At 38.7% G+C, this 72,089-nt stretch overlaps 2 protein-coding genes across 2 annotated transcripts; one reads left to right on the plus strand and one right to left on the minus strand.

Annotated features, from left to right (window-relative positions):
- The first annotated feature begins 11,101 nt into the window (after nt 1–11,101).
- LOC110931841 (phospholipid scramblase 1-like) lies at nt 11,102–11,650 on the plus strand. The gene has a single exon (XM_022175214.1). The coding sequence runs from the start codon at nt 11,102–11,104 to the stop codon at nt 11,648–11,650; it is 549 nt and encodes a 182-aa protein (XP_022030906.1).
- A 22,873-nt stretch (nt 11,651–34,523) lies between these two features.
- LOC110929410 (protein NETWORKED 1A) lies at nt 34,524–42,685 on the minus strand. Its single transcript, XM_022172562.2, has 4 exons — nt 42,359–42,685; nt 41,659–41,871; nt 37,788–40,903; nt 34,524–35,807 (listed from the first exon to the last, which is right to left on the minus strand). The coding sequence occupies exons 2-4, from the start codon at nt 41,756–41,758 to the stop codon at nt 34,689–34,691; spliced, it is 4,335 nt and encodes a 1,444-aa protein (XP_022028254.1). The 5' UTR covers nt 41,759–41,871; nt 42,359–42,685; the 3' UTR covers nt 34,524–34,688.
- Nucleotides 42,686–72,089: the final 29,404 nt, after the last annotated feature.

Consider the following 72,089-nt stretch of genomic DNA (forward strand, 5'->3'; position numbering starts at 1 on the left):
CAAAGTGTTACGGTGGGAATAAACTGTGCTACGGTGGGAACCATTTGTTTTTCAGGTCCACCGTAAATTACGGTGGGACCGTAATTTACGGTGATGACCTGAATGTTCTTCTTTCTTTCATCTTTTGTTCCACTCTTGACCCGTTCATCACCAAAGCCTCCCAAGCTGCGTTTAATCCATCTTTTAGCTCCTAAACCGCACCTGAAACATAAGCACCGTAGTTATCTAATTCAAGATAATTACACGATTAAGTGGAGGACTATTTCGTCTTTTAACATGCTTAAGGGTTGTCCAAAGGACCACCCGTCAGTACCCAACCATGCTAGAATTCTCTGTGATAATGTTGGTGCAGTTGTCTGTCGACTACATCTTCGTTCGAGTCTTAGACTAGGGATAATTGTATAGTGAGCGGAAAACGAAAAATTATGTAATTGATAGGTCCAATTATAGGCCCATTAGCATAGGTCCGCTCGAATGGACATATGGGTGGTCCGCTCGAACGGCATGTCAGCTGGTCCGCTCATATGGCAACATAATGGGTCCGCTCGAGTGACATTGTGTTGTGTCCGCTCGAGTGTCACTGTGTGGGTTCGCTTGAGTGGCAAGTGACTGGTTCGCTTATTGGACCATGTCCTATAAGCGAACCCAAACGCCTATAAATAGGTGTTGTTCGAGCGAATCAGATAACGGACTTGTTGATTTTCGTGCCGAAGCTCTGCTGGATTGAGAATTGAAGTGTAATCAGTGTCAAATCAATAAAACAAGTAGTTAAAGTGATTTGCGTGCTATTTCTACCTTAGTTTCTTGTTATTCTGCACCTGAAACCAAGGAGAAAGCCTCTGAACGACTCTTCTAGGTCAGAATACGATCCTACAATTGGTATCAGAGCTCAGGAGGAGGTTCTCTGCAGAAAATAGCCGGATTTCGTCACTTTTTCTTACTTCTACACCTTCTTTCTTCGTCAGACCGAGATTTTACGGTCGGAATTCGCTCAAATTTTCACAGATTGTGCGCAATGGTACAGAGATAAACCCTTGAAAGTTTGGGGCAAAAATTCGAAGAAAAATGATGTCCGACTGGAGGTCCGCTTATTCGGACGATTAGTGATCCGCTCATCCGGTTCGCTCATTCAAACGGTCCGCTTATTTGGACGTTCGGTCCGCTTATTGGTCCGTCCGGTTCGCTCATAAGGTCGGTCGGTTCGCTTATTTGACAGTTTGGTCCGCTCATACGGTCGGTCCGCTCCAAGGTCAGTTTGTCCGATCCGCTTATCCGTCCGGTCCGCTCCAAAGTGCATCATCCGGTCCGCTTATCTGAACAAGTCGGTCCGCTCCAACAATCATCCGGTCCGCTTTTCTGACATCCGGTTCGCTCATTTGACCCATCCGGTCCGCTTTTGTGTTCGATTGACTATTTAGTCCGCTTTTCTGTCATCCTGGTTCGCTTATCAGTCAACAAACACGTGTCGAGTTCTTGTGAAAAATGGCAATGGTGTTTGATGAACAGGAGAACTATTTTTTTGAAAGATTTAATGATTGGCATCACGGATTTCTAGATGAGGGTTATAGAAAAGTGAGCAAAGATGGAGGGGCAAAAAGGTTTAAATATTTTGTGTGTCTGAAAGATGAAACGTTGGAAGATCTTAAAGACCGATATAGTGTCTTACTGAATTATTTGAAAGATCATGAGATATATCCGTCAAATGCTGAGAAATTAGAGAAGTTAGCAGATGCATTGCCGATTGAATGGGGTGAATGTTTGAAAAATTTAAGGGAGGACTCAAATTTTTCAAAACTACCTCTAAATCAATTTATCAGCAAACTTAAAGCTCATGAACTTGAAACCAGAAAGAAAAAGAAAGAAATGATCAAGGTTTTGGAGAATAATGTACTAGATTTAGGTTCAGATGTGATTGAGGAGATGCACAAAAGGGTTGCTAAATGTGTCAGGGCAAAATATGTGCTGAAATACGATTTCAAACGAGGTTGTTATATTGATAATAATGGAAATCCTCTTGATTTAGTTAAAATCTTTTGTGCAGGTACATTCATAGCAAAGGAAGAAGAAGCTCCAAAAGCTGAAGAATCGGTGAAGAATGAAACAATGTGCTCAAGATGCGATAATGTCAAGACTGATAATGACAAACTTGTGAAAGACATGGCAAGTTTGGCATCTGAAGTCAAAAAGTTGAAAGACGAGAAGCACGCTGCTGAAAACCAGATTCTTTAGTTACATGAAAATTGTGAGAAACTAAAAGCAGAAAATGACAAACTGTTAAATGATTTTAACAGTTTGACATTGAAAAATCAAGAATTTGAAGGGCAAATGAAAATTCTTGAAGATGAGAGAAATGTGTTCAGTAAAAACAACATTGAAAAACAGAAAATGATAAATTCCCATCTTCAGAAAATTATCGAAATTTCAAAAGAAGGTGAATATGCTCAAATGAAAATCAAAAAGTTGGAAAAAGAGCTTGAAAGCAAACAGAAATCATCAGAAGATGAAGATTTCTGGATCAAGTTGGAAAACAAGAATTTGAAAGCGAATGAATCAAAATTTCAAGAACAGATAAAAGTTCTGGAGAATAAAACATCTGTTCTTGAAAATTTGAAGATTGATAATGAAAATTCTATCAAATCTCATCTTGAAAGAATATCTCAGCTTGAGAAAGAAGCTGAGAATTCCAGGATCAAGATTGAAGAACTTGAAAAGAAGTTGATCGGTTTTGTGACTTTATCTAACAAGTTGAATATTCCTTGTCCAAAACCAATCAACTCTATTCCAATAAGTGACAATGTCACAAACTTTGACAATGTCAAAGTTAAAGATTGTGGTGAGAAATCTGATGATAAAAAGGAAAAATTTCAGAAAACTGTTTTGCAATCGACTGAAAAGGGAGAATGCTCTAAGCAAAAACCTTTGAAGAAGAAAGTGGAACAGAAACAAAAAATTAAAAATGAGAAAATTGTTCAAAAAGATAATAAAAGTTCATCAGATCGATCATTCAATCGTAATGAAAAATTACAAAAAGTAAAAAATGAAAATTCAAAAATTGTTGGTAATAAGTGGTGTAGGTTGGACCACAATGCTCAAGCGCCAAAACCAGCAAACTTGAGGAAGAAAGAATACCACCAAGCAAAACAATGTTATGATCTGAGCTTTTGGTGTGTAAAAGGTGGTAACTGGTACGATAACAGGGTGTGCTACAGCTGCGGCTATCAGGGGCATATTGCTGTTAACTGCAAATATTGGAGTTGTGAGACCAGGGGGTGCTTTAACTGCAACATCAAAGGTCACATTGCCAGAGATTGCCCAAGAAGATCGAATGACAGATTGAGGGCTAATTCTCAGAAAATGGCAAAGAAAATACCAGTTGTTGTCAAGCCCAAAGAATTGAAAGCTTCGGGCCAAAACGTCAAAGAACAGAAGGTCAAAAAACCTAAAGTTCAAGAAACAAAAGTGAAGCTTTCTCAGGGGCAGAAAGATCGACTGAGGAAAAAGAGAAAGAAAGCGAGAGAATATCTCGAAAAGATTTTGTCCTCGGATTCACGGGACAAAAAGAATAAAAGTTCTGATGAATCTACTCCCTCAGCTGTAAAGACAAGCAAAAAGAATTCATCAGATACAAATCTGGGGACAAAAGAGGAGAAGAAGAAGGAAAACGTCGACGATGAATCTGACGTGCCGAAGTCAGACAAGCCATCTTCAGGCGATGAATCTGGCTCATCAAAATCAGACAAGCCTAAGTCAGGAAATGATTCTGGTATCGTAAAACCAGAAGAGCCATGTGTTGAGGTAAAGGTCGAGAATTCTAGTTTAACAATGGATGAGAAAAATTTTCCACCATTGTTGAACAAGAATTCAAAATCACCCAAGGACAGTCAGGCTTGGGTGAAACTTTTCAAATAGAAAAAACCTGACTTGCCGGAGCTCCCAGGTTTGTAAGCGTGGAGCATGAATTGGCATCTTTTTAAATCTGTGTTTGAAGGTTTTGCAGGAATTGCCGGAGATCCCAAGATGGTATCGTGAATCATGAATCGGCATCTTTCTCTAATTCTATTCGGTAATGTCAATCATACGAACGGTAAAAGGTTTGTATGTGTTTTTCCTACAAGAGGTATTAGATGAGTTTATGTTTTGCAAGTGGTACAGAGGATTCTGAACTGCAAATGGTAAATCAAGGACATTAACTTGTACTTGGATTTTCCTAATTATGGTTGAAAGACAAGATGATGAAGTAACCCCGTACCTAAAATGTTTGGTAAACAAACTAATATTTTCCGGAAAAACCATTTTGATTAAAACAAACTTAAGTGTTTTGAGATCACAATGGGAAAATAGTTTGTTGAGAGGGGGAGTTCTGATTGTTTTTGCATGAGATTGGTGAATTGAGGTAATTCACATTATGTTGACAAATTTTCGTGTATAGTTTGTTTTCAATTTTTTTTCTCAGAAAATCAAAATTGAAACATATTTTGATTTTAGGGGGAGTAATAAAAATTTTGAAAAATTTAAAAAATTGAAAAATGAAAATGAGTTTGGTTGCAAAAAGAGGAGATGATAGTACATCGGTGGACTATCACAGCATGCTAGAGATTTGTAAAGTAAAAAATGTTTTTAAACAAGTCTTACTAATGATGTGTCAGTAGACTTCACACAGTTAGTAAATTGTATTCGAGATATAAACCTAAATTCAAACTTGCTCAGTTTGTGGGGAACACTACTTGGATATATAGGTAACCCCTGAAATCTCGTTTGAAAGGTTTCTTATTCTGATATACTAGGTGTTTTACTCAATGATGTCTGGGGTATTATCCCGGGACTTCTTCTGAATGGAAGTTTTGACCTAGTCCCCGGATAATACTTGCTGCAAAATGCTTGAAACATAGCATAAAGCCCTCAGCTGATTAGACAATAAAATTGATAATCAGTTGTTGTAGCTAAAAGATCTCCTAAAGGGACACACCTTGAAGTCGAAACTGATATCTCTCTGCGCATACGGAAGTATCGACCTGAGATCCCTCAGTTCTCGCATATCCCCTAATTTATATACAGATATCATTCGTAGTATACTTACCTGTAAATCAGAATATCGAGATCTGGATACGGGAGTATATTCAAGAGGTGGGACACTCAAATAAGTTTAAGTTCTAAAACATTAAATACGTATCTTGAATCAATTAAAAACTTGTGTAGAGGTTTAAGTGGACAACAATACTGACAATCAGAAGTAAATTTGTTTGAACATATGCTGATTAAGTAAGATCAACGGTGTTAGTGATGTGTCTCAAAAATCGATATGATCCTCTTGCACAATCTCTCAAAAATAGTGTTTCATTCCTGTATTTCATTAAAGTCAAAAAATCCAAAAATATTGTATTTTTGTTTAAATTTGAAAACTCCAAAAAGATTTTCGACAACAGTGTGTGAAGAACTGATTTTCTACATTTCAAATGCTAAACATGTTGAACTTGTGGTTTGGGAGAGTGAGTGAGTGAAAAAGTGAAGATTAAAACGTCAAAATGGTTCATTAAACTTGTATTCTAAGTTGAATGTTAACCTACATATTGATCTTCATAGTCTTTAAAATGTTAAATCTGAAACTATTCTTATGAGTGTTTGAGATGTATGCAGATGATGAGCTGAACTGAGAAAAGCCAGGAGATGATTTCAATGGTGGAAACAAATCCCAGACGACAATCCTAGCAGGATGATAGGGGGAGTCTGATGATAGTTATAGCCAAAGAAAGATCCAGGCAGAATTTCTGAAGAAGACCGAGCAATATCCGAGAATGTCATGTTGAAGACACTCACTGAAGATTCCGTCAACATTCAAGGGGGAGTCTGTTGGTGCAGTTGTCTGTCGACTACATCTTCGTTCGAGTCTTAGACTAGGGATAATTGTATAGTGAGCGGAAAACGAAAAATTATGTAATTGATAGGTCCAATTATAGGCCCATTAGCATAGGTCCGCTTGAATGGACATATGGGTGGTCCGCTCGAACGGCATGTCAGCTGGTCCGCTCATATGGCAACATAATGGGTCCGCTCGAGTGACATTGTGTTGGGTCCGCTCGAGTGTCACTGTGTGGGTTCGCTCGAGTGGCAAGTGACTGGTTCGCTTATTGGACCATGTCCTATAAGCGAACCCAAACGCCTATAAATAGGTGTTGTTCGAGCGAATCAGATAACGGACTTGTTGATTTTCATGCCGAAGCTCTGCTGGATTGAGAATTGAAGTGTAATCAGTGTCAAATCAATAAAACAAGTAGTTAAAGTGATTTGCGTGCTATTTCTACCTTAGTTTCTTGTTATTCCGCACCTGAAACCAAGGAGAAAGCCTCTGAACGACTCGTCTAGGTCAGAATACGATCCTACAGATAAAAATTCCGTAGAAATCCAGACACCTACAGGAGAAGTAATTTCAATCATAGGAAATAAACCTCAAAAACCACTGAAATTCATTTCAGTAATGAAGTTAGCTAGTTATTCAAGAACACAAGAAGTAGTGTACATGATTTCAGTAATCATTAACACTAAGAATAAGGAACTTCAGGAAATCCCAGTAGTCTCAGAATATTCCGATATATTTCTAGAAGAATTACCCGGGTTACCACCCGATAGAGAAGTAGAGTTTAGGATTCATCTAATTCCTGGAACTACACCAATAGTGTAACACCTCGAAAATTCCTGTCCATTAGAATAAAGACACGTGTCGTGTGTGACAGACGTGTCAGAGAAACCGGATTTAATAAAGAGATATGTGGTAGGATTTCTAATAAAAAGGGGCGTCATGTTATTTAAAATACCTCTGAACGACCCAAGGGCGACACGTTATTAAATCACCTCTGAGCGACCCGAAATTTTTATAAATCCCAAGATCCTTAAATCAATTGATGATCATCTCATATGATAACCGGTTGCTCTCAAATAAATAAAGTTGCATCTTCATTAAGGACTTCGGAAATTATAGGTTGTTACTACTCCTAATTTAAATAAAACTTTTGTACATAAGAATTGTTATAGCTTGGCCAAGTATTTGAGGGTCCAAGACTCATTTTTGGAATCTCCGTCGATGTTACAAGTCCCATTATGAATTAAGTTTGAATGAGGAACATGTAAGAGGAAGTAGGGCATGCAATGGCTGGACCAGGTGGCCCACATCTGCAAAAGAAAGTCTGATTTCGGAATGGTGGATTGCATGGTCAAGACTTAAAAGTTTTCAAACTTTTGTCTTCTGGCCATCGCTTACGGACCGCAAGGCCCCTGGCTTACGGTCCGTAAGCAGGGTACCTGGGCATGTTCCGCAAGGATCGGTTACGGACCGCAAAGCCTTAGGCTTACGGTCCGTAAGGAAGGCACCTGAACCATGTTTCAGTAAGGTCAGTTACGGACCGTAACCCCTTTAGCTTACGGTCCGCAAGAGGTCCTTACGGACCGTAAGGCCTTAAGCTTACGGTCCGTAAGACCGTCGCTGGCAGTGAGTTTTGGACAGCTGCTTGTCCAATGCATTTAACCGACTTAAAACATAAATTTGTGAATCTATGGGCTTGCTAGGTAGTAAATAGCTCCTTAGGGACACTTGGGATCATCCCTTTACTACCCTAGACTTGCTTGTCAAGATCTTGGAGCTCCTAGTTCACTATATAAAGGGTTCAAGTGTGATCATTTGACACTTGCTCATTTGGAACTTTGGCTAAAGACTTTCTGGAGCTCCTCTGGTCACCAACACATTTTCTTAGGCTCTCTAATCCATCTTAGGACTCTTGTAAGTGTCCTTAACCTTCTTTAATCCTTTCTAGCTTAGCTAATTAAGTAAAAGTCAAACCGTCGTAATTAAGGTTTGACTTCGTGATTAAGCATAATGTGCTCTGTCAAATCACGAATTAAAGATATCTTTAGGAAGGTAATTAAGTGGGTAACAAACCCTTAAAAGGGTGTTTCCAGATTCCCACTCTAAGCATGTCAATTGTCGAGTAAAAGCTAATCATAAAAAGTCAACAGAATGCTTAATTTCAAATTAACGCATAATTAGCAATGTAGGTTGTATGTAACCTGTTTGAACATAAATATAACTTGGTAATAAGTATAAGAACATGTTCCAACATGTTCAACTCGACAATTTTCTGTTTAGACCCGGTTCGGAACCGAAAGTCGCATAGTTTGACTTTCGCTTTGACTTTCAATTCTGACCCGTTTTAGTCAAGATTAAGATTGCCTTAGAGCTTCTTTTGGACCTAATAACATGTTAGTATATCCTCCTGTGATTATGCAACATGGTTCATTAGATATCTTGTTCGTATGCATGTTTCCGTTAAATGCCCATATATTGACCATTATGCCCAAATGTCCAAAAATCATGAATTTTGGAAATATAAAAGGGTAGACACCTTAGTTACTAAAATATAAACTTGTCCCCAAAATTTGACATCAGTTTGAGGTCTAGATTAAGAGTTATGCTCATTAGCGTAATTAGAAGCTTTCTTAGTAAATAATTAGCGTAATTAACGCATAACCTATTTAAACCTGAATTTTTTATCAAAACTTTATACCCACTGTTATATAATAATATTTTGGGAGTTTTAAAGATTTTTATTTATTTTTAGGATGAGCATAACTAGAGGTTTTAAGCTTAATTCGGCTTATGCCGATTTTGCCCTTTCGGCCATAAAATGAGTTTTACCAAACCTTTTGACCTCAAACCTTTTTCTACTGATTTATTATGTTAAATATGATATGTTGAGCCTTCTGGAAATATAAAAATATCAGCTTTTCTTTTAAAACCCGGAAATGGCTCCAAATCGCCTTTTTAGGCATTTTTACGACATAGTATATGTCGAAACTAGTTTTTACATAAAAGATATAATACCTACTGATATATTTAATAAAAATATATATTATAAAAGTAGACTAAAGTTGGAAACTCAGATTTTCCGTTTTTACCCTTTTAGCCTTTGTAAAATTACCAAAATGCCCTTATGAGGCGTAATTGGCGTTTAAAAACATTTGGGGCATATTTGGACATACCTTACTGGTATTACAATACATTTGGTGCATATAATCTCAGGAAACTTGCATATGACTTATATGGTTACTCGTTACGCACTTTCGCGTTCGGATCGGCTTATGTGACTAGTTCACGCATATTAGCCGAAACGGGTCAAACCATATCATCTTAGTCTCTAAATTCAGAATGTGTTTAGTTTACCCGTATTATACAAGTATCCAAGCTTGTAGGGTCTAAATCACATTCCTCCCCGGTTTTCGCAATCCTCGCGATTAAACCATATTTATTATTCGAAACTAACCGGTCTAGGCCTAGGCTATATTAAAGACCCGTTAGGATTCTAATAGGTTATTATAACCTTCGTTCCAGAATAGGAGCCAAGTAAAAGACACGTGCATTTTTGAAATTGTGGTTATACTTGCTCAGGTAAATACTTTTAACTTATTTTCGCTTATACGAGCTTGGGGTACGGTATATAAAATACCGCTTGGTCGGGCAATTGACCCCTACTCATTAGTAGTTGGGTATTATCAATGTGACCCGTTTGAAAACTTGGTGTTGTTTGTTTTTATGCCTTTGGAAGCTTAATGACCATGTCCCGGATATCCTTGGCATCATTTTTGGCCACGACCTTGACACCCGGGTGTAGGCGTACACCCGGTATTATGTCCATATTATTAAGGTATAAACGTTGGCTTCCCGCCGCGGACTTATACTAGTGGTGTGTCATTTAACCTTAAACCCGACACGACTCGGGCGACTGAACGCACAACAAACATGTAAATCTTTTACAAGTTTAACTTTGATTAATTATTCCCAAGTTATAAAATGTTTTGTGCCTTGTGCATTTAAAACCAAATTTTTCAAATGTTTTCAAAATGAGTCAGTTAAATTGTATTTACCAGTGCAAACTGACGTATTTTCCCCAAAAAGATTAAGTGCAGGTGCTATACGCAATAGGCTGGTTTCTCCTTAGCATCATAGAGTCTCGCAAGCTTTGGGATGCATATATCTGTTGAACAATTTCTTTCTCTTTATTTTCGATCCGCCTGTGGATCTATTTCGACTATTTGTGATACTCGATATTACACTTAATGGTTGAAATAAATCTATTTTCATTTGCTTCCGCTGTGCATTATAATTTGTGTTGTTTGACAAATGATGATATCAACTACGTCACGATACTCCCCCACCGGGCCCACCGGTGACACGTGGAAATTCGGGGTGTGACAGGTTGGTATCAGAGCCAACACTGAGTGAATTAAACACTAGCCTTTTGTGTTTAATCTCAGTGCACAAATTGCACATTCTTCGAGTTCCGAGTCTAGACATCGAACATAGGACAAACTCTGTTTTGTTTTATTTTGAGTCTTTTATAATTATATTATTGTGGTTATCTAAATATTGTATGCAGGTCATCATGCCACCAAGATTCCTTCGTGGTAGAGGCAAAGGACCCGTGACAGGTCATGATCACGAAGCCGGGCCTTCGCACCGGCGTACTCCATCTATCACTATGAGCACAAGCCCGCAAGAGCCATGGAGGCTCTATGTCGAACCAGGAAGGCGATCTGTATCCCTTAGCTCTTCACCTTCTTACCAACACTCTTTTGGGCCCCATTCAGAAAACGAGCCCAACAACCAGCAGCCAGCTTTCATACCTTTACAGAGATCCAACTCTCATCATTCTTTTGGCGACCCAACACCCATTTTCCAAAGCCGATTTAACCCGGCTAACCTTCTGCCAGAACCCGTGGGTTTTAACCCACTTGGACCGGAAGACCACTTTTCAGGGGAAAACGACATGGATGAGGATACTGACCCCGTGGAACCTGCATCAGGAACGCCGAATCATCCCATTGAGATCTCAGATGGGTCATCATTCCATGGATCGCCATACCGCGGACCGGACAGTTTTATGGAGAAATTCAATCAGTATGATTGGTATCTCACCCCGTCTGAGCACTCGCATCACGAGCAGCAACAGATCCTTCGGTGGGTCATCAATTTGTGGCAGTCACGCCGCCGCCACCACCGCCAGTGGAGCAGCAGCCGCCTCCGGAGCCACCGAGGCGGAGAAGGTCAAATGCACGGATGTCCGTGCGAGGTGGAGTTCGGATTAGTACTCCCCAGCCATCAAGTGGCAGCCACTACCCGCCACTTCAGGAGGAAGAGGACCCGCAGATGGGTGGTCCAACAAGCCCTATACCAGATGTCAACTCAGTACCTGTGGTACCACCTTTTGGTTTCGATAACCCAATTTCTGCATATGCTGGGTCAGCGGCATACAAGCCCTTCGAGCAGCCGGCGCACACCCACTACAACTACAACTACAACTACGGTTATGCAGAGGTAGGTCCGTATCAGGTAGCTCGGGATTACAATGCCCTTCACCCTGAAGGACCATACGGAGGGCCATGGACTACTGGTTACCCGACTTATGGGTACCAGCATCAGCCACCTCCTCCACCGGTGTACCAGCCGCCACAACCACAGATAATTCCTCCAGAACGCCAGCAAGAAGTCCTTGAGAGACTAGACCGTTGTGAACGGGAAATTCAGACTGAGCGCAGACACAACAGAGGATTCTTCAAAGGACTATCAGATCTGATCAAGGGAAAGTCCAAAAGGAGGGACTATTGAAGATCCTTGTTATTTTTATTTAGTTATAATTCAGTCCCTGCGTGGACTTTTTGCTTCAGTATTCAGCTCCTGCGTGAGCTTGTTATTTTGTACTCTGCTCCTGCGTGAGCATGTTTGGTTAGTTAACCCCTGCGTGGGTTTGTTCTTGTTTCCCGCCCCTGCGTGGGCATTTTCATTTATTTTTAGTAGAAGTCCCGTTTGGGCAAGTGTTGTTCTGATTTAAAACAATTTGTGGGATGTTTTAATTAAGTTTTCATTTTATTGCATGCATAAAATATGAAGATAAATGAAATATTTAAAAGGATCTGCCATTATAATAATTGGTCAAATCTAAAGTGAACCAAGACCTAGCCTTATAGTTTATAAAACAAGGCCGAGATGGTAGTTCCATAATTAGGTTAAGATCCATAATTAACATCTCAATTTAGGACTATTCTGCGTTAATTATTAAAGAATCTTAGAGGTAAAACCTAGCCTTTGTGTTATTACAAACCTGGCCAAGATGGTATAACTCACATAATAGATTCCAATTATTAACATCTGTTAGTATGTTAATGATTTTGGCAAACTGTGAATCAGTGAAGTCACACAGGCCATCTCTCATAAAGGGTAAATTTTAAATTCCCTTAATTATTTAACCACTTCTTTGAAGTGAAGTGCCTGTGGGCAATAATTAAATGTCCTTCGTGACTAAGGACAGTGGTAGCTTATGACTCCCTGTTAATTGATGGTAGAGAACTATGATTCGACCTAAAACACCTAGATACTGTAAAATCTTGGTTATTAAATATCTTAACTGTCCTTGTGACTAGGCCTTATGTGCTAATAATAAGAGTATTATAGGATAATAACCACATCCTAATGTTTTAATAGATTAACCTAAAATGGCAATTTAAAACCTTGGTTAATAAAACATAAAATACTATAAGAGCCTTTAAGTGAAAACTTTGTCTATCAAATATATGTAGTGTTGAAGCTACATGGCCAGATTAGAAGAAGCCAATAGCCATCCGGTTGAGAACCGTGATGATGCAAAGTTCCTAGTGACTAGTGCCGAGTTAAAAGCTATTGTGAATGATGCGGTTGCGAAAGCCTTAGCGCGACAGTACAGCGAGTACAGTGAAACCCGCAGTAGAACTCTATCTACACCGCATGCTAAACCAAAGAATCATTCTGAGATTCGCAACAAACCGCCACCTACTCCTTCCAAACCTAAGAAAGATGAGGATCGTCATTCCTCAAATGAAAACAGTGTTCACCCCAAGAAGCTTGTGGTTGATGAAGCCCCACGTGCTAAGGGTTGCACGTATAAGTATTTCGTGTCATGTAAACCTCGAGAGTTTACTGGGGAGAAAGGGGCAGTTGATTGTATGACATGGCTTGATGAGATTGAGACAGTGGTAGACATCAGTGGATGTGCTGAGAAGGATATGGTTAAGTTTGCATCCCAGTCTTTCAAGGGTGAGGCTCTAGCCTGGTGGGGAGCATTGATCCAGGCTTCTGGAAAGGCTGCCCTGTATAGCATGTCTTGGGAGCAGTTTGTTGCTCTTATCAAGGAAAACTACTGCCCTCAGCATGAGGTTGAGCGTATAGAGTCCGAATTCCTATCTTTGGTTATGAAAAACCTAGACTGCCAGGCATACCTCACCAGTTTCAACACCTTGTCCAGAATGGTTCCTTACCTGGTAACCCCTGAACCTAAAAGGATCGCGCGCTTTATTGGGGGTTTGGCCCCAGAAATCAAGGCCATTGTGAAGGCCTCGCGACCTGTTACATTCCGATCTGTCACCGACTTATCTCTGTCTCTCACTCAGGATGCAGCGAGACAGAGAGCGTTAAGAAGTGCGGAATCTGACAAGAGGAAACCTGAAGATGATAATTCACGTCGATCGAGTAAGAAACATAGGGGAAACCGTGACAGTAAGAAGGGAACTGAGGCCAGGAGAAGCGAGCAACAGTCGGGCGATAGGCCCAAGTGCAAGATCTGTAGGAAGCACCATTTTGGGAGGTGCAGGTTCGAGCAGAAATCCCAGCCCAAGATGTGTGGGATATGTAAGTCTTCCGAGCACAGAACTCTTGAGTGCAAGAGGTTGAAGGATGCAACTTGCTACAGTTGCAACGAAAAGGGGCACATAAAGACCAACTGCCCAAAGAATGCCAAGAAGACGGAGGATGGGAAGAAGACCAACGCCAGGGTCTTTCAAATGAATGTTCAAGAGGCCATCCAGAACGATAACATCATAACTGGTACGTTTCTCATTAATGACGTTTTCGCAAGAGTATTATTTGATTCTGGGGCAGATAAATCTTTTGTGGATAGTAAATTCTGTGAGCTATTAGGATTGCCTGTTAAAGCCCTTAGTGCAAAGTATGAGGTAGAATTAGCAGATGGTACCTTAGAAACCGTCTCGACTGTGTTAGATGGATGTGCTATATCCATTAGGAACCACTCTTTTCCTCTATCCCTACTACCCTTCAAGTTAGCCGGTTTTGATGTAGTATTGGGCATGGATTGGTTATCGCATAACCAAGCCCAGATTGTATGCAGTAGAAGGCAAGTAATAATCAAGACTCCATCTGGTGAGTCTCTCACCATTCAGGGTGATACGCGTCATGGATTGCCTGAGCAGGTGTCTATGCTCAAGGCGTCCCAATGCTTGAAGAATGGTTGTGTCATCTATATGGCACAGGTAACCATTGATGAGCAAAAGCCCAAAATTGAAGACATTCCCGTTATATCAGAATACCCTGAAGTCTTTCCAGAAGAACTGCCTGGTTTGCCACAAGACAGGCAAGTGGAATTCAAAATCGATATCGTTCCTGGAGCTGCACCTATTGCTAGAGCGCCTTATAGGCTAGCGCCAATGGAGATGAAGGAATTGAGAACGCAGCTAGACGATTTGCTAGCCAAAGGTTTCATTAGGCCTAGTTCGTCTCCTTGGGGAGCACCGATTCTATTTGTCAAGAAGAAAGATGGTTCAATGCGCTTATGTATCGATTACCGAGAGCTTAACAAGGTTACCATTAAGAATAGGTATCCTCTACCCAGGATCGACGATCTATTCGATCAACTTCAAGGGGCAAGCTACTTCTCCAAGATCGACCTGAGGTCGGGATATCATCAGTTGAAGGTTAAGGAAGAAGATGTGCATAAGACTGCGTTTAGGACTCGTTATGGTCACTACGAGTTCCTAGTGATGCCTTTCGGGCTCACAAACGCACCTGCCGCATTCATGGATCTCATGAATCGCGTTTGCAACCCTTATTTGGACAAGTTTGTCATCGTCTTTATCGATGACATTCTCATTTATTCCAAGAGTCAAGCTGATCACGAGAAGCACCTCCGTTGTATTCTGAAGCTGCTTCATCAAGAAAAGCTATATGCAAAGTTTTCCAAATGTGAGTTTTGGTTGAGAGAAGTCCAATTTCTTGGACATGTGGTCAGTGAGCGTGGTATTCAAGTGGATCCCGCTAAAGTTGCAGCTGTCATGAATTGGCAAGAGCCAAGGACACCTACGGAAATCCGCAGCTTCCTAGGTATGGCAGGATACTACAGGAGATTCATCGAGAATTTCTCAAGAATTGCAGCACCCCTAACTTTGCTGACTCGCAAGAATAGCAAGTTCAATTGGGGACCTAAGCAACAAGAGTCATTCGACACTTTGAAGTAGAAATTGAGTAACGCTCCCGTGTTGACCTTACCTGATGGGATTGATGAATTTGTAGTCTACTGTGATGCATCACACACCGGGATGGGTTGTGTGTTAATGCAGAAAGGCAAGGTCATTGCCTACGCTTCACGACAATTAAAGGTGCATGAGAAGAATTACACCACTCATGATTTAGAATTGGGTGCCGTTGTATTTGCACTAAAATTGTGGAGGCACTATTTGTATGGCACTAAATGTGTGATCTATTCTGATCATAAAAGCCTTCAGCACCTGTTCAACCAGAAAGAATTGAACATGAGGCAGCGACGATGGATGGAAACTCTAAATGACTATGATTGTGAAATAAGATGCCATCCAGGCAAGGCCAATGTAGTCGCAGATGCCCTGAGCAGGAAGGAAAGGATAAAGCCAATCAGGATCAATGCCAAAAGCATTGAGGTTAGGAAGAGTCTAAATGAAAGGTTGTTAGCCGCACAAAAAGAGGCAGTATTAGAAGCTAACTACCCCAATGAAAAGCTAGGAGTAACTGAAGAGCAGTTATCCTATGGTAAAGACGGAATCCTGAGACTAAATGGAAGAATATGGGTTCCTGTTTATGGAGGACTTCGAGACATCATCCTTAAGGAAGCCCACAGTTCCAGATATTCCGTCCATCCTGGAGCGGATAAGATGTACCAGGATGTAAAGGCAAATTATTAGTGGATAGGCTTGAAAAAGTCTATAGCCACCCATGTGGCTAAATGTCTGACGTGCGCTCAAGTTAAGGCCGAGCATCAGAAACCGTCAGGTTTGCTACAACAGCCTGAGATTCCCACCTGGAAGTGGGAAATGGTAACGATGGATTTTATCACCAAGTTGCCTAAGACGCCGAAAGGAAATGACACTATTTGGGTGATAGTTGATCGACTGACTAAGTCAGCACATTTCCTACCTATTAGAGAAACTTTCAGTTCCGACATGCTAGCCCAACTGTACGTGGATAAGATTGTATCCCTGCATGGCGTACCGGTATCTATTATCTCAGATAGGGATACCAGATACACATCTCATTTCTGGGAGAGTTTCCAAAAGTCCCTGGGTACGCAATTAAATTTTAGTACAGCTTATCATCCTCAGACGGATGGGCAAAGTGAGCGTACTATTCAAACCTTGGAGGACATGCTTCGGGCATGCGTAATTGACCTAGGAGGAAGTTGGGATAGGCACCTACCTCTGATCGAATTTTCCTACAATAATAGCTACCACACCAGCATTAAGGCTGCGCCTTTTGAGGCATTATATGGTAGAAAGTGCAGAACACCCATTTGTTGGGCAGAGGTAGGAGACGTCCAGTTATCTGGACCAGAATTAGTCCTGGAGACAACGGACAAGATTACCCAGATTACTGAACACCTAAAAGTTGCCCGTGATAGGCAAAAGAGCTATGCTGATGGTAAGAGAAAATCCCTCAAGTTTGAGGTTGGCGATAAAGTTTTGCTCAAAGTATCACCATGGAAAGGGGTAATGAGATTTGGCAAGAAAGGTAAGTTAAGGCCGAGGTATATCGGACCATTCGAGATCATCGAATGTGTAGGATCGGTGGCTTACAAGTTGAACTTACCAGAGGAGCTTAGTGGTATCCATAACGTGTTCCACATCTGCAATCTGAAGAAATGTCTAGCTGATGAATCGCTAGTCATACCGCATACAGATGTGCATATAGACGAAAGCTTAAAGTTTATTGAAAAACCTGTGTCGATTGAGGACCGACAGGTAAAGAAGCTTCGAAGGAAGTATGTACCCATTGTCAAGGTCAGATGGGAGGGCCGCAGAGGTCCTGATTATACGTGGGAATTAGAATCCACGATGAAGGAGAAATACCCTCAATTGTTTCAGTAAATCTCGAGGTCGAGATTTCTTTTAAGGGGGTGAGGATGTAACACCTCGAAAATTCCTGTCCATTAGAATAAAGACACGTGTCGTGTGTGACAGACGTGTCAGAGAAACCGGATTTAATAAAGAGATATGTGGTAGGATTTCTAATAAAAAGGGGCGTCATGTTATTTAAAATACCTCTGAACGACCCAAGGGCGACACGTTATTAAATCACCTCTGAGCGACCCGAAATTTTTATAAATCCCAAGATCCTTAAATCAATTGATGATCATCTCATATGATAACCGGTTGCTCTCAAATAAATAAAGTTGCATCTTCATCAAGGACTTCGGAAATTATAGGTTGTTACTACTCCTAATTTAAATAAAACTTTTGTACATAAGAATTGTTATAGCTTGGCCAAGTATTTGAGGGTCCAAGACTCATTTTTGGAATCTCCGTCGATGTTAAAAGTCCCATTATGAATTAAGTTTGAATGAGGAACATGTAAGAGGAAGTAGGGCATGCAATGGCTGGACCAGGTGGCCCACATCTGCAAAAGAAAGTCTGATTTCGGAATGGTGGATTGCATGGTCAAGACTTAAAAGTTTTCAAACTTTTGTCTTCTGGCCATCGCTTACGGACCGCAAGGCCCCTGGCTTACGGTCCGTAAGCAGGGTACCTGGGCATGTTCCGCAAGGATCGGTTACGGACCGCAAAGCCTTAGGCTTACGGTCCGTAAGGAAGGCACCTGAACCATGTTTCAGTAAGGTCGGTTACGGACCGTAACCCCTTTAGCTTACGGTCCGCAAGAGGTCCTTACGGACCGTAAGGCCTCAAGCTTACGGTCCGTAAGACCGTCGCTGGCAGTGAGTTTTGGACAGCTGCCTATCCAATGCATTTAACCGACTTAAAACGTAAATTTGTGAATCTATGGGCTTGCTAGGCAGTAAATAGCTCCTTAGGGACACTTGGGATCATCCCTTTACTACCCTAGACTTGCTTGTCAAGATCTTGGAGCTCCTAGTTCACTATATAAAGGGTTCAAGTGTGATCATTTGACACTTGCTCATTTGGAACTTTGGCTAAAGACTTTCTGGAGCTCCTCTGGTCACCAACACATTTTCTTAGGCTCTCTAATCCATCTTAGGACTCTTGTAAGTGTCCTTAACCTTCTTTAATCCTTTCTAGCTTAGCTAATTAAGTAAAAGTCAAACCGTCGTAATTAAGGTTTGACTTCGTGATTAAGCATAATGTGCTCTGTCAAATCACGAATTAAAGATATCTTTAGGAAGGTAATTAAGTGGGTAACAAACCCTTAAAAGGGTGTTTCCAGATTCCCACTCTAAGCATGTCAATTGTCGAGTCAAAGCTAATCATAAAAAGTCAACATAATGCTTAATTTCAAATTAACGCATAATTAGCAATGTAGGTTGTATGTAACCTGTTTGAACATAAATATAACTTGGTAATAAGTATAAGAACATGTTCCAACATGTTCAACTCGACAATTTTCTGTTTAGACCCGGTTCGGAACCGAAAGTCGCATAGTTTGACTTTCGCTTTGACTTTCAATTCTGACCCGTTTTAGTCAAGATTAAGATTGCCTTAGAGCTTCTTTTGGACCTAATAACATGTTAGTATATCCTCCTGTGATTATGCAACATGGTTCATTAGATATCTTGTTCGTATGCATGTTTCCGTTAAATGCCCATATATTGACCACTATGCCCAAATGTCCAAAAATCATGAATTTTGGAAATATAAAAGGGTAGACACCTTAGTTACTAAAATATAAACTTGTCCCCAAAATTTGACATCAGTTTGAGGTCTAGATTAAGAGTTATGCTCATTAGCGTAATTAGAAGCTTTCTTAGTAAATAATTAGCGTAATTAACGCATAACCTATTTAAACCCGAATTTTTTATCAAAACTTTATACCCACTGTTATATAATAATATTTTGGGAATTTTAAAGATTTTTATTTATTTTTAGGATGAGCATAACTAGAGGTTTTAAGCTTAATTCGGCTTATGCCGATTTTGCCCTTTCGGCCATAAAATGAGTTTTACAAAACCTTTTGACCTCAAACCTTTTTCTACTGATTTATTATGTTAAATATGATATGTGGAGCCTTCTGGAAATATAAAAATATCAGCTTTTCTTTTAAAACCCGGAAATGGCTCCAAATCGCCTTTTTAGGCATTTTTACGACATAGTATATGTCGAAACTAGTTTTTACATAAAAGATATAATACCTACTGATATATTTAATAAAAATATATATTATAACAGTAGACTAAAGTTGGAAACTCAGATTTTCCGTTTTTACCCTTTTAGCCTATGTAAAATTACCAAAATGCCCTTATGAGGCGTAATTGGCGTTTAAAAATATTTGGGGCATATTTGGACATACCTTACTGATATTTCAATACATTTGGTGCATATAATCTCAGGAAACTTGCATATGACTTATATGGTTACTCGTTACGCACTTTCGCGTTCGGATCGGCTTATGTGACTAGTTCACGCATATTAGCCGAAACGGGTCAAACCATATCATCTTAGTCTCTAAATTCAGAATGTGTTTAGTTTACCCATATTATACAAGTATCCAAGCTTGTAGGGTCTAAATCACATTCCTCCCCGGTTTTCGCATTCCTCGCGATTAAACCATATTTATTATTCGAAACTAACCGGTCTAGGCCTAGGCTATATTAAAGACCCGTTAGGATTCTAATAGGTTATTATAACCTTCGTTCCAGAATAGGAGCCCAGTAAAAGACACGTGCATTTTTGAAATTGTGGTTATACTTGCTCAGGTAAATACTTTTAACTTATTTTCCCTTATACGGGCTTGGGGGTACGGTATATAAAATACCGCTTGGTCGGGCAATTGACCCCAACTCATTAGTAGTTGGGTATTATCAATGTGACCCGTTTGAAAACTTGGTGTTGTTTGTTTTTACGCCTTTGGGAGCTTAATGACCATGTCCCGGATATCCTTGGCATCATTTTTGGCCACGACCTTGACACCCGGGTGTAGGCGTACACCCGGTATTATGTCCATATTATTAAGGTATAAACGTTGGCTTCCCGCCGCGGACTTATACTAGTGGTGTGTCATTTAACCTTAAACCCGACACGACTCGGGCGACTGAACGCACAACAAACATGTAAATCTTTTACAAGTTTAACTTTGATTAATTATTCCCAAGTTATAAAATGTTTTGTGCCTTGTGCATTTAAAACCAAATTTTTCAAATGTTTTCAAAATGAGTCAGTTAAATTGTATTTACCAGTGCAAACTGACGTATTTTCCCCAAAAAGATTAAGTGCAGGTGCTATACGCAATAGGCTGGTTTCTCCTTAGCATCATAGAGTCTCGCAAGCTTTGGGATGCATATATCTGTTGAACAATTTCTTTCTCTTTATTTTCGATCCGCCTGTGGATCTATTTCGACTATTTGTGATACTCGATATTACACTTAATGGTTGAAATAAATCTATTTTCATTTGCTTCTGCTGTGCATTATAATTTGTGTTGTTTGACAAATGATGATATCAACTACGTCACGATACTCCCCCACCGGGCCCACCGGTGACACGTGGAAATTCGGGGTGTGACAAATAGCCAAAGCACCTTACCGGCTAGCACCCACTGAAATGCTAGAATTGAAAAAGCAGTTAGATGAATTACTAAGCAAAGGATTTATACAACCTAGTTCATCCCCTTGGGGAGCACCAGTGTTGTTTGTGAAAAAGAAAGATGGATCGATGAGAATGTGTATCGATTATAGGGAACTGAATAAGGTTACAATTAAGAATCGATACCCATTACCTAGGATTGACGATCTTTTTGATCAACTCCAGGGAGCTCGGTATTTTTCTAAGACAGGCTTACGCTCCGGATATCATCAATTGAAAGTACAAGAGGAAGACATACCTAAAACTTCTTTCAGAACTAGGTATGGTCATTATGAGTTTACAGTCATGCCCTTCGGACTAACAAATGCTCCTGCAGCATTCATGGACATGAAAAATCGGATTTGTAAACCATACTTGGATAAATTCGTAATTGTCTTCATCGACGATATACTTATTTATTCCAAAAGTCAGGAAGAACATTGTGAGCACCTACATGCACTCTTAACTTTGTTAAGAAAGGAAAAGCTTTACGCCAAATTCTCGAAGTGTGAATTCTGGCTGCAAGAAGTGCAATTTTTAGGACATATGGTAAATCACGAAGGTATTCACGTAGATCCTTCTAAAATAGAAGCAATTACCAAATGGAAGGTTCCGCAAACAGCTATGGAAATTAGAAGCTTTCTAGGTTTAGCTGGATACTACAGACGATTTATTAAGGATTTTTCTAAGATAGTTGTACCCTTGACTAAGTTAACCTGTAAAGCAGTTAAGTTTGAATGGGGACCTAGACAAGAATAAGCTTTTAAGATTTTAAAGCAAAGGTTGACAAATGCTCCAATTTTAGCCTTGCCAGAAGGAACTGAAGATTTTGAAGTATATTGTGATGCTTCAAAATTAGGATTTGGATGTGTGTTGATGCAACGCAAAAGGGTAATTGCGTATGCCTCCAGGCAATTGAAGAAACACGAGGAAAATTATACGACTCATGATTTAGAATTAGGAGCTATAATTTTTGCCCTTAAGATTTCGAGACATTATCTGTATGGAAGTAAGTTTACTGTTTATACGGATCATAAAAGTTTAAGGTATATATTTGGGCAAAAAGAATTAAACATGAGGCAAAGAAGATGGATGGAAATCCTAAGTGATTACGACTGTGATATTCAATATCACGAAGGAAAAGCAAACGTAGTTGTTGACGCCTTAAGTCGTAAGTATCATGAGAAGCAACGACGAGTTCGTACTCTTAGGTTAAATCTGCAATTAGATTTAATGGAACAATTAAAGGAAGTTCAAGAAACAGCAATCAAGGACAATGCGGAAGGAATGAAAGGATATATAAAAGAGTTAGAACAAGGAAAAGATGGAATTTGGAGATTCCACCAGAAAAGAATTTGGGTACCTAAGCAAGGAGAATTAAGAAATAAGATTTTAGAATAAGCCCATAAATCTAGGTATACCATGCATCCCGGTAACAATAAGATGTACCAAGATTTAAGGAATAATTTCTGGTGGATAGGTATGAAAAAGGAGATAGTTGAATACGTATCTAAATGTCTTACTTGTTCACAAGTTAAAGCGGAACACCAGAAACCTTCGGGACTACTACAACAGTTAGAGATGCCAGTATGGAAATGGGAACTCATAACAATGGATTTTGTTACTAAGTTACCCAAAACCAGAAAGGGTAATGATATGATTTGGGTAATTGTGGATCGATTAACCAAATCAGCCCATTTTCTACCCATGAAGGAAACTTTAGCATGGAAAGGTTAGCCAAGTTGTACGTAGACGAAGTAGTATCCTTACATGGAGTTCCTCTCTCCATTGTATCAGATAGGGATAGTCGTTTCATTTCCCATTTCTGGACTAGTTTCCAGGAAGCAATGGGAACCCGACTAAATTTAAGTACCGCATATCATCCGCAAACAGACGGACAAAGTGAAAGGACAATACAAACTCTAGAAGACATGCTCCGAGCATGTGTAATTGATTTTGGTGGTAATTGGGATAACCACTTACCCTTAATTGAATTCTCCTATAACAATAGTTATCATTCAAGTATCGAAGCTGCCCCATTCGAAGCACTGTATGGACGCAAGTGCAGAAGTCCAGTTTGTTGGGTAGAAATAGGAGAAAGTCAATTATCAGGTCCTGAAATCGTACAAGAAACCACTGAGAAGATAACTCAAATCAAAGAAAGACTGGAGACGGCTCGAGATCGCCAGACAAGCTATGCAGACAATCGTCGCAAACCACTAGAGTTTCAAGTCGGAGACAAAGTACTTTTGAAAGTCTCTCCTTGGAAAGGAGTAGTACGATTCGGTAAGAAACTGGGTCCAAGGTACGTAGGACCATTTCCAGTAATGCAACGAATAGGACCAGTGGCTTATCGTTTACAACTACCAGAAGAACTAGCTGGAGTATATGATGTGTTTCATGTATCCAATCTCAAAAAATGTTTATCAGACGAATCCCTGGTAGTACCTCTTCAAGATGTAGAGGTAAATGAAAAGTTAAAATTTATAGAGAAACCACTGCAGATAGAAGATAGAAAGATCAAGTTTCTTAAGCACAAACGACTAGTATTAGTCAAAGTCAAGTGGGATTCAAAAAGAGGACCAGAATACACTTGGGAGCTGGAATCAGAAATGAAGCGAAAATATCCTCATCTATTCCAGTAAATCTCGAGGACGAGATTTTTCTTAAGGTGGGGAGGATGTAACAACTCTCACTAAAATAATTACTTATTATGTTAATTGTCCAATAAGGAAACCCTAATTGAGAAACCCAAGTAATTCTGCATAAACCCTAAAATTTTCATAACAATCAGAATCAGGATCAGGGCCCCTAAAACTCAGGGGGGTAAACCCAAGTTACGATTATCCAAATAAAAAGCTGTCAAAATCGAATTTTACAATTTCATCTACTCAGCAAGCCTACAAACACACGGGGCTACCCTATGGTAGGTAGTGACCCCTCGCGCCACGCGACGCCCACAGGGGTACCCCTCGCATCACGCGAGGGGGGTCAAATTTTATGTATAAATAGGGGTGTTTGGGACTTGAATTTTGGAGTTGGAACGACGCTCAAATTCCAAATATACGCTGAGTTATAGTCCGAATACTTCACAACACACACAAATCACGAAACACTGCCGCAGTAACAGGGTAATAACTCGATCGCTATTACGATTCAACGTCCGATCAATTGAAACTATCCAACGAATGTTTAAGTGCCGCTCAAATTAAGTTTATACTTTGTCATTCGTCGTTAATTCGATGGATGTTTAAGTATTGCACTTTGTCATTTGTTATGAGGGTTTAATCTCGTGAATTGTCGTAAATGTTGTATTAGTTACTAACCCAGTTCGTGTGCATTGTTATTTAAATTAGGTTAAATAGGCTAATCAGTAGATTAAACTCCGCCCGCATAAATCTGCAATGTGAGTCATTCTCTTTTTATCAACTGTTTTACAAAACTCCAAGTTATTTTCAAAGTTATAATTACAGGGATTAAGTCTTTGTAATCACCAAATTACAGCCGGTATGTGGGGTTTTGTATACATTACTTGATAACCGTCACCATTGGACAAAGGGGTTAGCCAAGGGGTGATATGACCATAGTCACAGACACCATTGGGCACAGGCTACCGATGGTTGGTCAAGTGACAAATACTGTGGGTAGTTGGTTGATAAACAGAAACATTGTAATCGCTCTTAATACTATAAATTATAACAAATGTGTCGTTTTAAAAATGAATGATTCACTCAGTATTTCCCGCTGACAAAACCTTTTTCAAACATGTTTCAGGTGATCTGTTGTGATCCAGGAAAAGTGCCGTGAAGCACTACAAGCTTAAGGAAGTGGCTCAATATAAATAAATAAAGAAACACGTTTTGTAAAATAAAGATTTCCCAGTAAAATCCCTTTATTGTAAATTACAGGGTTTTATCCCCAACTTATGTAATAAAGTAAACGGGCATTTTTTAGTATTAAAAGATCCTCTATTAAAGACTTCCGCTGTCACCTAAATTAAATACCACGGGGTTCCTGTCCCGCGGCTCTGGACCGGGTCAAACCGGGGCTAGGGCCGTGGCAATATGGTTTAACGAAGCCTACATACTAAAAGGAAACCTACCCTAAGTGCTTACGACCCATTACGGCCCGTTTAGGTAGCTTATGCTACTTTAACGCGTCGTTCGCGTAAAACGTGTTCGGAACGCCTAACTAGTCCTATGACAAGTATTATATGCCTAAACATGTTTAATTATGTTGCATAATCAGTTAAGTGACAAAAGTTTGGATCACATATGCTTAAATAACAATTATGCATAAAAAGGGCATTTTGGTCATTTTCCTAAGGCATATAAACTACCTATCGTATAACTACTTAAACGACGTGACCATAAGGTATAACCTTGAAAGGTTATTCCTTATACAACTATGGTCACCTAATGTGTTTGGTCGGATCCTAATGATCGACCAAATGGGCCGGGTTTGTAAGTATAAGCGATTGTTTAGATCGCTTACCTTACGACCCTAAATAAGCACTAAACCTAACGTGACGACGTAAACATGTTAAAACATGTTTAACGAATTTACAAAACAGGTTTGGTATCAAAACAAACGGTTTTGATACCTAAAAGTAGTTTGGTTACAAAATACGCAAGAATACGCATTTTGGCCGAAACTACGACTCGTCACTACACCTAAACAACGTGGTAATCAGTAGGTATTCTCACTAGGGACTATAACCATCGTGATTACGCTCACGTTGCGAAGTTCAAACGAACTTCGTGTTGACCATAAACTGGTCAATGCAGAAAGTCAAACAAAGTTCGACTTTCACGATAAAAATGCGTAAAAGAACGAAAGAATACTTACAAAGGGTCCAAGAACGGAAGCTTGATTCCAAATATTCTCAGGTATGAAGTGATAAACACATCAACTTAGAGAAATTTCAGAACCAAGGTGTGAGTTTGAGAGTGAAGATGGTGGGGGTATTTATAGATTTCATAGAACCGTTAATATCGTTTCTTGAAACCCGAGCTTCGATCCAAGCCGTACACATCACACCCACTGATTTGTGAAACCATGGACATCCAAAACAAGCACATAGAATCAAAGAAACCAGGTGCAAAAGTGTGGAACAGCTGGAACAAGCTGGAAAACAGATTCTGGTATCTGGCACATGCTTACGGACCGTATGCAATACCCCTTACGGTCCGTATGCTTTATGCAGACCAGCAAGTTTTGAAATTTGGAAGTTTTGGTCCCTGTGCGCGTATGGTCGTGTTTTGGCACTTCTAACACCCGTCAAACCCATTTTTAAGCTCCATAAAGATGTTAAAGCATAGGGAACATGAAACATGCTCAAAAATATGACGGATGTCGGTTCGTTTGGCCGTACGGTTGCGTTGTTCGGTTAATTACGACGGAAGTCATAACGGACGCGAAAACGATCCAAATTGCGCAACGAATGGATTTTTAATAGGCCAAACACTAAAACATAATATTTTAATGATTACATAAATTTTTGGATGTCCGGATGTATTCAGAACGTAAGTTATGCGCGAAAATGCAAACTTATGCACTTTTTGACGCTTTTAGTCCCTGAATGACCAAAAAGTTTATTTTAGCGCACAAAACACCTCAAAGCCTATTTCTAAGCTATGTAAAGGATATTTAGGGCATATTTAACTTATGATCAAGTTTCGGAATGTTCGTTACAGTACGAATCGGCACACTTTCGCAGTTTGTCAAAATTAGTCCCTGTAAGCGAATAAACTTGATTTCGACACACCAAACCATCCAAAACTTATTTCTAAGTTATGTAAAGGTTATTCAAGGTATGTTAAGAATATGTCACTGTTCCGGAGTGTTTGTTGCATTAAACTGGTTATATTTACGCATCAGATTGCGTATAACCTTCCAGAAAGCGATTTAGAGCTCGAAATCGATCAAGAATTGATATGTGCAAACGATACACATATTTGTACAAATCCCAAGTATGAAACACAATATTTCATTAATTTGGTATTTTTTTATGGTTTAAGTGACACAGGTGTCACAGTCTCCCCTACTTTAGGAAATTTCGTCCCGAAATTTAATTTTAGAGGAAACTTGTGAAGACAACTGTGATGGTTCCACCTTCGAATGAATCTCTCGAACCCTAAGTAAAACTCTGGGCCATGATTGGATTCTTTGCGAAATTTTCAACCGTCAAAGTGAAGTCCTTGTAGTAACAAAACATGGAGTTTCGAACTATGGACAGAAGAACGTTTCTTATGAAGACTTATCATAGGAAACTTGTGAGTGCATGAAATCAGATTTGGGGAGTGAAAAATAACATTGGTCAAGGTCCAGGACTTCTAGTAACTTAAAATAACGCTACGTTCGCAATGTAATAAGGAACACTTATATATAGGAAGTACCAGCGATGTATCCACCATGCCCCTTTCTACATTGTTCCCATTTCGTTATTCTCATCACTATAGGTCTTAACACATGAAAAACTTGTTGTGGTTTCTGTGCACTGAATTCCATAATTATGTATGCATCCATAATTACGTAATTCCTTGCACAGTCCGCACAGATCATTTCATAATGCGTAGGGGAAAATTCAATCGAATAAACATGAAGTGACTCGACTTAGACCACCCAAGGATCTTTTTAACTAGATCAACGAACAATCTTTTTAACTGAATCAACACATGATCTTCCTAACTAGACCGTCGTACAATCTTCTTAAATAGACCACTTAAGGGATCTTTTCAATTATATCATCACATGATATTCCTAACCAAATTTTAAAATTAATCTGTTTAGCTAGACCACCAAAGGAGTCCAATTAAAGAATAGTACTTTATAACCCAAGGGACTTAACTACAACGTGGAAGTCCATTAAGGATTTAAGATAGTACCTTTGGATATCCTACTATGAATCCCTCATATGAGATATGGAAGATTCTATGAGGATTTGGATATTGAAAATTTGGATTACACAAAAACACATGACATAAAAGAAATCACATAAGCACATAATCACATAATTATTTAACTCGACCTTTATTTTGTAAATTTTCTTGTTAAATTAAGCACACGAGTATTCAAAGCACACCAGGAATCCAATCCGTGAATTCCGTTTGGCACTTTAAATATCTTCAAGAATCTAATTATGAAGATAGGAAGATCTTAATAGGAATTTATCTTTGTTTCTTAAAAAGAAACGAGTATTTAAGATTTTTGGGGAGATCACAAGTGATCATAAAAATGACAGAACGACACGAGTAGTTTGTCTTGGTGTCGGCATCGAAGGATTGTATCAAACATTCACACAATCGTATCAGTTTTGCAAAATAAAAATTGAAACAACACATTTTATTTATATAACAACTGAGTCGATTTCAAACATCAAAAGATAACAACCAGGGAATTTCAAAAGACTAATTGTTCATTGTTGCATCATTGTTTGCATTTGCCTCATTTATGTTGAACACTCGTCCACGCGCTGGATTTGCGTTAACAAGTCTTGGGCAATTGTTTCTGTAGTGAGTAAGGTTACCACAGTTAAAACATGACCCATGTGGGATTCGTTCTTGAACGGCAGCAGGATTTGCAGCAGCTTAGTTTTGGTTGGCATAACGGCAGGTATTGATCAAATGTCCGAACCGCCCACAGTGGGTACATTTGTGACACTGCTCTTGCTCCAGATGATGGCAGTTGCATTTGTTGCACATAGGTGCGGTACCAACATATTTTTTTCTTTTGCGAGGTTGGGCTGGCTGGTTTGGTGCAACCTGATTGTCTTGAGCAGTTATGGCAAAATTTTGAGAAGCCTTGCACTTCTTCTTCTTGGGTGTCTCGGCCTGTTTTTCCTTCGGTTCATCTTAAGCAGTCTTATCAGATGGTCTTGGGTCCCCCTTTCGAGAAAGCTTACCCTTCCTGATATGGGATTCAGTCGGGGTGGCAGACAGTTCTATGGCCTGTCTGACGGTAGTAGGGTTGCTGCCCGTAACGATATCCTGAACTAAGTCAAGAAGACCATCGATGTACTTTTCAATCGCCTTTTCCACAGGCGTAACCATGGCAGGAGATAACAAGCTCAACTCCTCATAACGGTCAGTATAGGCTTGATGTTCACCACAGTCTTGCTTTAGATTGTCAAATTCCCTTTTCCAACGTCCTAAGCTCATGACATGGACAGAACTCTTTCATCATAAGAGCACGAAGCTCTTCCCAAGTTTGAGCTAGATCCACATCAGCACCCCTATCACGCATCACCCTGTTCCACCATGTAAGAGCACGCTTCTCAAACACACTAGATGCAAACTCAACTTTACGCTCATTCGGACATTGCACATGCCTGAATGTGCTCTCCAAACTTTCGAACCATTGTAGGAGCGCGGTGCTCCTTGAGACCCAGAAAACTTCAAAGGTATAGCAGAGTTGAAAGTCTTGAAATTGCACTGAGCGTTGTTGTTGTTATTGTATATCTGATGGATCTCGTTTACTATGCCCGGAAGCACAGCAGCCATTTGCTGAGAGACAAGGGCTGCGATTACTTCATTCATTTGAGGCTATGCTTCTCGTCGAGGAGGCATCATCTAAAAAGGACAAGAAAACATGAGGGGAAACAAGTGAAATGGCATTGGGTAAGAATATGATGTTACAATTACTGACCAAAAAGCATGGGTGATGGTCATTTGTTCGAACCACGAAGCAAACAAATGACACACAAAAGCTGAATCAAAGTAAATAGGTCTTCATAATGTATCGCGAAGACATGCTCGCCTATAAGTGGACACTCACCCCAAGAGTTCCCAGGTAAGAGTGACTGGTCCGATACTGCGGATTTGTACGAACACTCTAGCCTTAGACAGAAGACCCAGGGTACAGGCACCCACCCTTCCAGTTTGCACGTGTTCACATTATTTAGACCCAAACTTTGACGAGATTTTGAAAACTTAGAAGGTTCAAAACCTAGTAATCAATCATCCTAGAACAGATGATTAGTTTCAAAGCGGAATCGAAATTTGTGTTCTTATTGTGGTTGTCACCTAAGAATAAGTGACGGTATTGTTTTAAAACTAAACACAAGATAACTTGTGTTAGGGTCCTAGGAAGGTTATAGTCTAGGTCAAAGCATTACTAATAACCTAATTCCCTATAACCATTGGCTCTGATACCAACTTTTCTGTCACACCCCGACCACGTAAAACAACAAAACGTGGCGGAAACGTCGGGGAGTGTTGTAACAGAATCATTGTTTCACAACCATGGATTAAATAATTTCGGTTTATTGAATTATTGAACTCATTGTTTTATTACAAATCAGATAAATACAACTATTAAGAGAAAAACTAGGAATATTGTAAAGCAAAAAGAGGGAGTGTTCGATGTTAATGCAAATACCATGAGGAAATTAAGAGAGTAATTGTAAAGTGAAAAGAGGGAGAGTTTGATGTTAATGTAAATACATCAATTTATCAACTTGTGATTTTTTCGTATTCAGATTTTTTTTTTAGTTCATTGTAATTTAATATTTACATAAGTAATGGAACGTTTCTTTGATTTCAAATTTTACGTCGACATTGTTAAATATTATATAATTTACTTTGAATAACCCGTGTTAATTCAACACAAGAAAAAATATACTCACCGGGTGTTCTCAATGGACTTAAAGTTTCAGGCTTGCCCAATCACATGTTAGTGCTAAAAGTTGGTGTGCCAGATATGTTATTACGTAACATTGACCAACAAAATAGTTTATGCAATGGGATAAGGTTAAAAGTTACAAAATTGTATAACTGTGTAATAGAAGCTGATAGTCCAGGAAACGTCGAGTTTGACGGAGCTTTGGTCCCGAGATGATCGGTTCGGTGATAAGAAATGAGTAGAAGATAGAAACGACACCGAACAATCACTTATAATCTGGTTTCTATTAAAATATGAAAGTTACATGCCCGTGAAACCAGTTGGACAACATGTCCCCTTTAGGATCCAAAAGCTTGTCCAAATGGGAACCCCACATCCCTATTGGGTTGGCTTTGGGCTATTCTTTTAATTCTAATATGAAATTATAGAATTCAAATTCAAAAATTCGAATTCGGCTGATTTAATTAACTGGGGTTACTAGATTAATAAATAATACTTAGGATATAAATTATATAATTTGAATTCGAATATGTTCGAAAATCATATATTATGAATTAACTGTTTTTTTATTCCATTTGCAATTGACACTTTTGGTATTCTTGCGACAGAGGTTGTGGACCTGCTTAGTCGAGTCCAAAAGGTCATGCATAGTAATGTCATGACCTCAATATCTATGAATGTAGTTTTAAAAGACTTAGTTTTTTTTTTTTGGTAAAGAGTTACCCCGGTGATTCTATTAAAAAACAACCGCAATTAAGTACAAGTAGTGAGGATGTGTTCCGCACTAATTCATAAAGACTTAGTTTTGCTATTCAAAAAGGGGTAGCGGCGCAGCTTGTTGCCCGTTTACCTTCCATGTAATTTCTTATCAAGATTAGTATGTATAAAAAATACATTTGAAAAAAAAAACATGTTCATATATAAGGTACATAACTAAGAATCAGTTACAATTTATAACCTAAATTTGCATATTTCAAACACTCAAAAGTTGTTTTTGAGTGCATTTGCCACATTGCCATGGAACGTTATCACGAAAAGAAAAAGTACACTAACATTGTCCAAAATGAAAGATGATGTTAATTGGATTGTTACAATTGTTGGTGGAGGTGTGAAGTGCATATTGTTTTTAAACTATTATGATGTCTAGCACCGACAAACATGGGGTTCAAGGTCCAAGAGATAGAGCCCCTGGCTACTACAACACATCACGGCAAGCTATAAGACAAGTCTTCAAGTACATGAAAAGAGCGTGGATTATGGTTTACAACTTTACATATATACCTTGGGGCATATTTAGATGTAAGTTGGATCACTAAAAGTTGGTTCTTTCCAGGGGGAGGTGGCATATCATGGGTTTTAAAACCCATGGCATTATAGCCTAGTGGTATCTTAGGGGTGGGATAAGACTTATGATCATTTGGTCATAGGTTCGATTCCCACAAAGGGGGTTTTCCCAGATTTATTGGGTTTCCTCCTGAATTGGTGTATAGGCGTTATTGCCTAGTGGAGATGGATATGATCGGGTGGTTCTGCTGGTGGCACGATGATACTCCAGTGGTCCGTCAGTGATCCAAATTTGCCGTTCAAAAAAAAAAAAAAAAAAAAAAAAAAAAATATCATGGGTTTTAAAGAAGCAATCTTACAATAGAATTTGGGAATATCGGATTTTAATAATCTCAATTATTCGTAGTTGGTCATTAACAGTTTCAACTTTAAAAATAACGACTGCCAGTTCTAACTTTTAACATATTGGCCTCCAATGGACCCTAACTAACAGAACCCTAACGCCGTTAGTCTCCGGTCGCCGGAAAAACGTTTTTTTGGCCGGAAAAGTCAACATTATTGTCCCGAACCTCTTTGTAACCTTATTATGGACCTTTGAGAACCTTTTTCTAGTAAAAGCCCAAATTATTAGAATAGCCAGAAAACTCCTTTTTCGCCGGAAAACTCAACTTTTTGGTCGGAAAACTCAACATTTTTGTCCCAAACCTCTTTGTAACCTTAGATCGGACCTTTAGAAACCTTTTTCTAGACAAAAACGGTTTTCCGGCGATCGGAGACTAACGGCGTTAAGGTTCTGTTAGTCAGGGTCCATTGGTGGCTAATATGTCAATAGTTGGGACAGCCCGTGATTATTTTTGAAGTTGGGACTGTTAACTGCCAACGATAAATAGTTGGATTATAAAATATTCCTAGAATTTGTGGCATTGGAAAGAGACTCGGTGGTTAAGGAATATCACCTATTTCAAATGTGTTGTGATAGGGATGATGCTAAGGCTGAAAGAAAGCCTTTCATTCCAAAATCTTAACTAGATAGAGATAGTTTGTTTTAAAAAAAGCCTTTCATTCCGAATTCTTATTTAACCAGATAGAGAGGGCACATAATAATATCCTTATTTATTTATTTATTTATTGGGTAGTAAGTATAGATTTAGATTTAGGTAAGTCCATTTTTTTTACTATTTTAATTTTGTATATGGTTTTACTAGGTTATAAAATCGTGTATTACACGGGTTAAATAAATAAATTTAATGTACTAAATAATAAAACAATATATCTTTAAAAACCTCCTTTATTGCATAGTTTAAACAAATGTAATCTAATATATTAAATAATAAAAAGTTATATTTATAAGAACCATATGTATTGTACGGGTTGAATAAATGTAATTTTATATAACAAATAAAAAAGTTATATCTTTAAAAGCATGTGTATTACACGGGTTGAATAAATGTAATATTGTTTAGCAAATAATAAAAAAAAATTATATCTTTAAAAACCCTTGTGTATTACACGGTTGAATAAATATTATTTTATATACCAAATAATAAGAAAATTATATTTAAAAAAAACTAATTTATATACTCGGTACGCGATAGATATGGTGATTACGGAGATAATTATTGAAAAGAAGATAAGGTGGTCAAACGTGTTATTCAAGAAACAAATAAGCAACCATTTGAGTGATAAAATATAAATTTTATTTAAAAAACCCTTAAAAATTATGTAATAAAATGAATATAATATTTTTTTTAATAATGAAAATAAAAATAAATAAATAATATATTTTCACAAAGTTTGATTTTTGTGATAAATAATTTGGCTATTTAAAAATCTCTTAAATTAACAATTTAAATTTAAGGATAATATTTTATTAGAAAGTAAAGTATTTTATTCGACATTTAAAGTAGGATAAGATTTAATATTATTTTTTTTATTTAGTTAATATAAGATAGAAAAAAATATATGATTGAATAGTTGGGGTAAAAGAAAACTAAAAATTGTAGTTGTTATATAACATGTTAGGTAATATAAACAATGAAGATAATATGATATAGAAAATCAAATAAATGATATTATAATGAGAAGTATACATTAAATTTAAACTAAATAATAATTGTCTATAGTTAAGTAGAAGAGATTAAACTAAATAATATTTAGTACGAGAGTTGTCTATAATTAATTTGAAAAGATTAAAGTAAATAATATTTATCCATAAGAGACGTGACAAGTGTACTCAAAATAGTTGTTTTATTATATAGTATAGAATAGATATAGATTATTAAAAAGTTAGAGGCTGTTTGTTTACCTCTTAATGGTTCAGATCTCTTACTGATTCAGCACTTAATGATTCAGACTGTTTGTTTCACGAGTAGATGTCTGAATGGTTCAGACATTTGTCTCTGAATGATTAAGATTATACAGAGTATAAATGGTTAAAGACCTCTAATCTGAATTGGTCAGACATCTGAACGGTTAACATTATATAGGCTCTTAATGGTTCAGACCTCTTACTGGTTCAGCACTTAATGGTTCAGACATCTTACTGTTTCAGGCTTTCAGCACTTAACCACCATTCAGATGTTGCCAAACAGCCCCTTACTCTTGTCTCTGTTACCTAAGAAAAACAAAAGAGAAAATGTTTATATGTTTGTTTCTGGATGCAGGCTACAAGGTTTGCTGGTCAGGATCAGATCGGATTCGGGTTTGTTTGTCATCGTTCTCCAGGAAACTGGAGAGTTGTTGGAAAGGTGAGCTGATTAAGGAGAAAATACAACGCATAATCAAACATTAGAGTTATTCGAATACAAATTAGTACCTACATAAAGAGTCAAATCCGACCAAAATACAAATGTACTAGACAGAACATAAACGTTTCACAAACAATAATACCATAACAAGCACTGAAGTAACAGGGTTAGATTTTAATGCCGTATCGGCAAGCGGTCTCCTTTCATTGGCGACGGCGTGAAGCGGTCTCCTTTCGTTTGAGATGGTGTGAAGCACCCACAAAGACGACGCCGTCTGCTTTTTCCGCTGTTGCTTTTTCCACGCCGAATAAAATCACGCATAATCACGCTTTTGGTCCTTGAAAACCGGCTCTTCCCTTTGCCTTTCTTTTCGTCAAGTGCAAGCAACACATACTGAATCTTCTGAACCTCCAGTTGCACCCTTTTGATCTTCTCTGAGCTTTTCCACGTCTCTTCTTGCTCCACCCACGCTGCTAAACTCGGGTTTTTCTCGATACTGGCTGTCGATTCAACGTTCACGTTCACCAGCTGTAAGATGGTCTCTTCAGCTTCTTCTAACTGTTCTTTCACTGTCTCGTAATCGACCCCGGTTGGTTTTTTACTCTTTTTGACGGTATCCATTCTTGTTGTTAGATCTTTCACTGAAGTCTCGAGTTCTGCAAGCTTTTGCGCATCGGATTTGAGCCTGTGCAAAACCTTTCCTTTTTGGGATTCTTGATTTGGTACTTCCAATTTGTCGACACCGAGATCTTCAATCTGTGGCTCGTATGGTAGTCTTCTCGACTTCTTTTCGGTTTCATACGCTTCGTGGGCTAGTTGCAGTTGCTCGATCATCATATCGTCGCTCCTCAGATACCCTCTTCGGCTCCTGCTTCTGCTGTTTGCGGATGATGATCCATCTGATGCTTGATCCAGCGGGATATCTCTAATCGGAACCCCTTTTCTTGATTCAGAGATTTCGGGTTTAGCTTTCGTGATGTTAAGATTATCTAAAGTCAGATAACGTCTCCCACGAAGCTTTTCTGCCTTGTTGCGTTTTTGTTCTTCGTTGGATTTCGATTCTTCGGTCCCTGTTTTTGCGGGATTTGATTTGATGTTGATTTCTGTGCTCTTCCGACTTGCAACTACGTTTATATCCTCCACGATTACCTTTTCAAGGGCTGCAATTCGCGTCTGAAACTCAAGCAAATCTGAGACTCCGTTTGGTTCGAGTGATTTTTGATTCTCAGTGAAGAACTCGGAATCACTTTGATCATGATGATGAGGATGAACTTTCATTTCCACATCCTCGACCTGCATTCAAACAAATATTCATTATATCGAGCTCGACTCTAAAAATAAGCTCGTTTAATAAATGAACCTGAGATTCCATATTCCAAGCTCAGTTAGAATCGCGAGCCTATTAAACAATTATATTTACAATTATAATAAAAATAACTAAATAATATTTATTATGTCATATATAAAAAATTATAGTTAAATGTAGGTTGATACGGATAAAATAATTAATAAACAATAAATGAGCCAAAACCTGGCTACACTTGCGAGCCTAAACAAGCCTATTTATATATCGTAATTTTAATTCAATATAATAACAAAATATTACATAAATAAAAGAGTAAACTTCCGTTTTGCTCCCTGTGGTTTGGTCGTTTTAACGGTTTTGCCCCAATCCTTTAAAAATAGCCATTTTACTTTTACTCCCTGATCTATAAAGCTTATCTCTATTTCACTCCCCGCCCCTAACGCCATCCAATTCTACTGTTAAATCCTGGTCACATGCCCCGCACATGAGGGGCATTTTAGTCTTTTCCCACTCAACTTATTAATTTCCATATTTAATGCTAATAACCTCTGCATCATAGATTCAAGCTCTTCTAATCTAAAACCCTAATAAACTAACAGTACAAATAAAACAAAAATTTGCAGTCATAAAGTGATACTAACCGTTCGTTTCTAGAGGCGATTGTTCATATGTACTACAACTTACACACTCATTGATAATATCCTCTATTTGAGAGCTTCAAACTCTTCTAAAATCCTAACAAATTAACCGTACGTTTCTAGATGCGAGATTGAGAACCGCAAGCAACGAAGCATGACGAGCGTCATGATTTCTGGAATACAACATGAGAACGAGTGGCTGAATAACTCCGGCAGATGCGAATTTGATCGGAGGAAATGTGGTGGCGAATGAGGCTCTGAATCTCTCTGGCGGCCTGAATTTGGACGGTGAGATCTCCGGCGATGCGGTTACTGGAGATTTGATAGTGAGATCTCCGGCGATGAGGTTACTGGCGAATGAGGCTCTGAATTTTGACGGTGAGATCTCCGGCCTGAATGTTTGTTTGTAATTGTTGCGAGTGAATAGGCCTGAACAGAGGATTGTGAAGTGGTAATTTGAGGCCATTTTGTTCTTGTTGTTGAAGTATATCAGAGAATTTGTTAAAGAAACATTAGGGTTTCAGAATTAGGGATGATGAAGTTGTAGAGAGAAAGTGTGTTAGAATTAAATATGGAAATTAATAAATTTGAGTGGGAAAAGACTAAAATGCCCCTCATGTGAGGGGCATGTGACCAGGATTTAACAGTAAAATTGGATGGCGTTAGGGGTGGGGAGTGAAATAGAGATAAGTTTTATAAATCAGGGAGTAAAATGGCTATTTTTAAAGGTTTGGGGCAAAACCGTTAAAACGATCAAACCACAGGGAGCAAAACGGAAGCTTACTCTAAATAAAAATATATGTATTATGCTTTATAATAGAAAAAAGAGTAATTACAAAAATCGTCCTTTATGTATGTCACTTATTGCAAACTGTGTCCTTTGTCTTCAATAATTACAGAAAACGTACTCGATGTTTGCAAACCCTTGCAAGTTATGTCCTTTAGCCTAACTCAGTTAATTTTTTGTGGTTAAATCTGACCAAATGGACCCCACATGAGGGTATTTTGGTCATTTTACTCTCATGTGAGGTCCATTTATTCAGATTTAACCACAAAAATAGCCTCATGTGGGGTCCATTTGGTCAGATTTAACCACAAAAAAAGTAACTGAGTTAGGGCTAAAGGACATAACTTGCAAGGGTTTGCAAACATTGAGTACGTTTTCTGTAATTATAGAAGACAAAGGACACAATTTGCAATAAGTGACATACATAAAGGACGATTTTTGTAATTTACTCTAGAAAAAAGTAATAAAATAATTAACAAATAATAAACGCGCCTTGAGCTCGAGCTTTAAAAAAATTCACCCTAAGCATCAGTTGGTGGTACCTCAGATTTCCGGTTGTTGGATACAAGATTAGCTGCCATGGTGAAAACATTATGTTCAAGAGATGATATATTCTCCTTCAACGAAGCAATAACAGGAGTATACGCAAGCAATTGCGCTTTTAAATCTTCGATTTCTCCCTCCATAGCACTCGCCTTCTGTTTCATTTCTTCGATTTCCTCATCTTTCAGTGCAGTTTCACCTTCAAGATTCTCACAAACTTCAGCCAGCTGATGAACTTTAGTTTCATAGAGAATATCGCGAGTGTTCGATACTTGAAGATCAAAAATAAAAGAAGTGGCCTCAGCATCCCACAACTCGAACTCATTCTCTCTTTCTTGAAGCTCGGAAGTCAAATTCTGTTCGATATTTTTCCGTTCTTCGAGTTCTTCGTGTAACATATCCAATTCCAATCCAAGATTCCCATTCACTTCAATGAGATCAAGATTCTGTTTCTTGACCCTCAAGAAATCATCCTTTACGGTTTCATATCTGTTCATCAAGGCCGTTTTGTGCAACTCTGATTCCCGATACCCAAGTTGGATTTCTTCGAGGACAGTTAAGATCACGGCGTTCTCAATCAATACCCGTTGCTTTTCATCTTCCTCTTTTAGTAAAGACCGCTTCAAATCCTTAATGTTTTCAATGATATCTTCAACCGATATCTTACCGGTTTCGAACCCATGACTTGAACCGATTTCGAGAGACAAAAACACCTGATAAATCCCGAGTCTCAAGTTTTCAACTTCAACTAACAAGAGCTCTTCTTCAACCTGTTGCTCAAGAATTTCAGTCTCGAGCTCGGAAATCAATTTATCTGCCAATTTGGAAGCCGATACGTGTTTCTCGTTTTCAACCGACAACGCGTAGTTCTTTTCTTCAACTTCTTTGACAAACTTGTGTAAGATGAAGTTTTCAAACTGAGCAATCACAGCTTTATCAAGTTCTTCCTGAACTTCTTCTTTCTTCAACTTGCTCTCCTCGTGAAATTCCCGAATATGATTCTCCAAATCGTTTAACCGTTTCTGGTTTGTAATCATGAGATTCTCTCGTTCTTCTTTCTCGACACTTAACGACGATATGAGTTCTAGCATTTGAGAGTTTCCCGACTCTTTTTCCTTCTCGAGAACGCCGTATTTTTCTTCAAATTGGATAAACCGATCCTCGAGAATTTCTAATCTTTTCTGCACGTTTTCCAATTGAGAAGCCAGCATGCTTCTTTCTACAACAAGATTAGACTTCTCGATGTTGAGCAACTCACAAACCTCTTCCAAACCCTTTGATTTTTCTCGGAGATCTTCAAGTTCGGTGTTTGCGGTCGAAAGAGAATCCTCAAGAAGCGTGTTTTGATCCACGAGTTTCTGCATGTTAACCGTTATAACATGTAACTGAGACAAAAGAACACTTTTCTCAAGTACAAGAGCCGATTTTTCAACATGAAGCGACTCGCAGGAACTCTCGAGTTCGTTATTCTTCTCGATAACAGTTTTTATCTTTTCTTCATGCTCACTATTTTTCTCACAGATCTGTTTCAACCTCGAGTTTTCATCCTGCAAACACTTAACTGATGACCCTAATGATTCGGGATCCAATCCAACCAGCTCGAGTTGACTCATTAATGAGTTGTAACTCATATTCAACTCGGTAATTTCATCTTTCAGATTACTGATTTCTTTCTGCATAGCTGTGGATTGACCCAACTGCAATGCTACTTCCTCTTCAAGTTTTTCCTTCATTTGCTTCAACCCCATGAACTCGACTTCCGATTTCTTCAAGTTTTCGTTATCGTTTTTAACTTGTTTCATTTCTTCTTCTAAACCCGATTTGCAAATCTCCAAATCTTTCACCATCTGTAGCCCCTTTTTAAGCTCCATTGCGAGATTCCTCTGTTCTTCTTGAGATCGAGTGTATAACATTTTCAAGGTCTCGAGAGTTGCTTCGACTTGAACATAATGCGTGTGCTCATCTTTCGCATAGCTTTGAAGCTTCTCTAATTCATCATGCTTATCGGATAATTCTCGATCTTTTAACATGATTTTCTTAGCTAAATCACCCGCCTCCATCTTTAAAGATTCGTTTGATTTCTCCAGACGAACACAAATCTCTTCGACGTGTTTAAGTTTTTCTGTACTACTTATAATCTCGCTCGTGAGGCGTTGAACGTCTGATTGAGCAGAAGAAAGATCAAATTCTAACTTGTATGATTTCTCAAGGCATTCCGAGTATAAAACCCGTAACGCTTCTTTTTCTTCGGTTAATTCCAAAAGCGTGTTTTTAAGCTTTTCAACTTCCATTTCGGCTTTAACTTTTAACTCAGAAAACATTTTGGCTTTTTCTTCGGTTTCCATAATCTTTTTCTCCAAAACGGATATCTTCTCCAAACATTTCCCGTATCTCAAAAGACCCGCATCATTTTCAGATTCTAACCTCGTGAGCTTATCCATCAAATCCCGACTTTCTGCTTCCGATTCGGCTGCCCGTGTATCCATTCCGTTTATCTTTTCCTCCAGATCAGATATCGTTTCAAGATATTCCATTTGTTTTTCTAATCCAGATTCCTTTTCAGCCTGCAATAAATGAAGCGTTTCCTTCAACATATGAACTTCTTTCTCCGCTTCACTCGCTTTTTCTTCAAGAATTCTCGATTTTTCCACCGCATGATTAAGTTCTTCATCCGTATTCGACAATTTCTCCAAACTACATTGATACTGAACAAAAAGTTCATCCTTTTCAGCAATCAAATCAGCCACCGCCTTCTTTAATTTCTCGATTTCAAGTTTATCTTTCTCATTGGTTTTCTGCAAGTTTCCTTCTAGAAACAGTTGTAAATCGAAAGAATCATTCTTTTGATCATTAGGATCGATTGAAGACGATGAACCTTCCGGAAATGTGAACGGTTCTTGATCTGGGAAAGCTGCTTGTAATGTTTTTTGAGCATGGCGAAGCTCACTAGTTGCATAATCATATCGTTCGGCTAACGCACGATATGCTCGATAGAATTCCTCAACCAATTTCATGAGCTCGGGGCGTTTCTTGTAGTACATTTCAGCTCTTCTGGCAAAAGAATCAGCATCTTCTTCAATGAGTTTGATCATAGATTTGACTTTGGTATCCATATCTACAAAAACGCATACATGTATATCATCAATACTTTGGAATCCGTATTTGCTAAATACACACGTGGCAAATGGGTCGATTTGGATTATGTTTTATATCACTAACGGGTCGATCTGATGGATATAACTGAAAAGGAAACAGGTCATATGGGTCGAGACAGACAGAAGGATAAAAAAATCATCCAAAATGTATTCATTTTATTAAATATTGCGAAAAAGTACAACGAAACGCGGTCCTATGAGGGAGCCCCCCACCGTCCGGGTTATGTAAAGGGCCTGCTTATTACCATTTCCTTTAAAGAGGGAGAGGGGGGACCTTGCTGCTCACTCCAAGTTCTACACATGTTCTAAGCCAAAATAACTAATAAAATTTAAATCTTTTTATCTATAACTGATTGGTTCTGATAGAACCCAAATATATTGTTTTTATTAAGGAAATAAAAAAAAAAAAAGAGGAAACAACAACAAAATACAAAATTTGGTTGCTTTCTAGAGATAATGAAACCTCAAATAAATCCCAAATTATTCTCCTAATCCCTATTTAGATAATTTGTTTTTATTTGTAACAATAAATTTACCTTTATTAACTTTGGAAACTCTACTATTGCCTATTTTTAACTCAATCAAACCCTAAATAGAGCAAATTCAAAGGTACAATTACAATGAATGAAAAATTTTCACTTTTTACTCCATACAATTAAAATGAACAATCAATAATTCATCAAAAATAGTTAAAAAAAAAACAATTCATATATACCTGTCAGATTCTCTTGAAGCCATTTTGAATTTTTGGGGCTAATGTGGCTGTCCCACCACCAAGAATACAATCGCCTTGATTCTGAATTTAACATACTCATTTGGATCTTGGAAATCTCAGAAAGTAGATCAACCCCAGAATATATATATATTTCTTTTTACTTTTTTTTCAAAAAGAAAGGTGATTTAGCTCCTCAACTCTTACTCTTGGTACCTAAAATCAACAAAAATGGAGAAAAATTAAGTTAATTTATGTTCTTTAAGGGATATTATCAAGAATTAGGTTCAAAATCAAGAAAAAATTAGGGTTTCAGAATAAATCTGAACAAAAAACATGTTTTTTACACAATGACATCTCAAAGGGTGTTTGAAAAAAGAAATAATTAGATAAGATATCATTTTCAAGAAAGAAATCAAATCATTTAAGTACAATAAATTGAAAAAGATAACATCAAATTACTAGCAAAAATCACTAAAATATATTTCTACAAATTTTCCGCAGAAAGCTTAAAAATTTAAACCGAAAATTATTTAAAAAGGGGTAGAACAAACAAACCCATTTACAGAAACCCATTTCACCAGAACCCAGATGAGTTCTACTGGCATTACAAATATAGAAGAAAAATTAAAACTTTAAAAAAGGGGCTTCTTGGAAAAACTAAATCAATGATTTTTAGCAACAAAGATGAAGAAACACTTACAAAAAAGAAAAAGAAATCTTGAAATAAAATGGGGTTCTTGAATCTGATCTGCAGACACAAACCCTTGTTCACCCCTTGAGCGAAAATCACCCCATTTGGTTCTCTGTCTTGAATTTCAACGGTAGGATTTGTTGTATGATTGACTATTGGGTCATCTTGTATATAATTTTATTTATTGCAGACAGTAAGCTACTGTGTGAGAAGGACATATGGACTGTAAAAAGCAAGAGGATGGAAACGTGAAGGCTTCTACTAAATATGTTTAGTTTATTGGGGGTGTGCGAATCTCTCACATAATAATAAATAAATGGTAATTTCATCATTTTGTCTATGGTAAGCATGTTTGGTGCAAAATCATGTTTTGTATCCCCTGATGAATATGATATATTTCTTTTTATTTATTGTGATTGAGAATAGATATGGTAAGTTACGTAGACGGTGGATGTTATATGTTTATATCGATTGTTACTTCTCTTAAAAGTTAAGGATTTAGGTCTTGTTGTTTGTTTAACAAAGCGTGTAATGTGATTCGGCGAGATCCTCGGTTTTGGTGAATGGATCGCCAACTTTCGAGTTTCAGTTTGCGAGGGGCATGAGGCAAGGCGACCCTTTGTCCCGTTTTTGTTCTTCAATGGTATGGAGGGCATCTCCTGTTTAATAAAGCGAGCTACGGACGTCGGTGTGTTTACAGGTTTCAAGGCGCCTATAAACGGTCCGATTATGTCATACTTACTGTTTGCCGATTGTCATACCCCGACCCGCAGCGGAATAAGTGATTGGGGCATGATTGGGTTGATCCAAAGCTTATGACTTGCTATTACGTGTTTTAAATAATCATTAATCTGTATTGAATATTTCACAAAACAAATAAAACTATGAGTTAACTGCCATTTTCATCCCTGTGGTTTGGTCACTTTGGCCATTTCAGTCCATTTTTAAAAAATGCGCCATTTTCCTCCCCGACGTTCTGGAAAGGTGCCATTTCAGTCCAAAAATCATAACCCAGTTAAGTCAGTTAGTAAACAAGGACTGATTGTGTAAATTTGTAACATAAAGGACTGATTGTGTAAATTTGTAACACCACCACCACTAGCCCTGCCACCACCACCACTCCGCTGCCACCGCCACCACCGCCACCACAGCCACCACCACCACCACCACCACAACCACCACCGCCGCCAGTTAAGCAACGACGTTGGATTCCTCCAATCCTCCGATGTATACCGAGACGACGTTTGACGTGGTTCCCGTCGTGAACCTCCGACGACCTCCGTTTAACCGGCGAAAGCTTGAACTCCGACGAACTCCGGTCGTCTTCTCCAACGGCGTTGGATTCCTCCAAACCTCCGATGTTTAAAATCAAAGTTAGATACTCTAACAGTGGCTAAATCGAGGGAACAAGAAAATAAAGAAAGTATACCGAACAAAAGGATAACGTGATCAACTTCTGTTCGAAACATAACTTCCCGAAACAAGATCATCATCACCGTTCATCATCGCTCAAACCTGCAACATCACCATCTTCTCCGGTCATCACTCCGAACATCATTGTTTTTCACCCCTCACTCCGGCGACCACCATCGTTCCGCATAACCCGACAACCTTTATATCTCCATCGCACACCTCGTCGTCGATCACTTTCACCACCGTAGCACCATTCTCCGACCACCCTTCTCATCTCCGGCTAACCTGCAACTCCGGTCACCATTGTTGTCATCATCGGACATCATTCCCGTCATTCATCATAATTACCATCATACCATCATCGGTCACCATTGTTGTCATCATCGGACACCGTTGTTGTCATCATCGGACATCATTCCCGGCTGTGGTGGCGGTGTGGCTGTGGTGGCGGTGGTGGCTGTGGTGGCGGTGGTGGTGGTGGTGGCTGTGGTGGCTGTGGTGGCGGTGGTGGCGGTGGTGGCGGTGGTGGTGGTGGCAGCGGAGTGGTGGTGGTGGCAGGGCTAGTGGTGGTGGTGTTACAAATTTACACAATCAGTCCTTTATGTTACAAATTTACAAAATCAGTCCTTGTTTACTAACTGACTTAACTGGGTTATGATTTTTGGACTGAAATGGCACCTTTCCAGAACATCGGGGAGGAAAATGGCGCATTTTTGAAAAATGGACTGAAATGGCCAAAGTGACCAAACCACAGGGACGAAAATGGCAGTTAACTCAAAACATATGAAATATTTTTCATAACTACTAAACTACATTGATCTGTTTCTTGTTAACTAAGACTCATCCTATGTCCAATCTTCTATTCAAGCATGTTTACCTGTATCATGTGTAAAAGTAGTTTTTGGGTCAACAAAGGTTGGTGAGTGAACCTTATTGTTATTAGAAAAATAATATGTTTAAATTTGGTTTTATTGAGAAAATGTGCGTTAACCAATGTAAGTAAATATGATGTATGTCATATATCAAAACTCATAACACAACCTCAAACAATAAACAAACCAACTAAAATGATTCAATTAAATGTATGCATATTGCACGGTATTATGGTGTGCTAATGAATGTATGCATGTTGCATGATATTATGGTGTGCTGCAAGGTCTAAGCTCAATCAAACGGAGCTGACCTCGTATGATTGGCAACGTCAAGTTCCGCTCATAGGTAATGGGGAACCAACGAGCCTATGATGATGTGATGTCCAAAATGAATGAAATGCACCAAGTGATAAACAAGCAAACAACACATAACACATATACTTCACATAATGGTAATTGCACGTATTTGAATTTGTAAAATGCCTTAAAGATATACGACACGTGATACACCCCAAAAATGTATAAATAAAAAGGAAAAAGGGAGTTGTAAAATTCACTCACAAGTTTGCGTTGAGGATTCCTTGGGAATAAGCACACAATGAATAATAGGGAAAACCGAACGTACGAGAACGATCACCCTAAATACGGAATATCACACGTGAACGATCTAATTATTATTCGCAAGTTAAAATAAAATTCCTAGTATTTATTGTTTACAAATTAATGATTTAGATATTATAATTTATTTCCTTATTAATCTTTTATGTAATAAAAAATTAAAATTATTAGTTATTTAGGTTAATACTACATTTAAAGGTTTTGTTATAAAAGAAAAGAGTTTAAAATAAAAACTGTTTGATTATAAATGCTTTTATTGGATTTTAGGAGTTTTATTAAAAGGAAAAAGAATTAAAATAAAAACTGTTTGTTATAGGATTTTGTTAAAATGTAAAAAAAATATGAACAAAAAATATAATCCCCAAAACTGGGTCTACCGGGATTCGAACCGAGGACCTCGATGTCGTGTGCACATTGTGACAACCTAGAATTTCAACCATTATTAGTTACAATTGGGTTTACGATACAAAATATTATTATTATTATTATTATTATTTGAAATTAATAATAACTTTAATTGAGCGAACACGTCGTTAGTTTATGATTTTTTATTACGATATTTTAAATTTATACTTGTACATATAAATCATAATTATATTCGTGAAGTTTTTTTTATAAATAGTGGTTGTTATTTTCTCGATGATTAAAAAGGGTATAATGAAAATATTGAAAACCGAGATGCGATACGTTTAGCGGGTTTGTATACGTAATGCACACCAAACCCACCCACACCAAACCCTAAATATAAAAGCATCTTATTCTCCCTCTTCCTCATTTACATCCAAACCCTAGCCCCTCCCACTTTCAAATCGTAGAGAGAGAAAGAGCAATTTTTGGAGAGAGTGTGGAGATTTAGAGAGTTATCAGGAAGAAGAATCAATGGGAACCGGTCAGATTCCAGAAACCAAGCTTGGCTTCCTGCCACCGGTAGCGGCAGTGACGTCGCATCAGTGGCTTTGGGCGGTGGTGGATGGTCGATGTGGTGGTGGTACGAGGATAGTGGTGGTTGGGTGTTAGGTGGCGGCTGACGTGGGGGCGAACGGAGGGTGGTGTGCGGTTGGGCATGGGTTGCGCCACTAGGGCACCATCTGAACCCTTGTCAGCAGCGGTGTTAGTTCGAAAAAACATCAGCAGTGGTGTTGCAGTAGGAGCATAGGGGTGACGGTGTACGATGAAATCCATAATTTTTCAACCAAAATCTAGTGGGTAGGACACACTTGTGACCGTAAATGGGGGGGGGTAAAGTGTAACATTTTTTTATAAAAGTTATTAATTTGTTAGATATTTAGGTGATTAAATAAAGTATGGTGTTTAAGGGTTTTCTTGCATCATTAAGGATGTAATTTGGGGTTTAGAATGCTAATTGTTATTAACTAGTTCACTAGACTAGTATAAGTTGTATTTTGATAGCTTATACGGCTTCTATTTAGTTGTCGGCTCAATAACGCCACTTTTGCATTCTACCGACGAATGTTTCCGCAAGTTGGAATTCCGAAACCATGAGATGTATGAAGGGATTTGGGATCCCATATAAAGCTTAACTAGCTCGCTAGGTTATTCGTTTAGGTGTTAGGGCAATAAAATACTTTTTACTAGCTTGTCGGATCAAGAACAAACGAGTTATGTAGGTTGCGACATAGCACCGAAAGCTTATGTTTCAGACACCCCATTGATATCCTCAAAGTGTTTTAAGATATCTGTCATTATTCTGGAGTCTTGGAAATGCTAAATTAGTATTTCGGACGAACTAAAATTGTTATATTTATCGCTGATTGGACAATTTTGTGATTAAAGCGTTATACCAGAAAGTTATGTATTATTGGAAGATGTGTTCCCTCATTAGGGTTTTTGTATATATATGGACTCAGATATGTCTTTCGTATGTCATTATTCATCGTTTCATTTTGTTTTCACATTTTTGCTATAACGAATAGTGTGACCTTCAATAGTGCGCCCAACACTCTCTACCAACACTTTTAGGACGTAGTTTGATTGTTTTCGCGACACGACAAAAACCAACATATGTTATAGTATTGTTTACTTGTCCTAACACTGTTATCTAATGTACGACCCATTTACGTAATTAAATTCCGTTAAATGCATGAGATTATATAATAAAAATAGTGATTCGATTGTACGGAATTACCGGTTATTTGCCGTTTGTCACACATATCCTCTTCTGGGATGAGGTTGTGAATACAACTTGCTATGTTTTAAATAGGGGTTTAACAGTTAAAATGACATAACAAAACATGTTATGAGCTTTTGAGGAACCGTAAACCAAATTTAAAAGAGTTTGAACTATTTGGGTTACCATGCACTATAATTCGAGATAAAAACCAACCAAAATTTGGTGAAGTGGCTGACGAAGGATTATTCTTAGGTTATGTAAAAAGTTCACCAAACAAAAGGGTTTAAAATAAAACAAAAAGGTAAATTGAGATTGTTTTTAATATTGAAGTTATAACATATTCACCCAAACAGTTAAGCCCAGATCCAACAATATTATATGATTATGATCAGTTCTATGAATCTTTTAAAAATCCTGAGTTTACCGATGCAAAAGATTTGAGTTTGATTCATAGCTTGATCAAGGATGAAGATGAAAGTGCATTCGGTCGAAGATCAAGCTTTTCAATTTCGGATGATAAAAATGTGCCAGATGCGCCAGGATCTTCCATAAATTCAAAGGCAGTGAATTCAAGTGATAGCTAGTCTGAACCAATTAAGGGGGAGGACTTCATTAATCCATTTGCAAATGTAAATCTTCAATGGGAGATTGGATCAAATCTAGAAAACAATTTGGAAGTCGAAAACATTGCTACAACATGAGCAAATAGAGATCATCCAGTTGCCAACATAATTGGTGATTAGAATGTAGGTTTTAGGACAAGGAGAAGTGTAGTAGAGGGTTCGTGTTTGTATTCTTTGATACAAAAACTAGGATTCTCAATGAATGCTTGTATAACTATTTTATATCTTTAGTTGAGCTGAAGAATGTTCAGATGGCTCTGAAAGATAATTCTTGAGTAGAGGCTATGTAGGAGGAACTTGCTTAGTTTTCAGAAGTTGAAAGTCTAGGAGTTAGTTGATTTGCCAGAAGGAGAAAAAGAAATTGGCACCAAGTGGGTGTTTAAGCGCAACAGAGATGACCGAGGCATAGTGACAAGAAACACGGCTCGGTTAGTTATGAAAGGGTTCAATCAGCAAGATGGGATTGATTACAATGAAGTATGGAACCTGTGTATGCGCACGATATGCAGACTAGTGCGCCTGCACGCGCTTGAACTGGCCTGTCAGTCCGCGCACTACGTTTCAAGGATCTCACGCCACGTTATATAGAGTTGCAACACGGATGCCACTATGCATAATAGGACGCCACCTGGTCATGCGCATAACTTGCATTTTTCGCCATAGCCAATGACGTGCGCCCTTGCACTACCCGTTGCGTGCTTGAGAGGCCTACGCCCCATCATCCGCCTAAGTCACCTACTGGTGTGACATAAGCGAACCTGCCATGTATCTGACCATACGCTCATGGGCAAAATACAAAGAAGGTGTGCGAAGTTCAAAGTTCACCACATTTGGCCTATAGTCCATGTTATGCGCGCATATGTGATATGGAGTCATCACGATGACAATACTCTTCTTTGATCAGATCTTTAAAGTCATTCCATGGGGTGACATTAGCAGCTGCCAACCCTAGCATTTGCACCTGTGCGTTCCACCAAGTGAGCGCACCACCTTCAAGAGTTCCCGTAGCAAACTTCACCCTACTAGCAACAGGGTATTCACACATTTCAAAAACGGATTTGATCTTCTCGAACCAGTTGTGACATTTGTGCTTGTAATCATTGTAAACAGTTCAGTTATCAATGAAACAATGTTATTTGATCTCAATGTTTGTTTATTTATGTTTGACATTTTGCATGTTTTGATTTTTGTTCAATTTCAAACTCTATATCGCTTTCTTGAGAGTTATACGAAAATCGATGCGTAAACATAATCAGTTTAATGCGACAAACACTCCGGAACATCAATATATGCTTAAAATACCTTAAATAACCGTTACATAACTTAGAAATAAGTTTTGAAGGCTTTGGTATGGCAAAATCAAGTTTATTCGCTTATAGGGACTAATTTCAACAAACTGCGAAAGTATGCCGATTCGTACTGTAACAGACAATCCAGAACATGATCATAAGTTAAACATACCATAAATATCCTTTACATAGCTTAGAAATAGGCTTTGAGGGGATCGGTGTGCTAAAATAAACTTTTAGATCAAACAGGGACTAAAAGCGTCAAAAAGTGCATAAGTTTGCATTTTCGCGCATAACTTACGTTTTGAATACATCTGGACATCCAAAAAGTTATGTAATCATTAAAATATTTTATTTTAGTGATTGGCATGATAAAATTCCATTCGTCGCGTAATTTGGATCGTTTTTTCACGTCCGTTCGTGTTTCGTCGTAATTAACCGAATAACGTGATCGTACGACCAAACGAACCGACATCCCGCATATTTTTGAGCATGTTTCATGTCCACTATGCTTAGGCATCATTGTAGGGCCTTGAAAATGGCTTAACGAGCCTTAAACGCATCAAAAATGGCCTTGAATGCTTGCAGGGACTGAAAGTGTAATTAAAAAAACTGTTTGCTGAACTGTTTGCGGTCGCGGGCCGCGTAAGATTTGTCTATCTCGTACGCGGGGTGCGAGCGACCCCCAGATCAGCAAAACAGCTGATTTCAAATCAGCAGCTGGGTTTTTGGGTTTGCAAATGGTTTTTAGCAAGTCTATGGGTTATTTTGGGGCTCCCATGGTATTCTAAAACTATGGGCACACTTGTAAGGCTCAGATCGAAGCTCGTTTATCGAGGAATGATCTTAACGGTTACCCGAAAACTATGAAGACCCCCAAGTTTTGCAATCCAAGCTCACATTTGATCTGGCCATTTCTCTAAGTTGAAGTTTCTTTACTTCATACCTGAGAATTCTAGATCAAAACCTTCATCGCTTGGACCTCTTGTAAGCTTCTTTCGTTCTTTTATGCGTTTTTAAGCGTGAAAGTCAAACAATGTTTGACTTTCTGCTTTGACTAGTCAATAGTCAACACGAAGTTCGTTTGAACTTCGCAACGTGAGAGTAATCACGATGGTCATAGTCCTTTGTGACTATACCTACTGATTACCACGTTGTTTAGGCGTAGTGACGAGTCATAGTTTCGGTCAAAATGCGTATTCTTACGTATTTTGCAACCAAACTATTCTTGGATATCAAAACCCTTTGTTTTGATATCAAACTTGTTTTCTAACTTCGTTAAACATGTTTTTACATGTTTAACTCGTCACTTTAGGTTTAGTGCTTATATATGATCGTAAGATAAGCGGTCTAAACAACCGCTTAGACTTTTGAACCCGACCCGTTTGGTTAATCATTAGGATTCGACCAAACACATTTTTGTGACCATAGTTGTATAGGGAATAACCTTCCGAGGTTATACCTTTTGGTCACCTAGTCTACTTAGTTGTATGATAGGTAATTATATGCCTTAGGAAAAATGACCAAAATGCCCTTTTTACGCCAAATTTCATTTTAAGCATATGTAACATAAATTTTGACATCTAAACTGATTAGGCAACATTATTAGACATGTTAAGGCATATATTACTTGTCATAGGACTAGTTAGGCGGTCCGAACGCGTTTTACGCGAACGACGCGTTAAAGTAGCGTAAGCTACCTAAACGAGTCGTAATGGGTCATAAGCATTTAGGATAGGTTCCGTTTTAGAATGTAGGCTTTGTTAAACCATATTACATGAGTTATTACACTCATTTGGTTTACGAAACCTCATTCTATCCGATCCTCCGATTTAGGTCCGTTTATTAACGTAGTTACCTATATTAGGTGTCGTTTGATTCCGTGATCTTTCTTGCTTTGCTTGGTTGTTACCCAAAGACTATTCAGCAATCTCAAGTGAGTACATAGTCCCCTCTTTTATTGTTTTTCAACTGTTTTGGGGTGAAACACATTTGCCTACTTGTTACTTTCGTGATTTCCATGTTTTTATATCATACTTACTATGTTCATTAGTACACGTATAGTACATGATTTTATCCGTGTTTTTGATAGGTATGTTCATTTATTGCATACTTAGTACATTGTTTTACGTCACAATTCATGCTATGTATGTCCATTTAGTGCATACTTAGTACATTGTTTTACATCACATGCTATGTATGTTCATTTGTTGCATACTTAGTACATTGTTTTACATCACATTCATGCTATGTATGTTCATTTATTGCATACTTAATACATGGTTTTTACATAACATGCTTACATTTGGTATGACATTTGGTTTGTTTAAATGGGACAAAAATACGTTCATTAACATTGGCCATGCCGCTTGGTAGTAAGTAATGGTACCATAGGAATTGACAACTCACATTCCTAAAATCCTAGGTTTGTTTGGATGGAAGGAATGACTGAATCCAATATACATAATTTAGATAAACCTTTAATTTGTTTAAGGGTTTGTCGCCACAGTCGCAAGGCTTGAATGTATGCATTTTAACAATACCGCATAGATGTTTGTATCAGTAGAGCATGCAGTTATTTTACAAAACATAACTTTGATTTAAACTATGATTTATTTCAATACCTTGTTTTGTGCATTTTACTTATGGCTTTAGTTGACATATTTCACTTGCCATACATGACATTTGGTTTCACATTACATGATTTACATTTGACAATAGACAATGTTATGCATAAACATTTTGACATTTGTTTAATACATTTTGGTGGTTTGTTTAAGTAATTTAAGTAACGAGGCGTGTGTAATATGATAAAAGCATGGTGGATACGCCGCTGGTTCTTCCTATATATAAGTGCTTTTATGATATTATATATTGTAGCGTTATTTAAACCATTTCAATTTAGACATATTACATTTTACACAAATAACATATTTTCACAAGACATTGTTTTACAAACAGTTTATCTTATACGACTCATTTTACTTGGTTATTTAACCATACACCTTTCTTTTATATAATCTGATTTCTTATCAAATTTTCGTATGATTTATAAAAGAAAACACTTAACAAGATTCATGACCAACTTTTATTAAACATTTCTTTAAACTTAAGTCATGAATCCTATTTTAACAAAACCTATGTATCTCACAGACATTTTTATGCTGACGTACCTATTTTAATATGTGTTTTTTCAGGAGCTGTTGCATAGGGATGATCAAGTTACACTTAGGCGGACTTGTGCCTTAGTGGCATAAAATGAAGCTAGATTAGTTTAACTTTTGTTATGTACTCTTTGTTTCTTGTGTTAAGACAATGTATTCCCCTTTTGTTAATAAATAAAACATAACTTTGATTACCATGGTTGTGAAACAATAATTCTGTTGCTACTCTCCCCGATGTTTCCGCCACGGTTTGTTGTTTCACGCGGTCGGAGTGTGACAGAAGAGTTGGTATCAGAGCCAATGGTTATAGGGAATTAGGTTATTAGTAATGCTTTGACCTAGACTATAACTTTTCTAGGACCCTAACACAAGTTAGCTTGTGTTTAGATCTTAAAACGCTACCGTCACCTATCTTTAGGTGATTACCAAAAACAAGAACACAATTTTCCGAAACGGTTTTTGAAAATCAATCATCTGTTTTTAAATGATTTGTTATAAGGTTTTAAACCCTCCAATTTTACAAAATGATTTTGAAAATTTAATCATCCATTTTTGAATGATTCCTTTGGCCTTGTGCCTTCCAAGTTTTCAAAATCTCGTCAAAGCTTTGGGTCTAAATAATGTGAACACGTGCAATCTGGAAGGGTGGGTGCCTATACATCAAGTTTTCTATACAAATCCACATAATCGGACCAGTCACTCTTACCTGGGAACTCTTGGGGTGAGTGTCCACTTATAGGCTAAAGCATGTCTTCGCGATACATTATTTTTGACCCATTTACTTTGATTAGTCACTGTGTGTCGTTTGTTTGCTTTGTGGTACGGACGAATGACCACCATCCTTGCTTTTGTCAATTTTTGTATCATCTCATTCTTTTCATCTAATTATCTCACTTGTTTTCTCTCATGTTTCCTCTTTTAGAATGCCTCCTCGACACGAAAATCCGGGACCTAATGGCTGTTGTACTCCTATTGCGCAGCAAATGGCTGCTGTACTCCCAGACATTGTTGCTCAAGTTAACCAAGCCAACAATAACCAAAATGCTCCATGCAACTTCAAGAGTTTCAATTCGGCTAAACCGCTCAAGTTTAGTGGTTCTGAAGGAGCAACTGGGCTCCTACAGTGGTTTGAGAGCATTGAGAGTACTTTTTGTCATGTTCAGTGTCCTGATAATCGCAAAGTCGAGTTTGCTTCTAGTGTATTTCAAAAGAGGGCTCTTACTTGGTGGAATGGGGTTATGAGAGACCGTGGTGCTGAGGTTGCTTTAGCACAGACCTGGGCAGAGCTTAGGGCTCTTATGATGAGGGAATTCTATCCTCTTCATGAACTAAGGGCCTTAGAAAGGGAGTTTGATGATTTGAAGCAGGATAGTGGTGAGCACCGGGCTTACACTGACAGGTATGAGGAGTTGAGTTTGCTATGCCCAACAATGGTTACCCCACTCGAGAAAGCTATCGAGAGGTATATTGATGGCTTACCTGACTCCGTGCAAGACATTGTCACTGGTAGTAACCCTGCCACAGTTCGTCAGGCAATCGAGTTAGCTGCGACTTTGACTGAGTCGCAGATCAGAAAGGGTAAGCTTCATAAGAAGGGTGACAAGGGTAAGAAGCAGTCGTCTGATAAGGGTAAGAGCAAGAAGGGTAAGGAATCTAGTTCTTCGAAGAAGTCTAGGAAGTGTAAGGCTTCCCAAAACTTCGCTGTTATTACCCAAGCCAATCAGGCAACTCCCAACCAACCTGCACAACCGCCAGCAAAGAAATGGTATGCAGGGAATGCACCGTTGTGCAACAGATGCAATAGTCACCATCAACCGCAAGTTCAGTGTCGTTTCTGTACTAACTGTGGAAAGTTGGGTTATGTTGCCGATGTTTATCATTTTGCTCCCAATCAGGCCGCACATAACCCAGCTCAGCAGGCTGCTCAACCGCCTGCTCAACAACAGGCTCAAGCTGCATGATCTCACTTTCCTCCTGGTTCGTGCTACAACTGTGGGGACCTGACCCACTACAGGAACCAGTGTCCAAGGTTAGCGAACGCAAATCAGGCTCAGGCTCAGGCTCGTGGACGAGTCTTCAACATGAATGCTAACGAAGCGCGTGCAGACAATGAGGTGGTCAACGGTACGTTCTTTGTTAACAATCAGTCTGCTTCTGTTCTTTTTGATTCAAGTGCCAATAAGAGTTTTGTGTCCTTGTCTTTTGAGCCTTTGCTGTGCATGTCTAGAACAAAACTAGGAAAGCCTTTGACAGTAGAAGTTGCTAGTGGTGATCCCGTTGTTCTCGATTCTGTTCTTCGTAACTGCCAGTTGAACCTTAACAACCATCTTTTCCCTATTGACCTCACACCGATGCAACTTGGAAGCTTCGACATTATAGTGGGTATGGATTGGTTAGCCAAGTATCACACAGAGGTAGTTTGTTTTGAGAAGATTGTTCGTGTGCCTCTTTCGTCTGGTAAGATCCTAGAGGTTCGTGGTGAGAAACTTGCTAGTAGTATCAAGCTCATGTCTTTTACTCAAGCTCAGAAGTATCTGCGAAAGAACTATGTGGCCTTCTTGGCACATGTCGTAGTAGATAAAGGCAAAGGTAAGTCTATTCAAGATATCCCTGTTGTTCGGGATTATCCTGAAGTGTTTCCTAAAGAGTTACCTGGTTTATCCCCAGCACGCCAAGTCGAGTTTCGTATTGATCTTGTACCTGGTGCAAATCCTATTGCCAGATCTCCGTATCGTCTTGCACCATCTGAGATGCAAGAGTTGTCTAAGCAGCTTCAGGAGATTTCTGACAAAGGTTTTATTCGTCCTAGCTTTTCACCTTGGGGTGCTCCCGTTCTTTTTATCAAGAAGAAGGATGGATCTTTCAGGATGTGTATCGATTATCGTGAGCTTAACAAACTTACCATCAAGAATCGATATCCCCTACCTCGCATTGATGATCTCTTTGATCAGTTACAAGGTGCTACTTGTTTCTCAAAGATTGATCTATGTTCTGGGTATCATCAACTTCGTGTGCATGAAGAAGATATTCCCAAGACAGCTTTCCGCACTCGTTATAGGCATTATGAGTTCACTGTTATGCCATTCGGTTTAACAAATGCTCCTGCAGTTTTCATGGACTTGATGAATAGGGTTTGTAAGCCTTATTTGGAAAAATTCATCATCATTTTCATCGATGACATCCTAATATATTCTAAGACGCAAGCTGATCATGAGCAACATCTTCGTCTTACCCTGGAACTCCTGAAGAAAGAACGACTTTTTGCCAAATTCTCTAAATGTGAATTTTGGCTTAAAGAAGTTCAATTTTTGGGTCATATTGTCAACGAACAAGGTATTCATGTAGATCCCTCCAAGATCAGTACGACTAAGGATTGGATACGCCGACTACTCCTACTGAAGTTCGTTCTTTTCTTGGTCTTACGGGTTATTACCGCCGCTTCATCGAAAACTTCTCGAAGATTGCAGTTCCCCTAACTGCTCTAACTCATAAGAACAAACCCTTTGATTGGGGATCCAAGCAAGAAGAAGCGTTTCAGACCTTGAAGCAGAAGCTTTGTGATGCGCCTATTCTATCTTTGCCTGAGGGCAATGATGATTTCATCGTGTATTGTGATGCCTCCAACTTGGGTCTTGGCTGTGTTCTCATGCAAAGGAACAAAGTCATAGCTTATGCATCAAGGCAGTTAAAGATACACGAAAAGAACTACACCACTCATGATCTTGAGTTAGGTACAGTGGTATTCGCTCTCAAAATCTGGAGACACTATTTGTATGGTACAAAGTGTGTGGTTTTCACCGACCACAAAAGTCTTCAGCACATCTTCAATCAGAAAGAACTCAACATGAGGCAATGACGTTGGGTTGAACTTCTAAACGACTATGATTGCGAAATTCGCTACCATCCTGGTAAGGCGAATGTCGTGGCCGACGCATTAAGTCGTAAAGAACGAGTCAAGCTTCATTGTGTCAAATTTCGATCTGATATTCAAACTCGCATCTCTCAGGCTCAACATACTTGTGTTTCACAAGACTGATGGGTAAGGACTTACCATATCACATTAAGCCTGATCTTGAACTGAAGGACAATGGATCATATTATTTCATGGATCGTTTGTGGGTCCCAAGTCAAGACAATCTTCGCACCTTGCTTATGGATGAATCTCGTAAGTCTCGTTATTCTATTCATCCTGGTGCAGACAAAATGTATAAGGATCTTCGTACTCAGTATTGGTGGCCTGGTATGAAGAAAGACATTACCTTGTACGTATCAAAATGCCTTACTTGTCTTAAGGTTAAGGCTGAACATCAACATCCCTTTGGGTTATTGGAACAACCAGAGATTCCAGTTTCGAAATGGGAAAACATTGTTATGGATCTTATTACCAAACTTCCGTGCACTAAGAGAGGTCATGACGCCATCTGGGTAGTTGTTGATCGTCTTACAAAGTCAGCACATTTCTTGTCGATCCGTGAGGATCTATCTGCTGACAAGCTTCCAAAAATCTATGTGGATGAAATTGTATCTAGACATGGTGTTCCTTTGAACATTATTTCTGACAGAGATGCTCGATTCTCGTCTCATTTTTGGAGGACCATGCAATCTGCTATGGGAACCCAACTCAATTTGAGCACAGCTTATCATCCGCAATCAGATGGCCAAACTGAAAGAACAATCCAGATTTTGGAGGATATGCTTAGAGCTTGTGTGATCGATTTTGGTGGTAGTTGGGATTCGTATCTTTCGTTGATTGAATTCTCCTACAACAATAGTTATCACTCCAGCATCAACATGGCTCCTTTCTAGACTCTCTATGGTCGAAAATGTTGTTCACCAGTCTGCTGGAATGAGATCGGTGAGGCTCAGCTTACTGGACCTGACCTCATTCTAGAGACAACAGATAAGGATAAGAAAGTTCGCGATAACCTTCAGACAGCTAGAAACCGTCAAAAGAGTTACGCGAACCAACGACGGAAGCCCTTGGAATTTCAAGTCGGTGATCGCGTATTACTTAAGGTCTCACCTTGGAAAGGTGTGATCAGATTTGGAAAGACAAGAAAACTTGCACCTAGATATGTTGGACCATTCAAGATCGTCGAAAGAATCGGAAAGGTAGCCTACAGACTTGAGTTACCTCCTGAACTTGGAAACGTTCATCCAACTTTTCACGTATCCAATCTGAAGAAGTGTTTAGCTGATGAGAACCTCCACGTACCACTTGATGAAATTCGTGTTGATGACACGATGCACTTTGTCGAGAAGCCTGTGGAAATAATGGATCGTGAAGTCAAATGGCTCAAACGCAAGCGCATTCCATTGGTCAAAGTTTGCTGGGAATCTAAATGTGGACCAGAATTTACTTGGGAACGTGAAGATCAAATGAAGGAGAAATATCCACATCTTTTCCCACAAGTTTCCTCTAAATAAATTTCGGGACGAAATTTCCACAAGTAGGGGAGACTGTGACATCTGTGCTTGTAATCATTGTAAACAGTTCAGTTATTATGAAACACTGTTATTTGATCTTAATGTTTGTTTATTTATGTTTGACATTTTGCATGTTTTGATTTTTGTTCAATTTCAAACTCTATATTGCTTTCTAGAGAGTTATACACAAACCGATGCGTAAACGTAATCAGTTAACGCGAAAAACACTCCGGAACATCAATATATGCTTAACATATCTTAAATAACCTTTACATAACTTAGAAATAAGTTTTGAAGGCTTTGGTATGGCAAAATCAAGTTTATTCGCTTATAGGGACTAATTTCGACAAACTGCAAAAGTATGCCGATTCGTACTGTAACTGACAATCCGGAACATGATCATAAGTTAAACATACCATAAATATCCTTCACATAGCTTAGAAATAGGCTTTGAGGGGTTTGGTGTGCTAAAATAAACTTTTAGATCAACAGGGACTAAAACCGTGAAAAAGTGCATAAGTTTGCATTTTCGCGCATAACTTACGTTCTGAATACATCCGGACATCCAAAAATTTATGTTTAAAATATTTTATTTTATTGATTGGCATGATAAAATTCCATTCGTCGCGTAATTTGGATCGTTTTTTCACGTTCGTTCGTGTTTCGTCGTAATTAACCGAATAATGTGATCGTACGACCAAACAAACCGACATCCCGAATATTTTTAAGCATGTTTCATGTCCACTATACTTAGGCATCATTGTAGGGCCTTGAAAATGGCTTAACGGGCCTTAAACGCATCGAAAATGGCCTTGAATGCTTGCAGGGACTGAAAGTGTAATTAACAAAACTGTTTGCTGAACTGTTGCGGTCGCGGGCCGCGTAAGATTTATCTATCTCGTACGCGGGGCGCGAGCGACCCCCAGATCAGCAAAATAGCTGATTTCAAATCAGCAGCTGGGTTTTTGGGTTTGCAAATGGTTTTTAGCAAGTCTATGGGCTATTTTGGGGCTCCCATGGTATTCTAAAACTATGGGCACACTTGTACGGCTCAGATCGAAGCTCGTTTATCGAGGAATGATCTTAACGGTTAGCCGAAAACTATAAATACCCCCAAGTTTTGCAATCCAAGCTCACATTTGATCTGGCCATTTCTCTAAGTTGAAGTTTCTTTACCTCATACCTGAGAATTCTATATCAAAACCTTCATCGCTTGGACCTCTTGTAAGCTTCTTTCGTTCTTTTATGCGTTTTTAAGCGTGAAAGTTAAACAGTGTTTGACTTTCTACTTTGACCAGTCAATGGTCAACACGAAGTTCGTTTGAACTTCGCAACGTGAGCGTAATCACGATGGTCATTGTCCTTTGTGACTATACCTACTGATTACCACGTTGTTTAGGCGTAGTGACGAGTCATAGTTTCGGTCAAAATGCGTATTCTTGCGTATTTTGCAACCGAACTATTCTTGGGAATCAAAACCCTTTGTTTGATATCAAACTTGTTTTCTAACTTCGTTAAACATGTTTAACTCGTCACTTTAGGTTTAGTGCTTATATAGGGTCGTAAGATAAGCGGTCTAAACAACCGCTTAGACTTTCGAACCCGACCCGTTTGGTCAATTATTAGGATTCTACCAAACACATTTTTGTGACCATAGTTGTATAGGGAATAACCTTCCGAGGTTATACCTTATGGTCACCTAGTCTACTTAGTTGTATGATAGGTAATTATATGCCTTAGGAATAATGACCAAAATGCCCTTTTTACGCCAAGTTTCATTTTAAGCATATGTAACATAAATTTTGACATCTAAACTAATTAGGCAACATTACTAGACATGCTAAGGCATATATTACTTGTCATAGGACTAGTTAGGCGGTCCGAACGCGTTTTACGCGAACGATGCGTTAAAGTAGCGTAAGCCACCTAAACGAGTCGTAACGGGTCATAAGCACTTAGGATAGGTTCCATTTTAGAATGTAGGCTTTGTTAAACCATATTACATGAGTTCTTACACTCATTTGGTTTACGAAACCTCATTCTATCCGATCCTCCGATTTAGGTCCGTTTATTAACGTAGTTACCTATATTAGGTGACGTTTGATTCCGTGATCTTTCTTGCTTTGCTTGGTTGTTACCCAAAGACTATTGAGCAATCTCAAGTGAGTACATAGTCCCCTCTTTTACTGTTTTTCAACTGTTTTGGGGTGAAACACATGTGCCTACTTGTTACTTTCGTGCTTTCCATGTTTTTATATCATACTTACTATGTTCATTAGTACACGTATAGTACATGATTGTATCCGTGTTTTTGCTAGGTATGTTCATTTATTGCATACTTAGTACATTGTTTTACATCACATTTCATGCTATGTATGTCCATTTAGTGCATACCTAGTACATTGTTTTACATCACATGCTATGTATGTTCATTTGTTGCATACTTAGTACATTGTTTTACATCACATGCTATGTATGTTCATTTGTTGCATACTTAGTACATTGTTTTACATCACATTCATGCTATGTATGTTCATTTATTGCATACTTAGTACATGGTTTTTACATAACATGCTTACATTTGGTATGACATTTGGTTTGTTTAAATGGGAGAAAAATACATTCATTAACATTGGCCATGCCGCTTGGTAGTAAGTAATGGTACCATAGGAATTGACAACTCCCGTTCCTAAAATCCTAGGTTTGTTTGGATGGAAGGAATGACTGAATCCAATATACATAATTTAGATAAACCTTTAATTTGTTTAAGGGTTTGTTGCCACAGTCGCAAGGCTTGAATGTATGCATTTTAACAATACCGCATAGATGTTTGTATCAGTAGAGCATGAAGTTATTTTGCAAAACATAACTTTGATTTAAACTATGATTTATTTCAATACCTTGTTTTATGCATTTTACCTGTGGCTTTAGTTGACATATTTCACTTGCCATACATGACATTTGGTTACACATTACATGATTTACATTTGACAATAGACATTGTTATACATAAACATTTTGACATTGGTTTAATACATTTTGAAGGTTTGTTTAAGTAATTTAAGTAACGAGGCGTGTGTAATATGATAAAAGCATGGTGGATACGCCGTTGGTACTTCCTATATATAAGTGCTTTTATGGTATTACATATTGTAGCGTTATTTAAACCATTTCAATTTAGACATATTACATTTAACACAAATAACATATCTTCACAAGACATTGTTTTACAAACAGTTTATTTTATACGACTCATTTTACTTGGTTATTTAACCATACACTTTCTTTTATATAATCTGATTTCTTATCAAATTTTCATATGATTTATAAAAGAAAACACTTAACAAGATTCATGACCAACTTTTATTAAACATTTCTTTAAACTTAAGTCATGAATCCTATTTTAACAAAACCTATGTATCTCACACGCATTTTTATGCTGACGTAACTATTTTTACATGTTTTTTCAGGAGCTATTGCATAGGGATGATCAAGTTACACTTAGGCGGACCTGTGCCTTAGTGACATAAAATGAAGCAAGATTACTTTAACTTTTGTTATTTACTCTTTGTTTCTTGTGTTAAGACAATGTATTCCCCTTTTGTTAATAAATAAAACATAACTTTGATTACCATGGTTGTGAAACAATAATTCTGTTGCTACACTCCCCGACGTTTCCGCCACGGTTTGTTGTTTTACGCGGTCAGGGTGTGACACCAGTGGAGGAGACCTACGGCTCCTTCAGTGCCGTCAATGGTACTTGGTCGACAGTTCATGAAGGTCTTGAACGTACACACTCGAGGCTGAGCATTTTGACCTGTTGCGCGAGAAGAAAGGATAAGGTTAAGCACAAGAGTAGGTTCACAAGGGTAGAAACTAAACATCCTAGTATAGGTCGAAATGGCAGGCTGTACCTCCTGCTTGAGCTGCTGCAAGAGCCTCAGCAACTCATTCGTTGATTAGTGCCGTCAGTTGGGCTTGCGTCAAGTTCAGGCGTCCACTCATGATCTTCACATCGAAGCAAACACAAGTGAGAAAGGTGTCGCGGAAGTGCGTAAGTATGGGATGACAGAAGAGAGTAAGCACACAGGGTTTCAAACAATAATGGTTACGCTAACTATGCATACCATGATCAATGCACTATTTAAACTAACAAGTAGGCAATACAAACACACACCATATTACCTATAGTGTTGAGTCTCGCACGTGGAGCGAAGTGTCGTTGTGGATTTGTTGAGCACTGTACATGTTATAGTCTTGTTTTGTCAAAAAACTTTTCCTTTTTTTTAAACCAAGTTCACTATAACCAATGGCTCTGATACCAATCTGTCACACCCCCAAATTCCACACGCGGAGTATCACCACAGGAGGACATGACCAGGATCCAGCCACCAATCGTATTGAACAATATAATTTAAGTAAATAAAAGTTCAAACCAAACAATATAATTAGTGACAAAACAATTCAACAAGTTCGAGTTATCAGCGGAAGCATAAAGTTCACAACTCAAAACATAAGTTTAAAAGTTCATAAGTTTAACATGGAACTCAATAGTCCATGTCCCACAACGACATCGTCCTCCTTTGTAAGCCCCATCTAAGCTCCTAACGACCTGCAAGGCATATAGTAACGAATCAACAACAAAGTTGAGCGAGTTCACAGTTGGGTGTTCGTTTTAAGTTGTTTCGAAAACATAAGTTCCTTTTAGCTGGCTTACTTGCCGTGGGGGTTACCCCATAGTTTAAAAACATAGTTATTCCTTTCCTTTTACTCTGGCTCCCAGCCGTGGGGGCTACCCCATGAATATCCCACTAGACCCGTTAACATATCGACTGCTGACTGAGAAAGTTGGGTGCCCTAAGTCAATGTCTATCATCATTGACGTGCCCAGATCCATTCGTCCACTCCCGTCCTCTGCGGCACGGTGTGAGGCTTGTCAAACCAAATAGCGCTATTTAACTAATGACCCGTTCGCCATTGGCTCGACGATTAAGTTGATATAAAAATGAGGGACTTAATGATAGCGTTTTTGGTCTAGTATCAAGGTTGTCACCCTTCAGTTAAGAGGGTGGAGGTACGTGTCCCCTATAAGGAGATCACGCAGGTTCCAATGTTGTCACCCTTCAATTAAGAGGGTGGAGGTACGTATTCTAATCAAGGAGAATACACAGGTTTCCTTTCAATCAATTACCCATTCCCAACCACCGGGAATCCCATGCCTTGTAGAAAGTGTGAACTCACCTTAGACTAGCTCGGCAGATAAACAAAAAGGTCACTTGAGCTATTTGTGGTCACCCACGTCCTAACATGGTTACCATACAAGTCAGGTTTAGGTTCAAGTAGTGCACGTAAGGTTACACATAAGCTAACAAGTTACGAACACATAACGGTCATGGCATACGCATAGATCACGTTAACAGTAGCAGTCATGTACATATAAAACCCAAACTTGTGCGATTCAGATGGATAAAGCCCAACGAATAACCGACCCAACCTGTTGTGTGATCAGCATAAACTTGTGTGATCCGCAACGGGTTGTGCGATCCAAAAACACCAATAACATGCAACCCAATATCTTGTGCGGTCCAAGCCATTAAACAAATACTTAACTTGTGCGATCCATATGGACTTGTGCGATTATGGATAACTTGTGCAATTGGGGTTTTGGGCTGTTCGGCCCAATAACATAGCATAGCTTAAATATTTATGTGGCCCAAGGTATTGTGCGATTGACACGGTCTTGTGCAATCCAAAATACCTTGTGCGATCATGCATAGTATATTTGTACTTTGTGCTCTACTTGTAGGATCGTTTTCACGACCAAATAAGTCGTTCAGAAGAGATCTCGGACTAAATCAAAGGCGGAATTCAGTGATTTAGTATTCGTTCAGCTTGTATTACACTGGATTCACTTTAAACTGTCTCGTATATTGATTTCACAAAGTTTTACATTCTGGAGACACTTCGGCAGCACCTCGGCACCGGAATCAGAAAGTTACAAATAAAATGATCAAGGCAACTATATATAGGCAGAACATTTCGTGCGAAATGGACTCACACGAACTGGCCATTTTCATTTCGTACGAAATGGCCACAACCTACACATTTCTCATTTCTCTCGTAAAACGCGCCCTGATCTATCTAACCTATTACAAGACTCGATACAAGACGAAGTCGACAGACATATGCACCAACAGGCTCCCCCTTGGATGTTGACGAAGTCTTCAGTGTCGAGTCTTCAGTATGTCAACTCTTCAGTCTTTATCAGTCTTCTTACTCTCTCCAAAGTATCTGACATTGTAAGCATCCTCAATCTCTTTCTCTTCTTCTCTCTTTTCTTGATCAGAATCGCAACCTGGATCTTGAGCTTTCTAATTCTCTTGATCAGGTCTCTTGATTCCTTAAGTTCTTTAGTATCAGCAGCTGGCGTGGATACAGTTCCAGGATCAGAATCTGGCTCTTTGCCTCTTCAGACTCCCCCTTTCGATAAACTGGGATCGCAATCTGGAATGTACAAGATCGGAAACCTGGCTCTTTGCATCTTCAGAAGTTGTATTCTGGCTGCTTCTACCTGCACAAACTCTACCACACAATAAATTTTACAAATTTAAAAAAAAATTGAAAAATTTAGAAATCATCACTTGGTAGATATTATCCAAAAATGATTTTACAATTTTAATCTCTGATGAACCACTTGTAAAATATAATTTTTCATTTCAAAACTATCTCTCCCAACCCTGTTGTTCATCATGTTTAGCACTTGGAATTTTGAAAATCAGCTTTTCTACATCAGTTTTCGAAAATAAAATGAAATAAAATCTTTTTGATTTTTCAAAATTTATTAGCTAAAACACAATCTTTTTGGATTTTTGTTTAATGAAATACAGTAAAGAAATATTTACAAACAATATTTTTGTGAGTTTGTTTAAGAGGATCATATCAGTTTATGAGACAAATCACTAACACCGTTAAGCTTTTAGACATTTTAAGTTCTAAATGATTCACGTAGATTGTCAGTATACTGATCCACTTAAATTTTCACACAAAGTTCAACTGTTTCGAGATACGAGATTAGTGGATTAATTGTCTTAAACTTATTCGTGTGTCCCACCTCAGAATATACTCCCGTATCCAGACTTCTATATTCAGTCTTACAGGTGAATGTACACTAAATATATCTGTAAACGGGTAATGCGAGATCATGAGAGCTCAGGTTAGAACTTCCGTTCAGACAAAGAGATGATGGCTCGTCTTTAGGTGTGTCCCGTTTGGGGATCTTTTCTTCAACAGCACATGATTAGCATTTTGTAATGTTTCATCATTTTTCATGCTGAGGGTGGGCTTTATGATTAAAGTAGTGCAGAGCATTATACGAGGACTAGGCTATTGCTTCCGCAAAATCAGAAGTCCTTGTATAATACCCCAGATATCATCACGCACAAAGACCTAGTATGTCAGAAATAGAAAATCTTTCAAACAAGATTTCGGGGGTTACCCATATATCCGAAAGATGTTCCCCAAGAGATAAGTAAGTATTTGAAATTTATGTTTATATCTCGAAAATAATCTACTGAATGTGTAAAAACCTACTGGCATATCCTCAGTGAGATCGTTTATCACATTTGACTTTCCAAATCTTTAGCGTGCTGTGATAGTCTACTGATGTACTATCATTTCCTCTTTTCACAACAAATCTCATTTTGAATTTGTCGATGTTTTTGGATTTTTAGATTTTATCATGTTTTTGGCTCTTTCGAATTTTCTAATGTTTTTGGATTTTCTGAAATTTCTTACTCCCCTAAAATTCAAAACCATTTAAAGAAAATTTGACAAACCGATGTTTCAAGCTTCAAATTTCCATTCTCTTGGCATAAACAATCAGAATTCCCCCTGACAACAAACTATTTTCCCATTTTGATTTCAAAACACTTAAGTTTGTTTTAATCAAAATGGTTGTTCCGAAAAATTAGTTTTGTTGATTTCACAAACCACTTGTTAGAATAGGGGTTTCATCACATTGTTTTTTTTTCAACCACTTGTAGGTTCACTTTTCCTTTTCTTTCATCACTTGAATGAAAGTTAAATCAAGTTCAACTTAATGACCTTGATTAACCACTTGTAGGAACAAACACTTTTCAACAATAACCATTTGTAAATTAAAATATGACAATTTTAAGTTTTACCATTTGTAAGTTTTTAAAACAAACATTTTCAAGAATGATGCCGATTCCTGCTCCACGCACCAACTTGGGAGCTCCGGCAAGTCCTGATTTTTAGTCATGATAGGTTCTATCCCATGACGATACGAACATGGGTGAACCATCTTCATCTGGTTTCTTCTTTTACAATTCATAAAATTCCTTTACCCCTTTTACCTTTCCATCAATCATTTTTTCAAAAATATTTTGAACTGTGGGGTTAAAGGCCTTTTCAACATCAAATTCTCTCTTCTCAGAAAAGAATTGATTTGAAATCTCAACTTTGCCAATTTTTTGTTTAAAATTTTTAGTCCGTAATGGTGGAAAGTTTGCGTCATCCAATGGCGGAACTGAATTTTCACTTTTTAGCTCAACTTGTGGCTCCTCTGACTTTGACGAGTCAGATTCATCGCCAGAAAATAGCTCCACTGATTTTGATGAATCAGAATCATTGCTAGAACTATCATCTGATTTCTTAACAACCCACTTTTAGTTGTTAAGCTTTGCTTTTCTTTTGTAAAAACTTTTTGAACACTCACCAACCTCAAATTTTGAATTTTTGAAAACTTTAAATTGTGTGGTTGGTGGTTCATTTTCAACAACTTTTTCTTTCAGTTTCTCAGAGACTCTCTGTTTTGTGTTGGTTGCCTTTGGACAGTTCACGGCGATATGACCAACTTTGTTGCATTGATAACAGGTTCTCCTTTCCTTTTTCTGAACAACTCCATTCTTTATTTCTTCTTGCTTCTTCGCAAGGAATTCTTTATTCGATTGCTTCCAGAATGAGCTCTTTTCCTCTTCTTCCGAGCTTGACCCTGAAACAAAAACAGTTTTTGGTTTATAAGTTTTCTCATTTTTATAATTTTATGGTGGTATAAAACCCAATCCCTTCTTTTTGAAATTACCGTTATGGTTTGGTTTCTTTCGATAACCTGAACCAGAACTGTAACCCTTTTTCTTGTTTAACCTTTGTTGAACTCTTGAGGTGTATTTTTTAGGTTTTTCAGAAAGATTTACATCTTTTATTTCAGAAATATTAATTTCTGTTAGTTTGAAAACCTTGTTAATCATTTCAGTTTTGACACCTCTTATTGGAAATTCCTCATCAGAATATAATTTGTCTAAATCCTTCAAAGTATATGCCACTTTGATTGATTCGTCATTCAAATTATTTTTTGATAGCAGAAATTCTTTATTGTAAACCTGTTTGCCCTTTTTGACCATTGGACTTGACGTGTCAGACTTTGATTCTGACTCTGACTCCTCCGTTTCATCTTTATCCAACACATGATCGACTACTTTCTTTATTATCTCAGACTCATGATCAATGTCGGACGATGTGAAAGTGACATCAATGTTGTCTGGCAAGTTATCTGAAGACTCAGATTCCCACTGTAAGTTGGTTACCTTTTTGACTCTTTCTGAATTTGGATTTCGTGGAGAATATCCATTTTCAAGCGGAGGCAGACACTTGGTATAGTTAGTACTGTGTTTCTTACCAGAATTCTTCACTTCAGATGTCTTTTCTTCAAATGCCTTCATGCCTTCGACTGTTGGGTATATCCTGTCAATCACATAAGAAGCACATGAGTAACTTCTCAATAATCTATCTGTCACACCCCAACCGATGGCGATCGGGGCGCGACACTGAGTGAAACAGATTGTCCAGAAGTTTCCATAACAATTATCATTACCAATTAATTTAAATTAACATGCTTCGTTTTCCTCTGTGTACGTGCTGGTTATGCGTAAACTATTTCAAACCCTATACGCTATTATCAAACTTGTATGCTCGCCTTTACACTATGTGTATTGAATTTTATTTTAACGTATGTGACAGGTAATTAGGATGCTTATCTGCTAGGAAAGCGAGGCTAGAATAAGCTTCTAGAGCCCAACAAATAGTTCTCTATAGATCTGAAAACAGGAGTCTCTAGAAGCAGATAAACAATTGGGCAGTTTTGTAAAATCTGAGTTGTCGGAATAGAACTATTTGCCTGGATTTGTCTGTAATAATTTGATTACCTTTTGAGGCATGGTATGGGACATGTTAATTTAAATTAATTGGTAATGATAATTGTTATGGAAACTTCTGGACAATCTGTTTCGCTCAGTGCCGCGCCCCGATGATTCCGCCATCGATTGGGGTGTGACAGATTGGTATCAGAGCCATAACTATAGGGAATTAGGCAGACTCGACCTAGTGTGGGTCGATGTCTTAGAGACCCAGTCTATAGTTAGGACCCAATAGACCGACTCGTGCATGACCATTAGGGACTATGTATGAGCTTATTACTATTCTTCGCTATTCTCGCCTACGCTACACTATCACTGCACTCGAATTTTCAAATAAAGACAAGCGATTAAGTCATGATTAGGTGTGAAAGCCGCAAATTCTCGACTAAATTGCTTGATCAACCCGTATTTTCACTATTCACCTTGCTCATATCATGGCTGTTTTTTTTTTGAGAATCATGACATAGTATGACCAGTCGTCTTCACTTGGAACAGATTCTATCAACTTATCGATGATCTCTTCATTATTTTTTTTGACACACCAACTCTCTCCATTTCAAGTTTAAGATGATAGAATCTTTCAATCATTTGTAGAACAGTTTCACCTTTCATACAAGCAAACAAATCAAATTCTTTTTTTTAACGGGGAGAATTATACGAAACCAGGAGTGGAATCCATATTTTGATGAATAATCTCCTCTATTTTACTAAAATCAAGGGGAAGTTGTCAAGCCAGGGGTGAAACCCTAACCTTGACGGCTTGTCCATGGTTTTACCAAAACTCTCACCAAAGTCTCAACGGACTCTAACGACCTGAATTCACAGTATGGCTAGACAGTTTTGCGCCGGATGCCCAAGAATCGAGGCAGAGGCCCAATTCTGAAAGTTAAAATGTGAACGACAAGTCCTTGAGAGTAGTCGAATCGCTTTGGATAGTCAATGTCTAATAGCCGCAGACAATCTACTTCTCGATTTTTATGTGTTTCGATTCTGAGCCCGCAACTGCTGACACTGATGATTCGTTAATTTTATGTGTTTTATGTGTATTTACCTGTTACATGTTTAAATTTTCGGAGACTTGTTCGATTTTTGCCTTCACTTCGATCAACACACACCACTCGCCCTGCATTTCTATCCCAAAACGCTGGCAAATCTTTACCACTATAAGGAAACGCTGTACGCTATGATGCTCACAATATTATGCGCTTATGTTATACTAGTCGCTACACTAAACGCGGATCGCTATATTTGAACGATCGCAGACTTTGAATGATAGGTTTCTGTATTCTGACTGCATCTGGTGATTAAAATACGTATGTGCTTCTGTGTTTCTGTGCTTCTGTGCCCTATGTGCTTACATGCTTACATGTGCTTATGTGTCCCTATGTGAATATGTGATTTCGTGCCCATGTCTTTATGTGATTAGACGTGTTCCTAAGCTTTAGTAAGTACTAGACGTGTGAGGTGAGATTCGACTATGACGTGTCTAAGACCTATGACAATGTCTATTGCAGACAATGTCAACTAGACCGTCATCAGGATTCCGTCTCTCATCACTTTCTCACCAAGAAAAGAGAGACAAATGTCTTGCTGCTATCATCGCCAAACAAGTAGCAAAAGCTGTCAGTGATGTCTACGAGAACGTCAGCAAATCATCTGAGGAGTCGAGAACCGAAGCTCCTAAAGCTACCCCCAAAGTTGCCTTCAGTTTCAAGCAGTTCAAGGCTTGTGGGCCAAAGGAATTCACTGGCGAAGAAGGCCCCACAGCGTTGTTCCAATGGTTTGATTCCATTGAGGTCACTCTGCGACAGAGCGGTTGCCCCGACAATATCCGTACTCTCAACGCTACTGGCGTCTTCCAGTCCCGCGCACTAGACTGGTGGACGACCGAGAGAAACAAAAGAGGAAACGATGCAGCCTACGGCCTGTCGTGGGACGAACTCAAGGAGGTCATGCTGGAAGAATTATGCCCTCCTCATAAACGTCAAAAGTTAGAAAATGAATTCTGGCACCTAAAGTAGAAGGATGGTGAAAACGCTGCTCTAACTGCTCAATTCAAGCAGCTTAGTATCATCTGCCCTGATCAAGTGAAAACTTCTGACATGGCAATCAAGAAGTATATCCGAGCCCTGCCTGACTGTGCCGCAAATTTCGTGCAAGCGGCTATGACTAAGACGATCGTGGAAACTTACTTACTGGCCGCTGAAATCAACGACAAGCGGGTCAAGGCTGGTGTCTGGGATAGAACCTCGAAGCACCTGCATCAAGCTACTACCACACCAACCGCTGATTCAACCACCGCTGCTCAGTCATCAAAGTCCTCACGCCGGAAGATGAAGAACAACAACAGCAGCTCCAGCAACAAGAACTTCGCTGCCACTGCCACCGCTGCTCCTCTCTAGGCCGTACCGGCCCAGCAGCAGCCCCATCACCATCCAGCTCCAACTACTTACGCACCACCAGCAAAGCGTGCATACACAGGCCCCCATCCGGTTTGCCCAACATGCTCTTATCATCATCCGATGGGTATTGCCTGTCCTTTCTGCGCTTACTACAACATGTACGACCACTTCACTGTCAACTGCCGTACTGGTCCTCGCAACACCGCAGCCCCTGCCACCGCTCATTAAGCTCTGCTCCCTGCCCCGCAAGGACAACATGCGGCTCCGGCACCCGCGATCAACGCCAGAGTCTGCTTCGCATGTGGTGATCCTAACCACTTTGCGAACATGTGCCCGAACAGGGTGGTGAAACAAGAGCCCCAGCAGCAGCAACCTCAGCAGCAGCAACAAGCCGCACGCGCCAGAACTTTCAACATCAACATGCGCCAAGCCCAGACCGACAACAACGTGGTCAATGGTACGTTCCTTGTGAATGGTATTTATGCATCATGTTTATTTGATACTGGAGCCGATAATTGCTTTGTGTCGTTCGAATTTGAAAAGCTCCTTAGTCGTAAGCGCTCTTATCTGCCCTCGTCGATCGATGTTGAAGTCGCTACCGGAAGAACTGTCGCCGTTAATTCTGTTCTTTGCGATTGTACTCTTGAGCTCAACAATCACATCTTCCCAATCGACCTTATTCCGATGCAACTCGGAAGTTTCGACGTTATAATAGGCATGGCCTTTCTTCGCGAGAACCATGCCGAAGTTGTATGCTTTGACAAGATGATTCGATTCTCACTCGCGAATGGTGATTTACTATGTGTCTATGGCGAAACTGCTTCGAAAGGTCTCAAACTCATGTCATGTGTCCAAGTTAGCAAGTATCTCCGAAAGGAATACAGAGCTTTCTTGGCCAACGTTGTAGTAGCAGAGAAGGAAAAGAAAAGGAAGACAGAAGTGAAAGACGTCCCTGTGGTCCGAGAATTTCCTCAGGTGTTCCCTGATGATCTTCCTAGACTTCCGCCAAGTCGTGATATCGACTTCCGTATCGACCTCATTCCTGGAGCCAACCCCGTTGCCAAAGCTCCCTACCGACTCGCGCCGTCCGAAATGCGTGAACTCTCAAATCAACTCTAGGAATTACTTGAGAAAGGCTTCATTCGCCCGAGCACATCTCCTTGGGGCGTGCCAGTCTTCTTCGTTAAAAAGAAGGATGGGTCGTTTAGGATGTGCATTGATTATCGGGAATTGAATAAGCTAACCATCAAGAACCGCTATCCCCTACCCCACATCGACGATTTGTTTGATCAGCTGCAAGGTGCTACGTGTTTCTCGAAGATCGATCTCCGTTCAAGCTATCAGCAGCTACGCATTCAAGAGGAGGATATACCCAAAACCGCTTTTCGCACTCGCTACAGCCATTATGAGTTCGTTGTTATGCTTTTTGGTTTGACCAATGCACCCGCGGTTTTCATGGATCACGTGTGTAAACCTTATCTCGACCATTTCGTCATCGTGTTCATCGACGATGTCTTGATCTATTCTAAGTCAAGAGCCGAACACGCGCAACATCTACGTTTGGTTCTCGAACTACTCCGGGGGAAT

This window comes from Helianthus annuus, chromosome 3, assembly GCF_002127325.2.
Source record: "Helianthus annuus cultivar XRQ/B chromosome 3, HanXRQr2.0-SUNRISE, whole genome shotgun sequence".
In the NCBI taxonomy this organism is placed as follows: domain Eukaryota; kingdom Viridiplantae; phylum Streptophyta; class Magnoliopsida; order Asterales; family Asteraceae; genus Helianthus; species Helianthus annuus.

Bases quoted from the DNA above. Each gene is read 5' to 3' on its own strand.
- LOC110931841 (XM_022175214.1), top strand. From the start codon at position 11,102: ATGTCCGTGCGAGGTGGAGTTCGGATTAGTACTCCCCAGCCATCAAGT.
- LOC110929410 (XM_022172562.2), bottom strand. From the start codon at position 41,758: ATGAGTATGTTAAATTCAGAATCAAGGCGATTGTATTCTTGGTGGTGG. The intron at 40,904-41,658 runs GTATATATGAAT...GCGTTTTTGTAG, and splicing joins GCTTCAAGAGAATCTGACAG to ATATGGATACCAAAGTCAAA. The intron at 35,808-37,787 runs GTACCACCAACT...GTTTGAATGCAG, and splicing joins CCAACAACCGGAAATCTGAG to GTCGAGGATGTGGAAATGAA.